Below are 72,089 nucleotides of genomic sequence, written 5' to 3'. Positions count from 1 at the left end.
TCTGTAATCAACCCCAGATAGGATTAAATATTCCTACCTGAGGTCGGCTATAGATGCGCCGCTACCCCTGAGGACTAAGCTGGAACGCCTTGGAAAAGTCTGTCTCCCTTACCACACCCTTCAAACCGGAACACAGCAGCGCCTAACACTGCCTTATCCAGTATTTTTACGAATTCCTGAAATTTTGTAACGCACTTTGAAATTCGTGATATCATAATGTTACAACTGTTTTAAATTTCCAAGTTTAAATATGTATTGGTTAAACATGTAACGACAAATAAATGATTTTTTATAAATTTCGCACATACACTATGATCTGTATTTATTAAAACGATAATTTTTATTCCATTAATAAGTTTCTGTGGGATAAGATACTCGTACTTTATGTTTTTTTGTACGCTTATAAAACGCTACGTAGAATTATTTAAAATTTTAGTATAGAAGCCTCATCAAAACGTAAAATATTAAACCAGAATACAGCAGGCGATGCAGCCTTATAAAATAGACCTTCGAACCAAAACGTAGCAGTGCTTAATGAAAAAAAACATAAACATAACAGTGTTTTGCTGCTATAAAACATAGATGTGGCGTTTTCATTTATTTTTCCAAACCACATAGGATCTGTGGCTTTTTAAAGATTTATGTACCTCTTAAACTACTAACATCTTCGTAACATCCCGTAGTTTATTATATTTATCCAGGGATGTTCCCAAACAAACAAATAACATCAACAATATCTACATTATAAGGTAAATTGTTTCGTAAACAACTTGGAACAAACTTAGAGCTTTGTTCGTCGACTCGAATAGAATCTTATATTCTTGATCCGAAAACTAAGCTTTCATACTTTGTGTTCTTATACATCTTATACTCGTACTTTATGAAAAAATAATGGGAATGAGTTTTTAGATGCGCGCGCACGATGCATCAAAAATTGACAGCAACGTTATGTTGCTTGCTAAGTTTGCATGAAGTTTTTTTAACAAAATACGTAATTTGTTACGATTGTTATCAAAAGTTTGTTGTTATAGCGACCACCATTATGCATCGTTTGTAAAAAAAACAAGTGTCTATCTATCACGGTATATGAGAAAAAGCCAAGTAACACACGAACACACAGCGGAGGGTTTCGTTTTACCCTTTGAGTACGGAATCCTAAAAATCATTCTACAATAGGGCATTATAAATATGTTTCAGAACATTTGAGTTTTAGGGAAATAACATTATTATTTTCTAAACTAAAAATTACGCTATAACAGTTTTTTACGATTGTTATAACGCATATTGCCCTACTAGCAAACCAGTACCTTTAGTATGTGTTTTTACGAAAATGATTGTTTATGTATTTCTTTACGTATTTGTCTCTATATATTCCAATCAGCGCTAGCGGATTGTAACAGAACTGATTGGAAATTTATGGGAAGTACGTAAACTAGAACAGTAACAGTATTTTTTGTATAAACGTAAAAACTCATACTAAGGGTACAGAACACAGCTACGTTTATACTAACGTCGCAATAATTTAAGAAGGCTTTATATTTTTTCTTATTCTAATCCCAATACATACATATTACATATGTATTATAATTTAACTATATAGTACGACTGAACGAATAAGACTGAAAAAGAGAAAAATGACTTCCACGAGCTATTACCAATTAGTAATAACTTTTTCTTATCTGCCAACCGTCAATCAATCCGAAATGTAGGCGTGATGCGGGGTGAAAGTTTTTCCATAAAAAATCTTAACAATGTCCCTTTAATTTTATTTAATCTCTTTGTTTAATCTGATTTATTGAGGCCTTTAAAGAAAACCTCATTTTCATGTTAACTTCCTTTCAAGTGAAGTTGTTTATCTTAATTATTATAAATTAGATTAGGCTTTTGTTGTATTTGTGCTAACATTTAAACGAAGTTTAGCTTTGGGTGAGGTTTGAAAGGGTCCGTCAATTGGCTAACTTAGATTATTGTTTAAATTTAAATTTCGGAAGGGACTAATTTTCAAAGAATTCACCGACTGTTTTTACTGGTAAATTTACTTTAATAATTCGCCAAGTACGAGTCGAAATCGCACATGGAGGCTTCCGTACCACCTAATTTTAATTATTTTTTAAAGTAGTAAGCGGATTGCATAAATTTCAACTGTCTTCCTAGTACGGTTTAACAGTTAGATAGAAAAAAGACCTTTAATATTCACCTTTATTTTACTTTTAGTATTTGTTATTATAGTGGCCACCGTTGTGCATCATCTGTAAAAAAATCATGTGTCTATCTAATACGGTTGCAGAGATATAGCCCTGTGACAGACGCACAGACGATAGACGATCTGACGGACAGACAGCGAAGTCTTAGTACCTAATAGGGATCCGTTTTTACCCTTTAGGTACGGAACCCTAAAATTAAATACATTTTAAGACAATTAGGGAAAAATGTGGGAATTGTATTTAAATTTGTAAAGAAGGTATCTTGATCATCCAAGTAATACACATAAAGTATATTATATTATTTAATTCCTCTTAAAATATTTTATATATAAAATTCTGCGTACTCTTTGTGACACCGTTACAATAAAGTGAAAGTAACTTACCAATTAAATAAATAAATTTGCGTTTTCGAAATAAACTTTTTAGACAGACTGAAAGTATAAACTTTTATAATTTGTTATGAACATTTCGTCACTGCAACGGCTAAAAGTCTAACACGCAAAGAAGGTCCTTTGCGTGTTATACTTTTATCCTGTTTTTAGGCTTTTTATTATTAGTTTAGATGATTTAGTCTTCGGTTTTTGTTAGCTTTAGTAGAATCATAATAAATGGAAACATGGAAATTAATATACTTCTTTTATATTTATAGTTGTAATCATGACTTCGTCATCTTAAACACTAACAGTATTTGTTTTAGATAATGCCTGTATGTGATTAAAAACAACCTTGTTAATTTCTATAGATACATTTTCAAGCGCAAGTCTACATAAGCACAAGTGCAGTTCAAACACACGTATGGTTCCTCGTTACTCCGTACGTTTGTTCCAAGTTTCAATCGCCGCCTCTCCGCCGTAGCACCACTCCACTTCCTGAGGGTCGGCAGCAATCTGTTTCATCTCTTTGTGCCATTTAGAAAGGATAAACTTTAATAATTTATAAAGAACATTTAGTCATCGGAAAGGCTAAAAGTCTAACACGCAAATGAGCTTTTATGCGTGATAGACTTTTAGCCTTCCAAGTGACGACTTAGTCTTCAGTTTTTTAAGCTTCATTAAAAACTGGAAACATGCAAATTAATATACTTCTCAAATTTTCGACCACATTCGTCATCTTAAATACGTAGTTGTTTAAGATAATGAAGTTGTGATTAAAAACAACTGCCTTATACATTTCTATAGATAGATTTTCAAGCGCAAGTCTACATAAGCACAAGTGCAGTTCAAACACACGTATGGTTCCTCGTTACTCCGTACGTTTGTTCCAAGTTTCAATCGCCGCCTCTCTGCCGTAGCACCACTCCACTTCCTGAGGGTCGGCAGCAATCTGTTTCATCTCTTTGTGCCATTTAAAAATGTCTGATATAAACGACGCTTCTGTTGCTAACGGTGCTTATTTTAATATTGCAGCTAAGTCCTCAGCTAGCAACGCTGTGACCAATCTCAATTATAGACGTCCCCAGATTGACTGTGCGCAATTATATAAAAAGTGGATTAGGTATAAAATTCTTGGAATGCATTTCAGAATAATTTCGTGAAATTCAAGTGAAGAATATCCAATTAAACTAACGCAGACGAAATAACCGAATAGACTTCAGAAACGTAATACTTGATATGCCAATAAGACGGAACTAGTGCTCACCGCACACTGATTGTTTCAGATTCAATGCTGATTGGCTGATATTTACACGAATTACTCATACACAGTATCTAACAACATTAATAATATTATTAAAATTAGCTCTGGTCCAATTATTTAACAGATCTCATCCCAGAAGTAATACCTGTTGGATTAAAAAAATATAAAATTATATTTGGTATGATTGCAAAAAATGATCTATGTTTCAAATCTCTAGATGTAGAAAGTTTTAAACAGGTCCAACATTTTGTTTTGTACTTAGAACAAATAGAAGTCAGAACTACGACTGCTGTTCGTTGTTTTGTATAGAACACAATGCACTGATGCTACTCAGTTGACATTATCGCTTACGTTCCCATTAGTCCCACGACTGGATAAATGCCAGACAATAGGAAAAAAGAATAGCAAGCGTTTGCATGTAATGAAACGAAATGCCTTAATATTAAACGCATTAAGTCAATATTCCATTTTTGTAAACATTAAGGTATATTTTAAGTAATTAAAAAAATCATGATTTTTAAGCTAATTTCTTAAGATTCCAAATATATATTTATCTAAATACTGGATACTTATTAATACATTCAACTTATTCAAACCATATTGTGAAGTTAAGAGATATAAGTAACAATCAATTTATATAGAGGGACGGCAGTGCGTCCACCAAAATCGAAAACATGCAGATCTCCTGTATCATAACTTCATTATCTTTACACTTGGAGATATACAATTTACATAAAATGTATCAAAGTTCCTACTGTAGAAAATATATATATCAAGAAAGATTCAATAACATAGACAATTTTTCATCTTTACATTACGTTAAACGTAAATCATTGCTTTCGACCAAATGCAAACTACCTGTCCGGTCCGTTGCGGCTATAAACTTGTGTCCCTCAATGAATGGAGTTAGTGTAACAATTTAGCAGAATAACCTAAGCCTGTGACGTGAGAGCAGGATCGCCCGAACTGTCATGGCGACCGGACAGATGATACGCGCGCAGCTTAGACCGCTAGTTAAGCGATTAATTAAGAGATCGGCTTAAATTACTGCCCAAAATTTAGAATAGACTAGAATAGAATTTAAAATAGAGTAGAGTAAGTAATAAAATAAAACAAATACCGAAAACAAACAAAAATACACACACACGTTAGCAGCACAGACCGAACTGTTTACAGACAATCTAAGTTCTATTCTATACCGTAAAATGTATTGCTATCGACCAGACGAAAACTACATTATGATACACCAGACCTTTGCGGCTATAAACTTGTGTCACACGTTGAATGGGGTTAGTGCAACAATTTAGCAGAATAACCTAAGCCTGTGACGTGAGAGCAGGATCGCCCGAACTGTCATGGCGACCGGACAGATGATACGCGGCGCAGCTTAGACCGCTAGTTAAGCGATTAATTAAGAGATCGGCTTAAATTCCTGCCCGGAATTTACGGTGTTCGGAGTCAATTTCGTTCGTGTTAATATTCAATTAAGACCGTGAGTTTGGAATTCTGGGAATTCTTTCCTCATTTTTCTCCTTATAGAATTAAGGAATCAATTCAAAGAGGTATAAATAGGTATAAAATATTCTTAAGTATTATTTATATTCTTATGTATATTACTTACCAAACCAGAATGGTATTGTGTCTAAAGCAATCTTTTGGAAATATTTATATCTCAAATTAGAGTTCATGTTTGAAATTAGATTTTCATAGTTTTATTCTTTGTTTTCAGAACTGTGCATTAATAATTCACTTTTGTTCATAAACCCATTCAATGGAAAATGTTTTCACAGAATGAATAAACTGATTAAAACCAAAATGAATTCCTGCATTCCATGACATATCTTAAATAGCTTATTTCAGGTTTAATTTAGTAGTGGTTTAGTAGCATAACATAAGTATCTTTGTAGCTGTGAGTGGGATCCCTCAGAATAGTTCCGTCGACCAGCCAAATGATACACCATACAAAGCATGGTAGTGAATAATCGATATATTGCCGTACATTTGCTACAAGAAAACTAAGGAGTTTACAGTTTCTATAACGTTAATATAGAATTCTTTATGTGTTACGTTTAATATAGTAGTAGTTTAGTAGCAGAACATAAGCTTCTTTGTAGCGGTGTGAGCGGGATCCCTCAAACAGTTTCGTCAACCAGGCCAATGATACGCGATACAAAGCCGGATAGATATTAAATAATTGATATATTGCCGTACATTTGCTACTAACAACTAAAGGAGTTTGAAATCACTGTTTCAAATAACCGTGCAAGTATATAATGTAAATAAATCTTATAAATACGTGAATAGTGATAGACTAGTAATCATAATTCATATATATATTTTAATCATATAGGAGGGAAATAAAGTCATATCATTGGAACTTTAAATATGCAAGGGTGCTTCGTTGATCCATACAAACATACCCAATTACAAATAAATTAATGCCTTTTCTATACAAATGGATAGAGTTGTTTCCCTCGCTTTTGTTTATTTCCCCTCGTATCTGTTAATAGCATATCAATTTCGCTGTTATTTTTGTTTAAAACTACTGTTATTTTGTAAGGTAGATTAATATAACGCGATGATCTAAAAATAAGGACTAGATTTAAAAGCTGAAGTTTCTAAAAACTAATACTGTTGATTTAAAAACAGTAAATGAAAATATTTTTGATTTCTACTAGTTTCACGTATACGCGGGGAAACGCGCTTTAACCAATATCCACAATTAGACCTTGATTTTAGTAGAATTTTCTTATTTTTCAAACGGTTTTCTCCAACGAAAGACGGGGCTGTACTAAAGTAGCCTGTAAACAAATCGGTCTTGGATTACGATTGGATGATCCCGTGTCACTGTTTATTCGAGCTGTGGAACAAAGCAGCAAAGTTTGTTTTCTAGTTGTTTGAGAAACAATAGCTCCGCATCCGATGTACCTTTTAATGCGGATATTTCGAATATATTGTTCTTGTTTGGAACAATTCTTTGTAAATAATACTTCTAAGCGCTTTGAAAATTGTTGTTGTAAATAAATATTATGAAGTAATTAGAAATAAGAGGTGTAAAATAATTAATTGTTTTATCGTCTTTGTTTGAATTATTATTTGCGGAATACGAAAGTCGTGACAAAAATAATATAGCAAATGAACCATACATAATGTTAAAGTTTTAATATTCATTTTTATCATTCATTATAATTATGTAAAAAGTATATTTATTTAAATACTAGCTGACCCGGAAAGCTTTGTACCGCCTCAAAATTTATTTATCAAATATATTTCATATAAAATATAGCCTGTGTTACTCGTGGATAATGTAGCTTTCGAATGGTGAAATAATTTTTAAAATCGGTCCAGTAGTTTTTGAGCTTATTCATTACAATCATACAAACAAAGTTTTCCTCTTTATAATATTAGTATAGAAGTATAGATTTATACTGATTTGTAATTCATTTATTTTTGTATATGCCTTTTTTATTATTCATTGTTTACATGTTCTATATCCTAAAGTAAATACCTCTATGAGATCTTATTTACGAAATGTACAATACTTATACTTAACTTGTATACTATGTTCAGGATATTCGGGGTTTCCTTTATATAGTTTGGGCCCGAGGGCATTCAAAACAGCCCTTCTATGGAAACGACATAAAACAAGACCGCTCTACCATATTGGACGGAACAACATAAAGATCCTAACATATTTTCATTACAGCCGTAAAGGTATTGTGGCTTAGACCCTTAGGATTTACAACATGTTATGGAATATAATTTGCCGATTCCTGTGGGAACAAACTTTTAAATTAAAATTTGTTGTGATATGACCAATGAGGATAAAATTATTAGGATAACGAGTTTCCGTAACGTGGTCGTGATACGATCATAATCATAAATTGCCGGAATTTTTAATGATAATGTTAAAGGCAAATAAATAATCTGAGGGAGGTAAAATTCTTTGTCTTTCGACTTTAGAGTCACCGCTGCCACACCTATTTCTTTCTAATAATTCCAGTGTTAAGTGCTACAGTCTTCCGCTTTGAAGGGCGTGGTTATGAGACATACTTATCCGAGGCATTCCAACTTTTTTTGAAGGTGGTAGAACCCTTTGTGATTCGACTCCGGCGGCACCACCGACACACCTATTTCTGCGTCATAACAGCAGTTTGGCGCTGCTGTGTTCCTTTTGAAGGATGTGGTAAGGGAGACTTGACTTTTGGCCGATCTCAGGTAGGAATATCTAATCATATCTGGGGTTCATTACAGATGTCCATGGGCGGCAGTAGCCACTTACCCTCAGGTGGACTGCATGCTCGACTGCTACTCGTATATTATAAAATAAATAAATGAATAACTTAGTCCTCAGATGTTCATCGGCAGCCAGTTACCACTTAGCATCAGATGGACTGCAAGCTCGTTAACTACTTTAATCTTATCCAAATTACTCACAAACAAACATAAGATGAAGTGAGAAGGGTCCGTATTTAACTAGAGAAGCCTAAAAATCAATTAGTGTACTTGGCCTAACGCCAATCGTTCGAATTGAACACAAACATTCAACATCTGTAAGGGAATACGGACTTTAATCTCGTAAAAGGAATTCGTATGGAAATTGTTAATTTATGTTCATTTCGGTCACGTAATGAATACAGAAACGATAATGAAGTCTCTGCTTCCGGGTTTCAATACGTGACTCGTGCGTTTTGAAAATTGTGTTTGTAAAATGTTATGAACTAGTTTTATAGGTTAAAAAACGTGCTTTACATAAGAGATTTTGAAAAATGTTTATTGAAATTATTGTTTGCTAAATAAATATAACTATTTTTTAATAAGTAGGCAATATGAAATCCTAATTTCATATTTAGTAAATAATAGTTTCAGACACGTAAGTCGAGAACAGTCTAAGGATCGAACCTAGAACTCTCTGCGTTTGAGGCCGGCGTGGTTGCATTACTGTCCCACGGCGATTATGGGATTTAGGCTATAGTCCATGGTGATGGCCATAGTTCAAGTACGGGAAAATAGACTTCATACAACCCTCTGAATTTTTACCCGTATTGTGAATTCACATTTTTTTCCTAGAACAAAAATAACTTGGATAAAAATCAGAGCTAGGCACCACCTCAGGCTTCGAACCTCGGTAAATATAAATTACCCAATTCAACAACAAGAAAAACAAAAGCTCGATTCGATACTGATTGCAAAAAGATTCTAAAATATTGCTAATTGGATTAAGCGAAAAATTCTAAGAAATAAATAAAATCTCCGCTTAATTAGCTACTGTATTGTACCAATTAAGTCGAGTTTCTGTTGTGTGAACAAATCGAAATCAATAGATTTCCAATACATTAAGTACTTACTAAAGCGTTGCGTATAACAGAGCAACTAATGAAAAAACTTCGAGCTTATGTGTATGGGGATCGCTTGGGGTTCGAAGAGGGAAGTGTTCAGATGTTTTAAATCAGCATTGTTCTCTAAGATTAGTTATATTTTAAACGATTTTTCAGTATATCTTTTTTCGGTGCTTTAAAATTTATATTAGATACAGGTCTGTAATTCTAATATTAGTACAAAATTTCACCAAGATTGGTTTAGCCATTTTGAAAATTGCAGTTTTAAAGAGCGGTTAATTTCGCTTTGTTATTGATTTGAACTTAAAAAATGATAGGATTTATAAACGAGGTGTAAATCATCAATTACATAAGAATGTTTTGAGTATAATTTGCTTACTGACTTGTAAATTAACTAATTTGTATACATCGTTAAGTATCCAAATGAGTATGCATTTCAATAGAAAGTAAGTGGCATTTAATTTTGTTGTTCATGAAAATTTGTAATCAATTCATTATAGGATTGAATCCAGACTAAGATCGCACTCTCAAAAGCATAGCTACTCCTATGAACTAAGTTAGAACGTTTGAAAATTTGTAATCAATTCATTATAGGATTGAATCCAGACTAAGATCGCACTCTCAAAAGCATAGCTACTCCTATGAACTAAGTTAGAACGTTTGAAATTTTGTAATCAATTCATTATAGGATTGAATCCAGACTAAGATCGCACTCTCAAAAGCATAGCTACTCCTATGAACTAAGTTAGAACGTTTGAAAATTTGTAATCAATTCATTATAGGATTGAATCCAGACTAAGATCGCACTCTCAAAAGCATAGCTATTCCTATGAACTAAGTTAGAACGTTTGAAATTTTGTAATCAATTCATTATAGGATTGAATCCAGGCTAAGATCGCACTCTCAAAAGCATAGCTACTCCTATGAACTAAGTTAGAACGTTTGAAAATTTGTAATCAATTCATTATAGGATTGAATCCAGACTAAGATCGCACTCTCAAAAGCATAGCTACTCCTATGAACTAAGTTAGAACGTTTGAAAATTTGTAATCAATTCATTATAGGATTGAATCCAGACTAAGATCGCACTCTCAAAAGCATAGCTACTCCTATGAACTAAGTTAGAACGTTTTATTATATCTCTCTTACACTCTCAAAACTAGTATACACCACCTAGTCCATTCGATTGAACGCGGTGTCGTAACGTTAAACTTAAACTGATACTTACATACTTAAACTGTTAATCCAGCTACACTGAGATTGCAGCAAGCACAGATCTATATCTTAATAGATCCCGCATGTGTACGTATTAGCGTGGCCAAAACTCGGGTTAAAGGAAGTGGATTCAGCTCACTTCGATGAAATGTCATTTAGTCCGAAAGTAACATTTGTTGTCATCGGATGTCAATTGACAGCAATAAACATGCCGAATTGCGCTATAATAAATTGTGTAAATTCTACAAGTAAAAGTAGCCGCGATAAAGAAAATATTTCCTTTCATACGTAAGTACCGTTTTTCTTAAAATATGTGTTATTTATTTTATAATTAATTATTTAAAATTTGTTGTGGTTTCACAATGACAATTAGTTACTGAGTGTGTTTTATCAAATTTTTAATCCATTGCAAAATTTTGGTTACAAAGTTGTAAAGCTTCTGTATTAAAACACGCAATGAAAAGTAAAACGATCGATATTTCATCTTGTTGCTTAAAGATGATTGTCATTGGTTATTTCAAAATGAGTACCTGGGGTTGTACATGCCAGTTTCTTGTTCTCGATTATTTAATCGATTTTCGAAATGGATGAATAATAATGTTGTCTTAATAGATATTTTGTAACATATTTTTTTTATTCTAATCATGTTAATGTTTTTTGTTCTTTTTTTAATATTTACCATTAAATTTACAGGTTTCCATTGCGATTGCGCGTGCGCTTACGCACAATCGCCATAATCAAATAACGATATGTTTACAACTTTCTATGAGAACTATGTATATAAAACAGTGTAAGCTACCTTGATGTAGCAAGTGTTTTTATTTATCATTTTATGTATTTGTTCTTATGTTAAAAAATGAAGCAATATAAGTTTTTCTAGGTCTATTATCCATTTATAATACGGCATATACACGGGGTCTACTGAAGTCGAAGGACTTCAGTTGGCCCCATGCTGAAACTATTTTAACACCAGAATTTAATAAATGTTTAAGCAATATTTATTTTGTATTAAATCTTCTTTCCGTAGACATCTTGTTTTATTTTGTTGACTAAATTTATGGACGACACGGTAGATTTTGATAATGATGATTCGGCGACTTTTTTACCAAAACATTCGCAGAGCACTAGTAAAATAAATCTAGACGATCGATTTCTCGAAAATCTATCTTCGATTTTTCGATTTCAAAATCGATTTTTATAGCAGAACCGAATCGACTTTTGAAACGATTTTCTCTCTGACGGAGAATTAACAATGCACATCTCTAAATCTTTCTTGACAAGTGTCAGTCGATCGGATAAAAGTGGCACGCTTGATTTTCATACAAATGAAGGTACATGTGTCATCTATTTAGATATAGGTCTGTGGCAGCAAGCATAGCATTACTTTGCTAGTTAAAATTCTGCAGTGCAATCATAGAAATTGCTCGAAAAATAGTTCTACAAGAAATTACGTTCGTAAATTCTACTTAAAATTAAATTTTTGATATGTAAAGATATAAAAAGAATCATAAATTGTCCCAAATACTCATCAGCAACACGGATTTGTTTTCAATTGAGAAAATCGAGTATAAAATCACAAACTTTTTGTATTTGTATAAATTTCATTCGATCTATATTTGCTCCGTTACACAGCGAACACAAACCAAGGTGATCCGGTGAAAGCAAAAAGTCAAAAAACATACCAACGTGCAACGTCAATAAATCCTTTTCAATCCAACAGCACTATAACAAAATATCTATGCTAAAACAAAGAAAAACAGTTCAGTGGTATTTCTCGTATTTTTGTCAAAATATTTTCTTTTTTGTGTGGTAGGCTCTGACGAGTTTTAACAAAAAAAAACGCAGATTGCTGTGTTCAACTCCAAAACCATTTCATTATATGACAGCTTGAAAATAACTTATTCAAGTATTTGAAAACCGATTTTAAGTTACAAATTTTGACGTAGCGAAAAAGTAACCCCATTAATACTATTAACTTTTACTCGTATTTACATACGAGTGTGTAAGTGAGTCGAAATTTAAGCAATCGAGCATCATTCGCAGCCGGGTACACTACCTCAATAGCTGCAGCTTATACACAACCCTATCGTAGTTCTCGAGATCGATCACACCCTCTGTGCCTATGCGGTGCCCCCGAGGATTATGTTGGCTCTTCACAAGTGACTGTATCTGTCTTCTGCACACTTTATAGTATACTCGTAAGTCGTATATTCCAAGTTGTTAGTTACTATTGTTTATAGTTGTAGTTGCAGACAACGACGATATCTTCCTTAGAGTTTGTATGTATGGGTTTACATAACTCGACCTTTTAAAAACAGTGACGTAAAAATACTGTACCCTTACCATAAGTTTTTACGATTTGACAAATATGACTGTTTTGGTATTGGTTTACGTATTTGCCCATACAAATTCCAATCAGCGCCCTTAGCGGATTGTATCAGAACTATAGTGCCAGTAACGTAACATTAAACCGCCACACCTATTTCTACCTGGAAGGTGGTAGAACACTTTGTGGTTCGACTCCGGCGGCACCACCGCCACACCTATTTCTACCTAATAACTGCAGTGTTAGGTGCTGCTGTGTTCCGGTTTGAAGGGTGTGGTAAGGGAGAAAGACTTTTCCCAGGCATTTCAGCTTAGTCCTCAGGGCTAGCGGCGCATCTGTGGCCGACCTCAGGTAGGAATATGTAATTCTATCTGGGGTTTATTGCAGATGTCCATGGGCGGCAGTAGACACTTACCATCAGGTGGACTGCATGCTCGTCTGCTACTCTTATATTATAAAAAAAAAAAAAAAAAAAAACGTTTAAATTGACAAAATGGCGTTTTATGTTATGTCTCTCTTTTTTGCACTTACTTATTGTTACGTTTACTCAGTCTACTGAAGCAAACGTAACAGATAATGGATAGAGTAAACGTAATGTAAAATTGTGGGATGTTTTGAAAACTCATGGTAAGGGTAGGTACTGCTGTTAAGTTAGACATACACGGTCGGTAGAGACGGTGGAGCCATTACCATTAATCTATATGGAGTCTTTAAAGACATGTTGCTTGATTTGTTATACAATATTTAATTAAACCAACAGTACTTCTGTCTTAAAACAGCAATGTATGCGCTATTTAATTTTGGTTTGAGTAAAGGAATAGTACCGCGGAGATACTTACGTAAGGCATTCCGAGTTAGACCTTAAGGTTAGTAACGCATGACCAACCTTATGTAGGAATCTTGTCTTATCTGGGATTAATTACACTTACCATCAGGTAAACCGCATGCTTCGTTGCTACGAGTATATCAATAATATGATAACTTGTAAAATAGAAATATGATTCTAATTAAGTTTTATCCATGGATGTAAAATCAGGTGGACCAGATCCTCGTTTGTTACTTCAATTACATAAAAATAGACCTTTTATCCAGACATGTCTAAATGTAAGATGAATGTAAGCCTTGCGTCTAGATAAATGCCAAACAATGGAAAAAAGGAAAAATTATCAGCATTTGTAGAGAGAAATGAACACTTTATCATAATTAATCATCATTACTCACTATTATTATCTGTTTCTGCTAAATTAACTAACCAACGATGGTCGTATTATATATAATTGTGGTACATATTTCTACGTTTATGTATAATTCATTTACATTCTATATTACATTACTGAGCATTCTTTTTAAATGTTTAAACGTAATCGCTCTTTTGGTATTTACAATCGAATATGTTTGGCCTGCTTATTCTTTCCGGATTTTTTAATCATTCTTATTAGGGACAATACAAATACAATATCTAATATCAAATATTTAAGACTTAAGTAAAAACAAATAAATAATACTGTAAATGATATAATGATATAATATGTTGTAAAATATATAACACATTATAGTAGGATATTTCCCGAAAACCCAAAATTTTGTTACCATGTCCAACGAGAAATGCGAAAGAAGAAGGAAAATTTAAATGCAAAAGAGGTGTATCCAAATTTTGAATTATTTTGATGGTGGTAGAACCCATCAAGGCACAACCGCCACACCTATTTCTACCTAATAACAGCAATGTAAGGCGCTGCTGTGTTCCGTTTTGAAGGGTGCGGTAAGGGAGACATACTTTTCCGAGGTGTTCCAGCTTAGTCCTCGGGGGTAGCGGCGTATCTGTGGCCGAGCTCAGGTAGGAATATCTAATCTTATCTGGGGTTGATTACAGATGTCCATGGGCGGCAGTAGCCACTTACCATCAGGTGGACTGCATGCTCGTCTGCTACTCCTATGTTATAAAAAAAAAAACAAATTCCATGAGCATACACGTACAGTATAATTCATGTGTCCGCTGGTCTCGGTACTTGGGGTCGCTGGACTTATTTAGTAAGTAAATAATAAATAGTAGTTGTCATTATTTATTTTGCTGTATGTGTATCATTTTATAGTCTATGTTATTATATTATACTTATGGTTCGATGAATTCAATTACTTGTTTTCTTATAAAATTGTAGGAAAAAGAGCAAGTAGTCCATCTGATGGTAAGTGGCTACGGTGGCCCATGGAGATCTGTAATCAATCCCAGATAAGATAAGTCAGTCAGCCAGTAGTGCCTTCAGAGTCGAAGCTCAAAGGGCTGTACTAACTTCAGGAATACATAAATATATGTAGGTACTCTCTATAATTTGACAAAAATGTATGAAGTATATATTTATTTAATATTTCTGCGTGTTTATTTATACTAGGTACATATCATAACAAAAAGTTTTATGTTGACAAACTTAACAATATTATTTCCATGATGAAATAATAAAGTATTTTTATAAACGAGCTTTTATTTCAACAGCATTAATCATGGAAACAAAACATAGATACATATTTGGACAAGAAACGGGTTTAACCTAAAAACTTTTTGTGATATCCCTAAAAAATGTCTTCTTTTCATAAATATTCACGTTGTCCGTTTTTGCCGCTTTGTTGCCGGCGGCTAAAATAACTGAATGTATTGTATGAATGTGTGTCCCATTTTTCTCTGATGTACTTATAATTTTTGCTCTTGCCTTATTTCACAGATTTTACGCGGAGCGTGAAACAGAACGAAAATATTAGACATTGTATTATTTTTTTTAAAACTTTGTATGCTACTTTGTAATGTTTAATTGTAACACATATTATTTTAATATTATTTTAAGTATGAAAGGTAGTATAGTCTGTACGGTTTGGCCGAAAAGATAATGTCCATGTTTCTAACGTGAAGCAGTTCACCGTTTCAGTGGAAATGTGTGGATGCCGACTGACTTACATACACATGAGACGAGTATATGCTCAGGAGTACCAATGCAGTAAAATCAAGAAAAATCTGTTCTATCCTTCCTTGTTGTTGTTGTTGTTGTTGTTGTTGTTGGGTTCCTTTGGAGATGCCGGAGCCCTCAACGCAGCGCCGAGGACGGCTACCGGGGGGGTTTTAGTGCGGTAAGAATCCCACATAATCCTGCGTCGCTCCCACGGCACCGGATACCTTTTGAAGGTTTCCTCCTCGTAAACAAAAAAAAATCTGTTCTATATAGAGTTGGTCACAGATGTCTACTGGCGCAGTAGATACTTAACATCAGGTAGACTACAAGATCATTTGCTATTCAATCCTATTAAAATCCGTAATAGCTTTATAAATGTATATTGGTGTAACACTAAGTTCTCAAGAATAGAAATGCATTTAACTCCATTAACTTTTATTGTACTTAATTTCATTTCGGATTTACATTAATGATACTGGCCACTTAACTTCAATCATTTTATCTCGTTATATCAAAAAAACTATCGTTTATTAAAATTAAGGGTAAGTTTTATTGACGTTGGATGATAAATGATAGAAACTTAGAATGTCATACACATGTATATTTTCAACTTCAGTTATGTCATACAATGATATCTAATGCTAACATTAATTTTAGTATCACAGTTTCCAAACATTACCAACGATTATTGGCTGCAATTCAATATTTATATTACATTAATAAGTAAAATTATTTATTTATTTGCTTATAATCAACATGGGTATATTATATAATAATAAATGAAAGAGATTTTTAAATTATTTGTTGCTTTAAATTTTACGACAGTGATTTTTGTTTTATTTATGTTAAAAAACAAAAGAATTTAAAACAAAAGTTTTACATTTAAATGTAACGTTTAGTTGCAGCTTTATTTAATAATATTGACATATTATATACATAGTAGGATATTTAATGATAAGAATTATATCTATGACGACCTTTTGTGTGCATTGAATAAGTGTAAAACTTAGTTATTTAAAAGGACCAAAATATACTTATTGAAACTGGACAGTCTGAGTATAAACACATTATAAAACTCCTCAGTTTCAGTTTGGAACACACAATTGTCACGTTTAGGTAATTGATTTACAAAATCTACATTAAAATTTGTCACTAGCTAGTCTTCAGTTCTTGTTGATGTCACAGCCAGTCCTCTGCTATCTGCGGAGAAAAAAAATATAAATCACTAGCTGACCCGGCAAACGTTGTGTTGCCACATAAATAAAAAAATATTAATGGTGAACAACCCTTATCACTTAGGGGTATGAAAAATAGATTGAAGCCGATTTTCAGACCTACTGGATATGCAAATAAAATTTGGTGAAAATCGGTAAAGCCGTTTCGGAGGAGTACGGTAACTAACATTGTGACACGAGAATTTTATATATAAGATAAAGCAATGTAAGCTAATATATCATATTGGTCTGATACGCTGTGGGTTCCGTAAATTTAGATTCCAGTTACAGGGTTAGGTCTGGGTGTTTATTTATTACTCTTTATGTGTGTGTCCATAATAATCACGACACATGAAAAAGTCTAGTGTGCGGTTACAAGTGTCGAAAGCGTTATTATTTTGTTAGCTACGTCGTAGATTCCAAAATGTCTTTGATTTTTAACATAATTATCACCATTAATACGTTGTGGTTAAGTTTAAATCCCTAGACGGCCTGGACATTTAAACGTTACATTTTCTGCTCTTGGTCTCATTTCTTGTGCTTAACATTCAACATCAATTATAATAGAGTACAATCCTTTTAAATTTGATTGCATTCTTACTACCTATTTCTGCCTAATGTTATTTTACTCGGAATGAAAGAGTTTAAACATACTTTTATAAGGCGTCAAGAAAAACTGTTTCAGGCAACACGTTTACTTTTATGAGGCGTTAAAAATGATTTATCACAGGCATCAACGTATATTATGATCCCTTGAAACGACTATCTCATTTTTATAAAATCTTCAGCCTATATCTGTCTCAAGTATATAAAATCTTTAGCCTATACCAATTTCTTCACGTACAAGTACTAGTCGTAATTAATATTATAAATGCGAAAGTACGCTTGTTTGTTATGCTTTCACGCTTTAACCTTCTGCGACTGAGGTGACTTTTTGGTAAAACTTGACTGAGGCGTAGTCTGACAGACGTCAAAATAAAATACACCTATTTTTAATATATATAAATAAAGCCAAAAAATTATATTAAAATTGACATAAATATACTTAGTAAATTTACAATATCAAATATGAAGGCTTATATACAACATAAGAATATAAGGTACCTTAAATCCCAAAAATAATTACTGTTCCCTAGTGATAGATAAACATAAATAGTGTCAACAACATCTGTCTACGAGCGAAGCAGCTAGTAAAAGGTAGTATCTACTAAATATATGTGTGTACACAAATCTACTTTGTCACTTAACACATAATTCATGTCACGTTTAAAACATTAATCATCTCGCAAACAGGAACACTATCATTGCATTCACCCTAGCGTCTTGGAACCACGCGACGATGCGGCAATGGCAACCGGCCAGAGAAAGATATATGTAAATAAGAAGTGCCATTATTTTCCACTACGTTGTTCCAAACGCATTTATCCAGTTAAGAACACCAGGATTCTTCGAACGACAACTTGCCAATTGTTGCACTTTTCCTGTCAACAAGTAAATTACGCGCCACGCTAAAGTCTGTGAGGTGATGTTTACACCATTTTAACACAAGCATAATAATTTTGACTTGATTCATGTTGTAAAATTTTAAACTGCTATTATTTTCCTCTGTTTTATTCTGAACGCATTTATCCAGTTAAGAACACCAGGATTTCTTCAACTACAATTTGCCAATTCTTTCACTTTTCCTGTTAACGCATCTAGACATTTATACCACGGTGTTAGATGATGTAAGGTGATATTAATGCAATTTTAACATTTATATTTATCAATTTTACCTTGCTGTAAATAGCCCTAAAATGTTGAAATGCCATTATTATCTACTACGTTGTTCCAAACGCATTTATCCAGTTGCGAACGCCATGACATCTCGAACTACAATTCTCATACTTTTCGTGTTAACACAACTAAAACTTTGTATCAAGATGAACGTTAGTAAGTAAGGTGATTTAACACATGTGGTGTAATATTTCAACATTAGTAAAATGATAATCCCGCCATAAATTGATGTTGTAAATTGGTCAACCCTGAAATGGTTTTGTCTTACTTTCAATGTAATGAAAGTTTTACATAGAATAAGAATGTTTGTAGTTAAATTTACTTCGTGAGCATTGAGTAGGTATGGCTATAGGTTATTGATTAAAGGAGATAGTGATACTAAGCATGTAATTTACGCTTTGATGTTAGACGCTCTCCTACGTTCAAAGCTTCACACTTGTATTGTATATGTTATAGGCACAAATATATACTGTCTGTTATTAATTATAGGTACATAAAGAAGAATTTACAAACACCCAGACCGAAACAAAAATTATCACATATTCACACATTGGTCATACATATTCATCATTATACACTGGTCTGACCGAAAATCGAACCCAGAACGATCTGCCACTAGGGTCTTAAAAATAAAATATAATTTGAACCTGTTTTAATGTAATGATACGAAACGCTCTACCACAAGTGTCGTCAGAAATCAAATATCATTTTAACCCATTAATGTTCTCTAAAACATTATGCTTACATTGGAAACATTTTAAGAATTCACTACAATCAGAAACAGATAACCCGGTATCGCAATTCGGTGAAAATTAAGATCAATGGTCCTGTCACATCAATTACCCTTTGACTTCGAAACGAACAATTATTGTTTAATTACTGAACGTTATGTAATTATTTGAGGTTTGTTCCAAACGTTTCCGCTTCGTATCACATTGAGATTCCCGACTGGTGAAATTTGTCTGTTCACCTTTAAGATTCTACGAATATTGAGTAAAACGAACATCAATAGAAGCTGTCAGAGCGTCAAATCAATTTGTCTTTTGATCTTAAAACAACAAATTGCGTGACGTTATTCGTTATAAATATTTTTGAAACGACTTGCCATATACTCATCAGCGCTCGTGCTTGTTTTTTTGTACATTAAAAATATCTTCTGCTGGTTTCCCTTGGTCTGACGGACGAACGCGTACCTACTATGATAACATAGAGGTTTGGTTATCGCTGGTTATAATAATATAGGTATACTAGAGGTGCCCGCGGCTTCGCCCGCATTTTAACGAAAATTGGTCTTACCAACTCCCAAACTCTCGTGAGCTCTTGGACAACAACTTTGCTAAAGATCATCACTTGATCAAATTCATAGTTTCCGATTCTATAAGTACTTACGAATGAAAAATTAATTAAAAAATCATTTTCCCACGGACTAAATTGTGAATCTAAACCATTCTCAAGTCCCCTTGAACACACACAACAAATTTCATCAAAATCAGTCCCGTCGTTTAGGAGGAGTTCAGTGACATCCACACGCACATAATAAATATATACAATATATATAAAAATATTCAAATCTATCAAATACTTTTTCCTACATAATGATTATTTTAAAATTTCAATCCTGTTTTAATTTCTAATGTTAAATGCACAACAAAAAGCTGTAATAAAATCACTGCACGTCCTTGACCTTAATATATGTGTACGAAAGCCGTTGTCTGTAATGTTCACTTACAAATAAATATTTTTGGTTATTACTAACAAAACTAATTAAACCGAAAGAGCGCCCTAAATTAATTAGCACAGTAAACTGTACAACTTTTGTGAAAGTACGCTCATGCGTAACAATTTTAAACAATAACATATTTTCATGTACCTACTTCGAAGTTCCGTTTATATTGTTATTTTTACCGACAATCAAAAAGGAGGAGATTTTATGCTCAGCTGTATGTATTTTTTTTAGCTGCTTTCGTTTAATATTCAGTAAAACATTACATTAATTACTAAGTAAATTAGAAAACACATGAAAAAACTGTATAGTAATAAAACATTACAAAATATACATAACTAGCTGACCCGACAAACTTTGTACCGCCTCAAAATCTATTTATCAAATATATTTTATATGAAATATAGCCTACGTTACTCGTGGATAATGTAGCTTTCGAATGGTGAAAGAATTTTTAAAATCGGTCCAGTAGTTTTTGAGCCCTATTCATTACAACCAAACAAACAAACAAAGTTTTCCTCTTTATAATATTAGTGTAGATGTACAAAAAAGTGCCAAGGTTCCATTCTCACTCTTTCGCGAACTTCAAATATGAACAAAAAAACAAACATTTGTTTGCCCAAATGGTGTAATATTTATGTGGGAAGGGATACAGTCATATTTCATGAAGTTTTGTGAATATCATCTGTTTTCCGAACATCAGGTGGCTTCAATGCCGGGTTACACTATTCATGAACTGAATTCAAATATCATATATCCTTTTTGGTGGCATGCATAACCAAATCTACTTGATATACATGACTATGATATAATATGTACATACGGAAGTTGATTTGAATATTATTATCTTCAAATAATTTATCCTTATCCAAAGGAATGTCTAATGACAAATTATGTAGCGCAGCGGTCTAAATAACCATTTAACAAACAAAGTTTCCAGGTTCTATTCTAGTTCAGGCAGACATCTACGTAAAGCGGATTAGATAGATTTATTAACTGCATAAGAGCATTTTTCATAATATTTTAATATCTGTCTATTATGTCTATGTCTACTATGTATATTACCTATATAAAAGTCTGCTAGCGTTTATTGTCTCTACAAAACTAAAAAAGAAGTCAATGGATTAACTTGTATTTTTTGACAGAACTGAAATTCAAATTAAGATAATCTCAATTACTTTTTACTGAAATTAACAACACAACAACTTTTAATGAATAGAAACAAAATCTTTACTTTCATCCCTAGTATTTTTTACAGACCAAATCAAAGCGAGAAACCAGGTTTAGAGTAACTTCTTCATCGTTCGTCCTTCAATATTCCTTACCTTGGGTATACAGCGTGCAAGTCAGGATGAACGGGCACATGAGTGGTCAGGTGCGCATGAGGTGACATCGCCGCTGCGTTGATCGCACGGATGCGCGCGCGCAGCCTCTCGTACTGCTCCGGCTGGTACTGCGCGGCTATCGTCACAGCGCTCCCCGAATATTGCTTGGGAGAGAATTTATGATTATTGCCTAGTAAACTTAGGTTTTGATAGGGAAACTCAGCAAATAAGTCAAATAGTACTGTAATATAGCGCTTTTAACTGGTTATTATGGCTCTTCTAAAAACGGGACAATTTAAGGATGTTTTACTTTGGATTTCTTAAATAAATGCACGTCCGTTAAGAACAATCGATCTTAACTAATGTATTTATAACAAAGATTGAACTTTTGTTAGGCAGATTTGTCAAAATGTGGTTTTTGGTAAGTCATTGAATAGACTGAAATACCGATATTGTAAACATGCGATCGGACCAAGTATTACTATGAAAGTGAACAATGTTTTCAACATTGTTCACTTGTCAATTCATAGCAATCAACATAGGACTTCAGCGCCAATTGAAATATAGGTAAGAAAATATTGTACGCGTAAATTTTCTTACAAATAAAAAACCGTACCCCACAGTCGTAAAAAACAAAGACTGATACGAATACGCGCCGTCAGTACCAGCGCCGCGCGGCTTATTGGAGGAGTGGTAAATAATGGCGCCGTATTAGTATAATCCGTATTGATCCTCGGTATGTTGTTTGTTAACAATTCAACGCTTTTTATGCTTCTATAGCAGTAAAATAGAACTTTCTGTATTAAGTTTGTTAGCAGTTGGATATGTTCGTCAAATTGCTTTCAAAGTGTGTTTACTCTAACAAAGTGCACTTTTCATTGCATGAATAGAAATTAATATAAGAATGATGTCAATAAATATGTTAATTTAGTTGCAATCGATATAGTAGAATATTTGGCGTCAATAGAAATATAAGTATGTAGATATTGTACGCGTAAATTTTCTTTCAAATAAAACACCGTACGCCCACACTCGTGAATAACAAAGACTGATACGAATACGCGTCGTCAGTACCAGCGCTGCGCGGCTTATTGGAGACGTGGTAAATAATGGTGGCGTATTAGTATAATCCTATTCCTTTATCCTATTGATCCTCGATTTGTTGTTTGTTATCAATTCTACGTTTTTGTTTGATTCAATAGCAAGAAAAAAGAACTTTCTATATTAGGTGAATTACTTTAGCTTGTAAGCAGTTGCGAAACGTCTAATGAACATACGAGTATGTCCGTCAAAAAGTGTGTTAACTCTAACAACCTGCACTTTTCATTCCATCAAGAAATATTAAAATGAGAATGATATCAATTAATATGTTAATTTAGTTGCAATCGATGTAGTCGAATCTTTGGCGTCAATATAAATATAGGTATGTAGATATTGTACGCGTAAATTTTCTTTCTAATAAAACACCGTACGCCCACACTCGTGAATAACAAAGACTGATACGAATACGCGCCGTCAGTACCAGCGCCGCGCGGCTTATTGGAGAAGTGGTAAATAATGGCGTCGTATTAGTATAATCCGTATTGATCCTCGGTTTGTTGCGTGTTATCAATTTTAACACTTTTTTGCGCTTCTAAAGCAAGAAAAAAGAGCTTTCTGTATTACGTGAATGAAATTAGCTTGTAAGCAGTTGGAAAACGTCTATTGAATATAATATGTTATGTTCGACAAAATGTTTTCACAGTATGTTAACTCTATCAACTTGCACTTTTCATTCCATCAAGAAATATTAAAATGAGAATGATGTCAATTGATATGTTAATTTAGTTGTAATCGAAATAGTAGAATGTTTGGCGTCAATAGAAATATAGGTATGTAGATATTGTACGCGTAAAATTTCTTTCGAATAAAACACCGTACCCCACAGTCGTAAATAACAAACACTGATACGAAAACGCGCCGTCAGTACCAGCGCCGCGCGGCTTATTGGAGAAGTGGTAAATAATGGCGTCGTATTAGTATAATCCGTATTGATCCTCGGTTTGTTGCTTGTTATCAATTTTAACGCTTTTTTTCGCTTCTATAGCAAGAAAAAAGATCTTTCTGTATTAGGTGAATGAAATTAGCTTGTAAGCAGTTGGAAAACGTCTATTGAATATAATATGTTATGTTCGACAAAATGTTTTCAAAGTATGTTAACTCTAACAATCCGCACTTTTCATTCATTGAAAGATATGAAAATGAGAATGTCAATTAATATGTTAATTTAGTTGTAATCGATATAGTAGAATCTTTGGCGTCAACAGAAATATGGGTACGTAGATATTGTACGCGTAAATTTTCTTTCGAATGAAACGCCGTACCCCCACAGTTGTAAATAACAAAGACTGATACGAAAACGCGCCGTCAGTACCAGCGCCGCATGGCTTATTGGAGAAGTGGTAAATAATGGCGCCGTATTAGTATAATCCGTATTGATCCTCGTTTTGTTAAGTGTTATCAATTTCACGTAAACGCTTTTTTGTGTTCTTAGATACAAGGAAGGAGGAGTCATAGGCCATTTAATTCCTTCAACAAAATTTTGGAATTAACGAAAATATCGTCAGAACCGCGTCCTCCATAATGTTTTTAAAGTATGTTAAAACTATCAACTGTCACTATTCATTCTAGGAAAAGATTTTCTTTAATGTTTTGATGGTCGGAATGGTAAGACAGGCAGACATAAAAATAAATCTGAAGGTTCATGAACCATTTATGTTCTACTCTGTAGGCGCCACCGCTACATCTATTTTTGTCTTATATAACAGCTGTTTTGTCTTATATAACAGGTGTCCTGTTTACAAGCAGTGATAACCTAGTGGTTGAATTGCGGTCTCTGAATCGAGAAATGTAAATTTTATTAATTTTCAATATACACAAAGGTAACTTTGAAAAAACAGGCTCGTGACTCTGAAATACGAATCTTGAACCCTTCGATCGAGTGATCAACTTTAAACTACTACGCTATCCCTATATGCTTTATTCATATTTTATTAGCATAAAAAATCATGTGTCTGCTAACATTAAATAATGGTAGCTTATATTACAGAAAAATTAAAATGCCAGGGTAATTTATGCAATTTATTCATACATAAATCCTTGCTCCTAATTTATGGGCACTCTACGTTGCATGCAACACATGGCTTTTGAGCGAATATCCCATAAATGAATATTACAGGCGTTTTCGTTGACGCTTCGTTCTGTTTATAATAAAAGCTAAAACGAAATTATATTAAAAACGGGTTTAAAAACAAACTGTTCCGTAACTTTGTAATCCATATTCTATACCTCTTTATCATGGGGGTACATGAAAATAATTGGACCACCATGTTAAGGTCTACGCCATATTAGATTTAGAATGACGTCATGAAGTTAATCATCTATTGTCATCGAAAGCAAAATGTGTATGCAAAATTTCAACTATTTGTCACTAAATCGTACGTTATATTTTTTCTTATGTTAAATTTGCATTCGGCATTGGCAAACATAATAAATAGTAATGAATTTCAATATATTATAGTATTTGTATTTTAAGTTGCCAATAAAACCAACCTTTAACGCCTGCGCCGCTTGTTCATGCGTTGCTCTAGTCAGGTCCCTGCCGTCGACACTCAATATCCTGTCTCCCCTGTGCAGCATCCCGTACGCTGCCCCACCAGTGGACACGCCAGACACGAACACCCCACATGTGTCGTCCTCTCCCCCACTGCAGTCAGATTCCCCACCAAGCCCACCAACGATGTCCATGCCTAAACGGGAACCGGAACGCACGAGGCGTACCATTCGAACACATCTGTGGAAATGCGTGTGATTAGATGTGTGTTGCAGTGATAGCTTAGTGGTTTGAAATTCAGCATTCTAATTTGGAGAACCGAGATTCCAATCTCATATTAAAGTTTAAGTATTACTTGCCTATAACCGTGAAGAAAAATGTCGTGAAACAATTTACAGGCCCGAGTCTTTAAAGAGTTCTTAAAAGAGTGTGAATTCCCACCATCTCCACTTGGATTATGGCCTAAACCCTTCTTATTCTATGGAGAACGCCCGTGTTCAGTGGTGGAACATTATGACTGACATAAAGAAGAGTTAAAACATGCCCAATTTAGTTTCATCTTGATAAAAATCATATGGAACCTAACAGTGATGAGTATGCAATTACATAAAAATGTATTTATACAGATAATCCTTCTGAAACACGATTCAAATAATGGAACACATTTAACGGTAGAATTACGTTGAATTTTTACAAAAATACAAAAGCCAACAAACATAAATTAAAAGGAAACGGCGGTTAATAATGGTAATTGCCGTAACAATAATAAAAGCGGCGAAACGCCAAATTTGGGCAATATGTTTTAGTACAAAGGAAGCTCGTTTAAAATTTTTTGAATTAGTGCCAACTGGCGACACGTTAGTTAGTGCAAACTGTGATGTAAGTAAAGGTATGATGAAAATAATAAAATATCTAATTTAGTCCAAATGCAATTAATGCCGCTGCTGCCACTTGATTAATAAAACAATGGCCAAGTGGGAGGCATATTAGGAAGATTCCATAATATCTATTTTATCTTTATTTACTTTCGTCTGCATCGTGCGGCAGGCGTCGCCACACCAATGCCCGATCTGATACGTCGCATCAGACGTTTCACATCAATAATTATGATGTTTTAATGGTTTATTCCGGAAATCCCCACCGACAAATCCCTACCAGTGGGGATTGTTATTTTTTTTGCCAAAAATCCCCACTAATAAAACTAACTCAGCAAAACATCTACATCATAGATTAGTAAAGATTACTCAATTCTAACAAGAAAATGTAATCAGTTTTGAGTATTGAAATAGTTGAGTAAAAGTTTTGCCACGTGGCCGCAATACATTTGAAATACTTATTTATTTATTATGTAAATTACGCAGTATTAGTTATTTATTCGTAAATTTTCTCTAAAAATCATTTTATTTGTCAAGAATTCAAAAACAATAGCTGATAAATCAGTCCTTTGTGGCTTCATTTAATTTCAAGGCGGCGAAGTATCTCTACTTATCAAGGATCTATATTGACAGTTTGTTAACACAAAATACAGTTGAAAAAAAAAACAAAAAATACAACTAAGGCTACTTTACTACTACAGCATCACTTTATGGCATTCCTAGTTAATCTTATTTCATCTTTTTTTCTTCTATATACCAACAAAACAAAAGAACTGACGTCTTAAACGTAAATAACGGAAAGGAAAAGTAATGAAGCCTATGTCTATCTCTTAGTCAAATCCAACGACACCTCATATATCCGTGAAATCATTTACATGTCAGTTAATTCGTTATCAGTAAAAATTAATATCCATACAAATTTCGAGCTCATGACATAAATTCGATTAAATAGCACACAAAGCGCCAGCGCGCCTGTCACACACATCAATTATTAACAATCATGTCAATTTTGCGTGTCATTTGTTTCGGCAAATGGAATCTGGACTAAGGCGCTTCTCCCACAGAGATATTTACAAGCTACGCGACTGAGATGCGAACCATGGGTATGTATTAATACCAAACGAATACAGTACAGTACCTTAAAATGACTGTTTTGGTATTTGTTTACGTATTTGCTCATACATTTCCAATCAGCGCCCAAATCGGATTGTATCAGAACTTATTGGATATGTATGGGAAATACGTAAACAAAAACAAAAACAGACATTTTTGTAAAAACGTAAAAACTCATACTAAGGGTACTGGTATGAAAGAGTAGAGTAGCATAGTAGCGACTGAGACGCGAACCATAGGTAGCCTGACCTATGGTTCGCGTCTCGGTCGCGTAGCTTGGTATTTCCATGGGAAAAGAGCCTAAATATTCGTATATGCCTACGTGGAATAAATTTATTAATCAATACTTGTTTGCCTTGCTTATTGTAAATATTGTATTTTATTACCAAAGGTTTATTAAAGAGTAGTAAACGAGCATGTAGGCCACCTGATGATAAATGCCAACTGACACTAATGGACATCAATAATCAACAATAGATAGAATTAGAATACGACAGGCCGGCTGCGTCGCTACGTTGAGGTCGAAGTTTTAACACCTCGTCTCTCCCTTATTACATCCTCTAAAACAAAACAGCAGCGCCATACTGGTGCTACGAGGTATATAAAGTAAACTAAGAAAGGTATCTTTACTTCTTAATAATATTAACTCAGCTCAGTACTTAATGAAATGAATGCATAAAACTAATTTTTCGCTTTCAATTAATATTGCATCAAAGGACTCTTTGCACTACTAATTGCTTTGTCACAAGAATTTACAATGTTATTCATAAACATTAAAGAAACAATATTGCTACTTATTACAGTAAATAAATTGTATTAAGTATCCGTTGTGATAGAAAAGTAAGTTTTACCTCGGTATTTTGTTCGGCTCCTCCTCTGAAAGCTCATGAAGTGTTGAACATGACGTGGCTTGGGTCTTAGCTGCGAAATATTATATAAATATAATACTGCAAATAGAAAACTTCGGTTTTACATAACAAAAAACTGAGTAAATGGATTTCTAGTTAACCTTATTTCATTCTTGTTTCCTTCAACATATCAACAAAGCAAAAGAACCGACTTCCTAAAAATAAATAACTGAAAAAGACGAAATGTAGCCTATATTAATGTCACAATTTAGATGGATCCAACACCTCATATATCTGTCAAGCCCTTTAGACTGTAGGACATGTCAAATAGTGAGTGATACAAACACACATACATACTATCAAAAAACATTATCTTCCTAGTTGGGTAGACAAGTATAACAAATTTCCTACTTCAGCGTAATATACATTGTTCTTGTTATAATGTCATGAAATATGTACAAACAAGATATGAAGTGCATATGCTTGTTTAGGAAGTACCAAGTTATTATAAACTTCATGTTACAAACTTTCATATTAACATTTAGATATTATGACATAACGTAGTGCTTACTAGAATATAGGGGTGCGGTCCGAGCCACAGGCGGAAGCGAGCCGGCGGGCAACACGACTAGAGTCACGTGCTCGCCCGCGTTCCGCAATGCCGCTACCGCTTTTGCGTGGGTAGCACCGATTAACGATGTCTCTATCGCCTGAACAAAAAATATTACTATGATTTTTTTAATAATTAGTAGGTAATTATTACAAAAACAAAACAACTGACTGCTTAAAAATGTAGCCTATATTACTCCGAAAATTTTGATGAATCCAAAGGCATCTGATATTATGATAAAATCCGTCAAGCGATTTGAGTTGTCGTGCATGCAAAATAATGAGACATATATACTCGTATAAGCATACAAGCACCCAAAATCAGTCTGCAGTCCGATAAAAATAGATAAGAAATTTAATCAAATTAACATCTTTTACACGTCATCGTTTTACCGCTGCAACAGATTGGTATGACGAAAAAAAACGGATAGATTTATACAATTTTTATTATTATGTAGCTTGTGTAGCATACTGTAATACTTACATCCTCATCCCTCACAGCCAGTATCTTGTCTCCTAATCTAAGTCTGCCGTCGTGGTGCGCGGCGCCACCAACAGCTATATGTGATATAAAAACGCCTCCGCCACCAGCGGCGTCGTCCGCTCCGCCCGCAATACCGAGTCCTAACCCGCGAACGCCTCTCCACAGCGTCACCACCCGAGGACGCCGCGCTCTTCGGACTTTCTGAACAAACATTTATTATAATTAGATGTAATTTAAACCCGGACATCGAGAAATTTCGGTCGTTAAATGGCGCGCTAGTTTTATCATTACAACAGTTTGGAACTTTAATAGTCTATGATTATTTTAGATTAAACAATTTTGCCCGCATGTTTTGTTGAGGGTTAATTCGTATATATTTAGTAAAATACGACGTTGAAAAAGGTTTTAATCTTATAGAATAAGTTTCAAATTGTAAATTGTTTTCTGTAATTTAACGCATTGTGCATGAGGCTCCAAATATGAACACTGTGCCTATATAAAATAATAATCTGGTATTACATCAGTCACATAGAACTTATGGAAGTTCAAGTCTACGAATAAACTGCCAATAAATGTGAATTTCATGAATATTAAAAATACGTATTGTACCTTTTTCTGTATATAAATTGCAAAATAGTCAAACATGCACCGTTAGCGTCTCACATAAAATCTATGTTAAAATTATGCGCTCCAATTAGCGATGTAATTACGGCATATACTTACTAATCTCACCACATTGCCCGCTTTCTGGAGCGCTTCTACCGCCACTGAATGAGGCACGCCGTCAACGGAAACGTCGTTAACCTGCGACGAATAATTTACGTTTAGAGCGAAATTGGTTGTGCTGAGCCAGAAAAGCAAAGGTATTGTTCGGTTCGTAAACTACAAAGTATTGTATCGGTTCCTAAATTTACTAATCCGTTCCTAAAAATATTGTATATTCATGTTTTTTTTTTAATATTTGACATTTTATTTAGGTTTTTTTTATAATATAGTAGTAGCAGACTAGGAGGACTGAATAGTCCACCTGATCGTAAATGGCTACTGCCGTCCATGAACATCTGTAATCAACCCCAGATAGGATCAGATATTCCTACCTGAGGTCGGCCACAGCTGCGCCGCTACCCCTGAGGACTAATTCATAATTCATAATTCTTTATTTGCTTAGAATAAGGTTAACAAAGGTCTTATAGCTACAAATTCCTCTCATTCTGCCGGGTCGGCGTGCAAATTTTGTATACATAGTAATTAAAAACAATTTACAGTTGTCAATATTTAAAATAATTGATTGCAATATACGTAATTTGAATATTATACAGTTATTGATGTCAAGAAGCATAAGTTACATTATATAGTCATTAAATGAAGTTTGTATGTCAATTTTCCTTAAATCTAAATAATCTTTAACACAATAAAAACATTTAAATACAAGCCATAATGTCAATTTGTTTTTAAACTGATTGTATGTCAATTGTTTTATGGCATCGGGTAACATATTATAAATTTTTATTGCCATGAAATGAGCGTTTTTTTTGTAGAGGCTTAGGGCACAATTAGGGACCAGCAATTTGTTTAGATATCGTGAGGGCCTCGTACTGTACTCTGAAACCTTTGTGAATTGGTCGGGATGTCTGTGTACTAATAGGCAAATATTTCTGATATATAGTGAAGGCAGAGTTAGTATCTTATACTTTTTGAATAGTGGTCGGCAGCTGTCCAACCAGTGCGCGTTGCATATTGCACGTATGCATTTTTTTTGCACCCTGAATGCTTGAATCGCGTATGATGAATTACCCCAAATTATCAGACCGTAGTTCAGTACCGATGATACATAGCCGTGGTAGGCACACCATGCAGCTTGTTCTGATACCGTGTACCTAATCCTCCTGAGGGCGAAAATAAACCGGTCTAATTTATTGCACATATTGTCAATATGCTCTTTCCATGTAAGATTTTTGTCAATAATTATACCTAAAAATTTTGTATGATGTACTTCGTCAATTTTTTCACCATTATACTTTATGTCAAGGTCACCTATATTCTTATTTGTATTGAAATTTATTAATTTAGTTTTGGTAAAATTTAATGCTAAGTTATTATTTTTTAACCATATAGTTATGTCATTTAGGGAGTTAATTATTTTATTTTTTAATATTATCCTATTTTTATCTTTTACAATTAAAGTAGTGTCATCGGCAAATAGTATGCACTCACTTGATATAGAGTCAGGGAGATCGTTTATATAAACTAAGAATAATAAGGGGCCAATTATACTTCCTTGTGGTATTGCTCTACTAAGGTTTTTCCTAATCGGTGATTTATACGCAATCTTTGTAGGCTGACCTTGATACCTCTCTATAATTGAAATTTCTGTGTGTTGTTGTCTGTTTTCTAAGTAGCTTTTTATCCAGTTTTGTGCGTTACCACGTATACCATATTTGCTGAGCTTTTCAAGTAATATTTTGTGGACAACCAAATCATACGCCTTTGACATATCAAGAAAGATGGTCGTTACGGGTATTTTTTTATTTAGGTTTTCAGATATGACTTTAATTAAATTAAATGTTGCTAATGTTGTTGAGCAATTTTTCTGAAAGCCAAATTGCTCTTTTTTTAAAATTTTATGTTCAGTCAAGAAGTTTATTAGACGGCTATACATTACTCTTTCTATTATTTTTGAAAAGATGGGTATCAAAGTTATAGGTCTGTAGTTATTTATATCATGTACATCGCCTTTTTTATACAAAGGTTTAACAATAGAATACTTAAGGGTTTCTGGAAAGCGCCCTTCCTCAAATGATAAATTTACTATGTGACTAAGTGGTTTACAAATATATCCTGCACAGGCCTTGATGGTCTTTGTATTAATTCCGTCATACCCTACCGACTTACTATTTTTAAGGCCCATTATGATTTTAAATATTTCAGCTGGGCTCGTAGGTGTCAGAAATATTGTATGCGGATTTATTTTTATATCCTTTGTGTTACCGCTAGTCGTGGGATTTAAATCATCCGTTAAATCAATGAAATAGTCATTAAATATTTTTACTATTGTATTTGGATTTGTGACTCGTTCGTTTTTATAATTAATCGCTGTAATATTATTATACGATATACTAGTGTTTGTTTTCTGTTTTATAGTTGTCCATGTAGCTCTACACTTGTTTTTACTGTTTTGTATGTATTTTGTATTATATATTTGCTGTGCTTTAGACACACACATTTTAAATATTTTATTGTAATTTTTATAAGTATTTTTGTTTGTATTTTTATTAGTTTTAGTAAATTTAAGTTTTAAGTATAGGCGTCGCTTACAAATACTTGATTTCTTTAGTCCTTTTGTAAGCCAATTTTGTTTTGACTTTCTTTGTGTCATCTTAATTTTAATGTAAGGAAAGCATAGATTATAAAATAGCACTATTATTTCATGGAAAATGTCAAATGATTGATTACATTCATTCAAATTATATAATTCCGAAAATGTCAATGATGAAATAGAGTCAATAAATTTTTTCGTATTATCTACACTGAAATCTCTTTTGAGTTCGTACCAATGCTCGCAACTTTCGTATTGTTTTATGGCAACATCAATTATTTGGGCCGTTTCGTGATCCGATAAACCGAGATATTGAATATGTGATGTCACAATATTTGGTATATTACTAGCTATTTGATCTAGGCAAGATTTTTGTCTCGTTGGTAGCTTAATGTGGTTTGATAAATTATAGTTTCTTAAAATGGTTTGTAACTCTTTAGATTGTTTGCAATCTTTTAGAGTGTCAATGTTCCAATCACCGCAAAGTATAACGTTTTTTTTGTATTTCGTTAATTTTAAGAGTAGTGTGTTTAATTTTTGGAAAAATTGGTATATATTACTATTTGGAGTCCTGTATATACAAACTATTATTAATTTAAGTTCGAAAAGTTCAATGCCACAACACTCAAACTCGTAAGTGTTAGATAGTATCTTTGTAATGTTGATCGGTTTAAAATTTAATTCTTTTTTAACTAATATACAAGATCCACCGCGTCTTTCCCTTTCTCTCGAAAAATAATTTGCTAGTTTATAATTATTAATTAATATGTTTGATTCTGTACCTCGTTTCACAAAAGTTTCCGTAAAACATAGTATATCTATGTTCATGTTATGATTTTGCATCAAATCTAATAACGTAATCTCTATAGTGTCAATTTTTTGTAAGAGGCCAGCTATGTTTTGATGTAATAAAGTAAGTTTACCTATATATCTATTCGAGAAAAAACTGGTTTGTGGAAACATCAGGGTTTTTTCCTTTAGGATCTATTTTTTTGAAGTAGTACGGAATTGTTCCCCTTTTTGCCGAATCAGTTTTATTGTTTTTGTTGTGTTGTATTAACGTGGGACATATATTTGAATTTAATTTAATTTTTTCTAGTTGTTTTGAAAATAGATATGGGATCGTGCCCTTATTGTATGTCTTTTTTGGTGTTTTTGTATGCGCGCTTTTGTACATTTTTATTGTATTTTCATTGTTTTGTGTCGACGTATTATTTTTTAATTGTACAAGGTATTGTTTTTCGTAGTCGTCAGAGTCAATTTTAAAATTTAATGTTTTGGCTAACTGTAATAAATACTGGCTTGGCACCTCGTTATTGGTTTTTATAAAATCACAATTATTAAATGTCTTAACTAATGAATAAATTGTATCATTTAACTTTTTTTCCTGTAGGAACTTGTTTGTATCTGTCTGTATTATATATATTTTAAATTTTTGCAATTTGTAAAGAGCAAGGCATACATTTTTTAACAATAAATTTGGATTCTTATCATTCGATCCTACTGATATTATGACTTTATCGCCCAATTTGAGTTCCTGACATAAAATATCACTGTATGATAACACCTCCGAGCTTAAGGCGTTAGGTTTTACTAATGCACTTATGCTATAATCGTCATTCCATTTGTTTTTTCTTAAGTGTATTAACTTTGACGAGAGTCCTTTGACTTGCTGATCTCCTAAAATAAATATTGTGCATTTTGAAAATTCCCTGGATACTCCTTTAGTTTGCGTTGTAGTTTCTTCCTCGCCCTTTCCAATGTCCTTGATTGAAAGCTTTTTGTTGTTTGAGACGTGCTGCTGTTGTTGTGGTGCTTTCGTCTGATTTGAGTTTTCATTTATTTCATTTCTTACAGATGCCGCTGTTTTATTCCTCTTCGTTTTTTTTTTGTATAGGTGTGCTTGTCTGGCTTTGTTTATCAGTCCCCTCGATATTAATTGTTTCAACTTGGTTAGGTTTTTGGCAATTTTTATCAGAATTTATAGTGAAATTGATTGTTCTTTTGCTAGGTTTACCGGTGTCTTTCCCAGTTAGTCGAAGAATTTTTTCTTTATAGTTTTCAATTTTTTCACTAAGCTCTTGTTTTTCTGAATAAAGCCGTTGAACATGTTCGTGTGCAATATTTAGTTCTTTTTTCAGTTCGGATACTTCTTTTTGCAATTCTATTAATAAATCGTTTTGTTCTGGATTCAAAATATTAGGCTGACTCATGGTACTAGTGTCTGTAAGACTTGATTGTTCACTATCCATACATTCCAGAAAATTATCTGATAAATTTAGTTTTTTTCTTTCATTTTTTCTAAAAGTTATATTATCAAAACTCATTTTTATTATAGAAATTAATACAATTTTAAGCTGGAACGCCTTGGAAAAGTCTGTCTCCTTTACCACACCCTTCAAAACGGAACACAGCAGCGCCTAACACTGCTGTTATTAGGCAGAAATAGGCGTGGCGGTGGTGCCGCCGGAGTCGAATCATGAAGGGTTCTATCACCTTCAAAAGTTCACTGGTTACTTTGATTAACCTTTACAATGTAACGACAGAAGAAACAAATAGAAGCTTATAACTTTCCAAGATAAAATGGTTTGTGTAGTTTTGAACAAAATCCAGGAAATTCATGCGAGGGATAAATTATTATTGTATTCCAAAAAGTTTATGTTCAGTCCTCAATTTGAATTCCTACCCGTATAAATACAGTTTACTATTATAGTATTATAGTGATATAATGACCCATTTCAATATAATATACCTATGTTATCTTTATACAGGCCAGAAGTCAGTAACAAACGCTCTACTTACCACATATGTAGGGCATGACGTTAAATTAAGAACATTAATAAACCTGCCACATATTTTTTTTTATTCTACAAGTTTCATTTTCTCTAAAACCATCTATTATCGCGTGATATATACATAGTTTCTAAGTCTCACTGACGGCTCAGAAGCATAAGGAACCATCTTGTTGCTTATGCTTCTGAGAAGTTGCTTAATTCGGTGCCGATCGAGCGATGAATTTGTTATTCGAGCTACTGACGAGCGGTACAAAACCAGGTACCTATTTCCTACAAGTGTGTATAGATGCAAGGGCTCCTAAATAGTCGTCGAGCAAATCAAATCAAATCAAATCAATTTTTTTTATTCAAAATAGGTTCTTTACAGAGCACTTTTTGAATGTCAATACAACTACCACTTTAACGACAGTTTACGACATGTTTGAACTTTTTTTCTGTGAGATTCAAAATGTGGTCGGGTATTTTATTGTAGTAGCGAAAACAGTTGCCCATAAAAGATCTAGCCACCTTACATAATCTATGTTTAGGAATTGCTAATTTATTTCTATTTCTGGTATTAAAGTTATGGTGGTTACTATTTTTTTCAAACATATCAGTGTGTTTTCTTACATACATAATATTTTCATAAATGTATTGACTATGCACCGTCAATATATTAATAGTGGAAAACCGTTCTCTTAGGGACTCACCACGCCGCAGACTGTATATTGACCTTATTTTTCAACTTGCAAATTTTCAATTTTTCAACTTGCAACTTTTCACAGTCGCGATGAAGTCGCTAAAGCTACCAATTGTTGAAGCGTTAGTATTCACGGCGGTCAGTCTTAATGTAAGCCGTTACTACCGCCCATTAACAAGTAACTTGCAAATAATAGGCGTCCTATCTGAAATTGATCAAAGTTGGGTAGGTACGATAAGGTTTAAGAGCTAAGATGAAACATCTCATGTAAGTATATTACTTTAGCTCATGGTAATATGATTGTTACGGAAAGATAATGAGATGATCACTATACTGGTTTTGCGGTGGATTCTGTGTCTAACCTCTAGTCGGACTTCTAAGTAAAGACACATACAGACGAATATATACAGACAAATACCCAGACCCTGAACGAAAACATAGATTCAATACGATATCATCTGGGGACCGAACCCGGAATTATCTGCGTGTCAAACCGGTATCGCTTCGCTATCCGGGTTGTCCCGTTGCGCGGAAGATCACAAAAAGTTAAACATACCGTTATTACGAGTACTTCTATGGACTAAGTAATGCCTCGCTTCGGAATAAAACTTAGTAAAGAAATATATAAATATCAGAACAAACACTTTTCCCTATTACCATAAGCTCCATAGTCGAGCCACAAAGAGGTCTTTATTATACAAAAAAAGATTTAAATTTACCTGGAAAACAGTTCAAATATAATCGAATAATGAATCACCAGTCCCTCCGGAGGAGGAGGACAGGGAAACCACAACGTCACGGGTCGGCGACACAGCACAATGTCACTTTTATGGGCACCAGTGATTGATGGCGATTGGTTTGTTCTATTCGATTGTAAGACATCTACATATTTTTACCTTATTTTTATACGTCAACTTCCAATAAGTGGAAATTTCTCAATAATTCTATTAAACCGTGATAGTGAAAGTGATAGTGAAAGTGATATAGGTATATAGGTTATGAAACGTATACAGTGTGTCTAATATGAACGTCCAATATAACCTCTCTTCCTTTGGGAAGTCGGTTTTAAAAAACAAAATAGTATCAAATAATGATTAGTATGCTAGAAGGTCGCCGGAGGTTCCGCCGAAATTACTGCGTCACGAAACGGAGACAGGTCCACGTCAGTTTTATGGGACTCTGTGATTAATTGCTTAGGGTTCCTCCCTTACTATAAGGGTTATTTGTTTAGGTTTAACGATTAAGTTATCAGTCAAAACATTAGTCAAAAATTTAAAATTACGTTGGAGGTTATAATGATGAATATTTTAGTATTCCAGTAAATATATCTAATTTAGTAACAATTTTAGATGAAATTGGATTTAGATTTACGTGGTAAAGACACTACCTTATTTAATTGTTGTTAAGTAAATGTTACATAAAACGTTCGTTTCTAAACGACTGCGGAATTTTCGAGAAATTACGTGATAGATTAAAAGTGCTTGTTATTTTAGGAGTTTCATAAATTTTGAGCAAACAAGCAATTGAAAACTTAGGTAGTTGAATTCAAGCTTTTAAAGTTATCAAAGATTTAACGACATTTACTTTTTCATTAAAGTGAATTATTTCTTAAAGCCTTACCGCTTAATTAATCCATACTCAATTCAATTTTATAAATCTTATTTCATTTTAGGCATACCATAGCTGATATAGTAATATTATGAACTCATGAAATTAATTAATATTACTGTCAGAATTTTCAATTAATTACTGATTGTGCAACAATTGATATCGAGTGTTTTATCCATCAATGTTGTAAATTATCGTAACAAATGTTATTGCTGTAAATGAGTTATTTCATTACGCGGTAAAATTTACAAATTAAATGGTACTCGCCCGCTGCAGTGGAATTTTCACTGGAATTAAACGCTAGTAAAAAATAAACGCGATGAATATTAAACTTCAGGTTTCCTTCAGGTTTCTCTTTTATTTCATAATAAAATAAGGAAAAAGTATTTTAAATTAACGAGTTTTTTTTGTCAAGAAGCATAATAACGAATGAAATGATATATTAAACAAGTAATTCATTTAAAAAATCAAAAAACCCGACTGCACTATAAAAGCTAAAGTAGAATTACCAAAAACGGTGAAATAGGCCTTTTATTATTTTTATGCAGAAAGCCAAATACAAAGTTTCATAGTAGGTATCTGCTTCAAAATCAAAAATGTTCAAACAATATTATCCGATTTTATTTATCCTCGTATAGTTCGTATATCATTTACGCTATATAAAGAACCTATGAGTAAAAATCCAGCACTCTAAAGTTCTGCGGTTTCCCTTTGCGTTGATCTTTATCACAGCAACACTACTCATTTAGTCAGACAGTCATCTCGATGAGTTATATATATGTATATATAATAAAATGTATGTGTAATCTCTTTTAAGTTCCTTCATTTATTTTGATATCCTACTCGATAGGTTTGGTTAACTTTTTTTAAAACATGTTACTATTTCGCAAAAACAATCCACCATTTACGCTCCATAAAGTATATAACTTCAGTAATTCAAAGTTCCGGTCATTATTTTACCTCGTAATGGGTAGAATTTCATTATTTTTATCCAAAAAGCCAAATACAAAATTTCATAGTGTTCGCTTCAAAATTGACGATTGTTTAAATCAACTTTTAAACCTTATTTTACCCTCTACGGGGTTAATTTTTCGGATGGGGATAAATAGGTGTGTCCTTGTTCCTATCCAGAAAGCTAAATTCTAAATTTTGTAGCAGTTGCTACAAAATTAAAGCATTTCAGAAAAACTGTTTTCCCCTATTTTACCCTCTTAGGGGTAGAATTTCCAAGAGGCCTTTCTTAGTACTTATTTACGCTATACAGCAAACCTTTGTGCAAAATTTCAGAACTCTAAGTTGAGCGGTTTTGGCTGTACTTTGATTTCTAAAAAATGAAAAAGTCATTTAGTTAGTCAGTCAGTCAGTCACCTTGCTGTTTTATATATTTACAAATATTTTTTCATAATCTCCGTTTAATTTCCTTTCATTTGATACCCTATTCGATAGGTTCGGTTAACTTTTTTTTTAAAATGTGTTACTATTTCGCGCCAAAAATCCGCCATTTTATTTATTTTTTTCTTACACCTATCTAAGGACACTCGGGTCATTGAGACGTATATAATGACACCTTAACTGTCGAAATTCATCCAGCCGTTTGTTAGATCCGATCAAATAAAGAAAGACAAACATACAAGATACGCGCGAAAAACATAACCCTTCCTTGGCAGTCGGGTAAAAATAATAATAATAGGTACCAGTCATTACTCCACAATCAAATTCGGGTATACATCAGATTAAAAAAAAGCGTAGGTCTTGTCAAAATTAACTTTAACAATTCGTTAAAACGTCAGCTCGTTTGGTTCTTCTATTTAATGAAAAAGTTCCCTAACGACTCATTTAGCAATACATGATTAGGTCATGCAGTCTACATACATCTTGACACATCTGCAGCGTACAAGAAACAAAACTATCCGCATTGTTAGCAGCATGCGCTATCTTAATATTTAAACTGGAGTGATGCGTCCGGTCCGGTCTTTGAAAATCGCTTTCCCAGTCCGCTGAATAATTAATTCCGACAATAAACTTGTCCGCAATAAAACCAGACCGGTGCCCACAACAGTTTAGTTAATGTTAATTAAAAGTTAGGACAATGATGTAACTTGTGTTATGATTTCCTAAGTGTACTAAACGCTGATCAAGTAGGAAATGATGAAAGTTTGCTGCGTTGCTGTTTTCTGGTCTAAAGTTAGCGACTCTCGTACTTATCCTAGGCATTCAAGCTTAATCCTCAAAAGTAGCGGTGCCTAAGCACGGCATCTGTGGCCGAACTCAGGTAGGAATATAATCTTACCTGGCATTGATTACAGATATCCATGGGCGGTAGTAGCCACATAACATCCGGTAGAATGTATGTTCTTCTGCTAATTAAAACAATACAAGTATTATAAAAAATAGAAATAAACGATGCACTCTTTACACCTTGACACATCTGCACCGTACAAGAAACAAAACTATCCGCATTGTTAGCAGCATGCGCTATCTTAATATTTAAACCGGAGTGATGCGTCCGGTCCGGTCTTTGAAAATCGCTTTCCCAGTCCGCTGAATAATTAATTCCGACAATAAACTTGTCCGCAATAAAACCGGACCGGTGCCCACAACAGTTTAGTTAATGTTAATTAAAAGTTAGGACAATGATGTAACTTGTGTTATGGTTTCCTAAGTGTACTAAACGCTGATCAAGTAGGAAATGATGAAAGTTTGCTGCGTTGCTGTTTTCTGGTCTAAAGATAGCGACTCTTGTACTTATCCTAGGCATTCAAGCTTAATCCTCAAAAGTAGCGGTGCCTAAGCACGGCATCTGTGGCCGAACTCAGGTAGGAATATAATCTTACCTGGCATTGATTACAGATATCCATGGGCGGTAGTAGCCACATAACATCCGGTAGAATGAATGCTCTTCTGCTATTTAAAACAATACAAGTATTATAAAAAATAGAAATAAACGATGCACTCTTTACACCTTGACACATCTGCAGCGTACAAGAAACAAAACTATCCGCATTGTTAGCAGCATGCGCTATCTTAATATTTAAACTGGAGTGATGCGTCCGGTCCGGTCTTTGAAAATCGCTTTCCCAGTCCGCTGAATAATTAATTCCGACAATAAACTTGTCCGCAATAAAACGTTCCGTAGCCTAGAGGCCGTGCCCACAACAGTTTAGTTAAAGTTAATCAAAAGTTAGGGTAATAATGTAACTTGTGTTATGATTTAGCGACTATAATAGTATTTTATACGCTGATTTACTTGTAGTACAAGCATGAAGTAAATTTCACGATGGAAATTATAGCACTATGAACTATTTATTTATTTAGCGTTTTAACCTTTCAGGAAGGATTCCTAATGAAAACGAAGCATGACTTTGTTTAACGAACTTGTTTACTTTAACAAAAGGTATTCGATATAGTAGCTAAAGATAGGAGCCCTAATTGATATAACGACACTTATTAGTTTCTAACCCTTAAGACTAAGTTTATAAAGAAATACAAACATAAAAGATACGCGCGAAAAACATAACCCTTCCTTGGCAGTCGGGTTAAAATATTGTGTAAATTTTATGTTACGTATTTTATTAGTTTTTAAATAAGCTTAGATTAAAAAATGGCAAGCAGTAACCTTATAAATTGTTTTAAACAGCAAAAGTAGTCGATTAAACACTCTTATACCATTTCACAGTTAACACATCCAAACCATTTCCAACTGACAAATAGCAAATCAAAGGCAATGTTACCTGCAGTAAAATATCTCCTATTTGTAGCCGGCCGTCGGTTTTGGCCGCTCCACCTGCCGCCAGCCGTGTTATGCTAACATCGCCGCCCGTCTCGCCGCCCGCTATGCTTAGCCCCAAACCACTCACACCTCGCTCCAACGTCACATCTGCCGTCTCCCAAACTGAGTCTTCGGAATCTGATGGGTACTGGGAAAACAACAAGTGTTAAAAGATACTTAGTCTTTTGGACTCATGACTCGAGTAGTTGAAAGTTTTGGGTCCTAAGACTAAACGCTAAGTCGAAGTTTTTTAATGTTAAGACTAAGTTGTTTTTGAAATACTTTTAAGACTGTAAAATACTTATTGTTACGTTACTGGATTTTTTTAAAGTTAGACTTCAAACTGTATTTAACTAACGAAAGATGTAAGCCAGTATACGTCGTTTAATTTGAGCTTAAACGTCACAGATAAGTTTATACGACCCACAAGCGTTCTAAGAGTAAAAGTACTCTACAATTAATTTACTGACGACTAATAATTTAGAGCAAAGTCTTGAAAAAATGACTCGAGTTTTTTTTTAATTTGCGAGATTAGTGGTAGCCCTAGCGGCCTTGACTCAAGGCTTTTAATAAGGCTTAAAATACAGAGTTTCTTTCGTCAGTAGTATGAAGTAAGAAATGTAAATGACAGTTCAATTTATTTTATTGGCCCCAAGCACGTCGGGGAATCAATATACGTACTCGTATATTATGCTCGAGGCTGTCGAAGGGCCTGTGTTCGGCTTCCGTATATGTTATGAATTTTAATCAACTTCCGATTCTACGCCCTATATCAGGAGAGCTGTTTGTGAATTGTGGGCTTGATTGAATTTTAGATCAAACGGATTACATTTCGGGTTGACTACATTATTGTCCATAACTTTGACGACCCAAACATGCAAAGTATATATCACCATATTGGGCACTGGGTACACCTGGATATATACTGAGGTACACCTAAATCATAAATTAGATTACTTGCATTTGAATGTACAAATTATCCATAAAATACAGGGAACATGTGTTTAAGTGTCTAGAACTAGTTTCGTTTTCTTTATCAATACCACCAATTTTGTTCCTTTTGAAAGAGAAAATAATAATTCATTTATGATAAAATACGTCAAGCATTACACAAGTATAATTAACAAATTGTTAGAAGTTCCGTCTTCGACCATAAAGTTGTATTTTATTACAAAATAGGGTTTTCATTAGTGTGGACAAAAGGAAACAGTAACTAAGTTTAAAAGCTACATTGCAATATAGTCAAGCTGAATGCACTTAGTGAGTACAAGCTTAAATAAAAATACTGCGGGCAGAGATAGCGACTATTCAGTGACATCTCGGTTTTAGTACAGACTACGCGGAGACAATTTAAACCAATTAACTCTTAGTGGCAATACGATAAACAAAACATTGTTTGCTGTGGTAAAGTAAATTTGCTAATTCGAGGCGTTTTCAATAGTCCTCAGACGTGGCCTTCTGTGGCCGACCACAGGTAGAACCTCAATGTTATGAGGATTTTTTAATAGATGTAGCAGTAGCCATTCATATACTGAATTACGTGATCATTAGCTTCTTCTTTTTTATTCTTTAAAATTATTTATAAAAATATTTTTATTAATAAAAAGTCAATATTTTTTATTTTATTCTTTAAATAAAAAAGAACAATAAGTTTTACGGATATTTTTTATGATGTCCATTATAAAATGAATTATCATGTAGTTGTATATAAAGAGATTTGTTTGCCGTTTACCATAGTAGTTCTCTTAATGACAATCCCAGTTTTCTCTGAAATCAAGAAATGTTGATGCATTCAGCGCAAAGATTCAAAATGGAGTAATGCTATCAAGATAACAATACAAGTCGATGGCAGTTACATAATATTGCGCTACTAGACAATACACCACTCAAGTATCAATGGACAGAAGTGTTCTCAGCGTTAAGTAGTGTTTTGGTTGCTTGAATAATAAAAGATCTTATTTAAGATATCTCATTACAAGTTATTGACATTTCAAATAATGGCCCATTTATAAATAGGCATAGACAAGAGTTCAGGGTTTTTTAAGGTTAACCGACTTTCCAATTGAAAGAATTAAAGAACTCGTTGTATTTTTTGTGTTAACTGTTTACCAATCTTATTTCTTCTGCATGTTGGGACGACATATCGTACTGTATTTAATAGCACTAATAATATAAGGCTTGTAGCGCAATGCTGCTAATATAATAATTAAATAATATAATCAGCGCCAATTAATTAATGTTGATGATTAATATTATAGCTAATTGTTTAATTAAATAAGGAACACTTGAGCCTTTGTTACGTTTGATGGATGTCCTTATATATTTGGAGATTGTTTAAGAGTATTTTCAATATATTTTTCTAAAAATCTATTCACAATTTCACACACACGGATTTACGAGTATATTAATAATATTCTAAACTCCGAACTATTTAAAATAGTTCTATTGAAATACATTTAATATTGTCTATTACAATTCATATTTTCTTTGTATATTTCATTAGATTTATTCATATATTTTACCCCAACCCAAATACATTTTCTACATTGTTTTTCGAATAAATTTATGACTGCAGAAGTAACAAAGGCTAACAAATTGTGATAATAAAATTGGAAGTAATCCGAACAATAAAACAAAATTTATCCGTTGAACATAATTTTACTGTTTCTGACAAATCCAATTAGTTTTATATTGAGTTAATGTTAGTGTTCGAAATTTGACTTTATGGTCATTATTATGTTTTCCATTTTTTTATATATGTCACCAAAACTTGTAAAAAGGGAAATTGATTGACAAAATAGAAAAAACGGTACCAAATTACTTTGTATTCGTCTAAATATTAGGTAATTTTCTACTATAAATTTCTAGTTACTATAAAATTACGGTTCTACAAACACTACACAAACAGAACACAACTTTATCCGTTTATATCAAAACGGATGTTCGTACCGTTGCCTTTCTGTGTAAACTTGGAACTAGGACGCCCGTTTAAAATTGCACGAAGCCATCGTTTACGAGGCAAAGGCGACAAATACGTCGTGTAACGCCCACGCTAAGGTAATTGCTTAAAAACACTGCGACCTTGTTACTAACGTTAGTTTCAAAGGATTTTAGGATTAAGTGTACTTAAAATCCGTTCGTAAAAAGGATTTTGAAATCCTTCGTCGTCGCGCCATTACTGTCCCACTGCGGGGCACATTTTCGTCTAAAGTTGAAGGGGGTGACCAATGACCATAGTCCACCTCGTTAGCCAAATGCGAATTGGTGGACCTAATACATACTTGAGACTTCTAAGAACGCTCAAGTGCAGATACCTCACGGTGTTTTCTTTCGCCGTTTATACAAGTGATAATTTATTTCTAATATGGGCATAAGTTTAAAAAATTAGACGTGTGTGCCTGGGGTAAGAACTCCCGATTGAGACGTCGGGTTTTCTGGCCTAACTAGCCGTTTTTATAACAATGAAGTAGCAAATGAACATGCAGTCCACCTGATGGTATAGTCCGTGTAATACTGCAAGTCCGCTCTGAATATAGAAATGAATCGCGTCGCCATAGCAAATTTTTATGACTATCTACACCTGCGCGCAATAACTTCAGAGCGGACTATAAGTGGTTACTGCCGCCCATGGACATCTATAATCAACCTTAGACAAGGCTTGATTTCTACTTGAGGTCGGTTGTAGATCCTTTGTTATCCTTGATGACTAAATTGGAACGCGTCAGATAACTATGTCAACGGAGACTCACACTTTAAATCGGAACACAGCAGCGCTGACTGCTGTTATTAAATATAAAAAGAAACAGCGGTGGTGCGGCTGCAGATAAACCACAAAGAGTTCCTTCATAATATTATATGGTCTAGTTAAAAATAAATAGAACAGTGTCGTTGTATACCTGGCAGCTTCCGATGGGCTGTCGCGTCGTTTCCGGGCTCAGCAGAGCCTGTTCCCGCCCGCCCTCGTAGTCGACGTTCGCTGCAAATAAAACAATGTAAGAAACGGAATTGCAATAAGGAACCTACTTCAGTAGATATAAAGGAAATGTAAGTAGGAACTCTCAGTCGTTCGACAGAAAAACGCGTCACTTAATTTAGAATAAGTTGATTCTTCTCTTGGTATTTATATAGACAAACAAAAAGAGTAAGTAAATAATGGGAGTCTTCAACGTTATTCATGATGAGTGAGTAAGTGATGATGTTATGTATGATATCAACTATGTTATTTTATTAATACAAATTTTAATTGATAGTCAGCAAACCGCCGTGTTTTCCATCACTGCGACGAGCGGTACTAACTCCTTCCTAAAGGATCATTATCTGAAAAAGATTTAAGATGCTTGTCTACTTCCGAGGACTAAGTTGAAATGCCTCAATAAGTACTTGCGTCTTACCAAAATCGATTAAATAGATAAGGCAATTGAGCTGCAATTTTCAAAAAAATTGTAATAAAACTTTCATCCCGCTTCACACTCCTACCTTTTGACAGAGATTTCAGAAAAACTTATTAGCAATTGGTAATTAGTGTAAATGACAGTTTTCCTCTCCATAATTATACCAAAAACATTCAAACATTTTTACCATATATTTGAATATCTTTCATTTTACGACATCCTTGAAACAACATTTAATTTAGGTATACCTACATTTTATCGCTACAAGAATCATTTTGCTCCCTTCTCAGCCGGATCTTGAAGGAGATAAATCTAGGATAAAAGTTTCAAAGCAAAACTTCGGTCTGTTTCGCCGGCAGTCGCTAACAAAACAACTGGGCTGTTACGCGAACTGTGAAAAAAGTTTCGGATTCAGTTCTGATTTCAATGCAGCTGACGGCGTCACGGACTAAGCAAAGTTTGTTGCACCTGCGCCTGTATCTGTTTTAAAGTTGGTTTTTAAATTAGTGATGGTTTTCGTTTCTGGCTGGTTAATACAGACTAGCTGACATAGAATCTTAATAGCTCTATTTACATCAACATAGGTTGCGTTGATGATCAAGTCATTGAAATCGGTATTTCACTCAAGGAGTCCGTGAATCTCAGCCAAGTAACTCTAATTTTCAAAATTATGCCCATATTAGAAATTCTATACTTGCTGTTTGTAACGATGAAGAAAAACATCGTGAGGAAACCTGCACGTATTTGAAAGTATTTTAAAAGTAGTAGAAGTAACTCATTTTTAAATTTGGAAATCGAACAAGGTTCATTTGAAAAAACCACTTGCGGTATTATTGTGCTACCGGATACTGTCGATAATGAGGATCAAAATTTTGATAAATGACAAACTAAGGGAAAAGGGTCCTTTTAGAAAAATAGGTAAAATACGAGTATCCACCCAACGGGATTTCTGGGTAGCAGCGTTACATAATATAAAATAATAACAAATGATCCTATGACATAGTTGATCCCATGTTAATGTCCAAGACTTAGTTGACTGAATAGGAGTCAGCGGAAGGGTCATCTCGGGGGAAATTTAACACTGTTTTGACGCTTATTGGACAACTCGAATATAAATTTAATGGAGGTGCTAAATGAAACATGCTACATTATTAAATGCACTGTATGAAGCATAATAATAAGTCGCTAGTAACTAAGAAAAGCTATTTAAGAACCATAACGTCCTGACGCGCAAAGGGTTCCGAGTTCGATTCCCATCCAGATATCTGAATGATGCATTTAGATGTCTATTCTGGGCCTGGCTGTTTGGATATTTGTATATATTTATGACACTCACGAAACAGAATCCTGTGAATCAAGAAATCGATTTTTTAACACATCGTATAGAATTGATTAGGCGTACCTATGTCTACTAGATGTAAATGAACTTCTACTCACCCACATCACATACAGACAATATTATTCTTCTGCTATTAGAAATATCCTTTATACGAAAATAACCCTTTAACAAACAAAAGATAATATAATGTGCAAATATAGCTAACCCATCACATCACTAATTGTGTTCCATGACAGTGATTTTACACAAAAGATATCGGTATCAAATCGACTTGGGACGGAAATAGCTCATATTAGAAGGTATTATATTATACAAATCTCTAATCATATCCGTACTTGTATTATAGAATAACCTTGCGTAATTAGCTGTATACATCCGTGTTATAAGTTAAGTTGTTTTAGATAGTAACTCAAGGTTACGAGTAAGTAGTGGAAAGGGTAAAAGCCTATTAATAACATTTCTTACTGAGAGTCTAGGGTGTTTTTATTGTAAACATTTACGTTTGTATAATCTTTATTACTATGGATGGATGTCTATAAAATGATACTGTTGATACAGAACATCATGGAAGATCAGTGCATTGGATTGAACGGGATAAGAAAATTAAAAGATTCATCTTTTTTATTTGAAACGTATCACAAGTTTTTTTACTCTGCAGATCTGAAGGTGATAGAACCATTTATAAACAAATGGCAAATGGTTGCTTGTTTGGTCGTGCCAAGAAATTAAAAATACATAAAAACGTTAAAAACCTGAACCCTTTGCGGTCGGGCAAAAATACTATACCTAAATAACTTTTTCTGTTCATTTTATTTATGTGTATTATAATGTAGTTATGACGGAAATTTCCCATCGTAACTCAAAAAGTTTTAATTATTCTACCTCGAAAATAGTTTTAACGTGAGCTTCGAGCATGGCCTATTAATTATAATTAAATTGGATTTAAAGTTTTCGGTCAAACAGTTCAGGAATTTTAGACCAATTCAGGCCATGCTTTGTAAAAATAAACGATAAAAATGTTAAAGTTTGTTTTTTAACATTAAAATCAAGAAGTGGAAACAATAAGTAAAATAATATTAGCTGACTTTATCACATTACAATTATATTGTTCGTAAAATTCACTTTTTATTTTAATTGTCAGTAAAATCTGTAAAATATTGGACATGCATTTTAAATATTTTAAAAAGTTAATGCTGCTATTCTACTAATTATAGTGAAGTTTAAAGTAATCAACATTTCTTTAATATTCATAACCCTTTTTAACTACCACACGTGTTTAATACTTATGCTTATAAAAGTGTTTAATATGCTTTATTTATACCGTAATTCTGTTTAACAAGCAAGCTGAAACTCTAACGGTGTGCAGGCACAAAGGAACACCAAGCAATTTCTTTTGTGTTCAAAGTTCAAAGCAATATCAAGTTATTTCAATAGCTAGAAAAATAAAACTTGCAACCCATAACTCTTAACATATTTTCCTGTTGAAAAATGAGATTGGATATTTTATAATTATTATGAAAGGCTATTTAATAATACATTTAATTTGTTATTACTACTATATACATTTAATATATAAAATAGGAGATATTAAGTATTCAAAGACTTCTAGTCAAATTTTTAAGAAAAATATCGCTGCTTTGCAAGAATAATCGCACAAGTCAAAAAAGGTAATTTTCCTAGCGAGCCAGTTTAAAATTAGACAATGTTTTTGTTTCAAGATCCTTTAATAAATGAAGATAAAATAATGAAAAATACAATTAAAAGTAGTTATACACGTAACCATAATGTAGTTAGATACACAATAGGAAATATCTTGAATTAAATTGCACCTGTAACAGATAAAATAATTATGAGTTGTGTGGCTATTCTTACAAAGCAGCGACGTGTGGTTTTTTGTAGTATTTCAATACAACTTAGTTTACTAATATCGTATCCGTTGGTTCTGTTACTTGTTTACAAATGCGAAACAAAACGAATAATCTTCATGAAGTTAGGAAGATAATGAAAAGGTACACATAAATATTTGCCGAATGTGTAATCTTCACCCTGGGGTTATTTACTCTTCGCTTTGGGACAATTTTAGTATTCAAATATTTACCTCAATTACTAACGGTGAATCTAATTCAAACAGTTCTTGTAGACATTTCCCTTCAAACTTGGGGTTATCTTTATTTGTATCGTCAAGGTTGATTTACTTTCTGTGTTGATTAGTTCCAATACTATTACCAGGTATCAAGATGAGGTAATTGTGTTCATAGTTGTGTTTGTTGAACAGAAAATAACTACTAATTCAATTAATGTGTTAGTTGATGAAAGTAACTAATTCGCACTCTTACAATAATGATAAGATACGAAGTTTCAGGACTTTGTGAAGATAATTTATGGAGAAACATAGTAGTAGTATAAACGATTGAAGAAATAGCAATTTACATGTTTGTTTGTCGAGACAAATATCAATGAATACGCACTCTCACGAATAAAGTAGAGAACTTAAGGCCTTTTAGAGCACAATAAGACGCTCAGTTTTGTTGAGTATGATATAACAGTCAAACTGGTAGTTAACAGCACGCTTGAAGTATTCAGAATTATTACAAAAACAAAAATGCAACGACATCAACAATCGACAAAACTAACGACATCTCATTTGTTAAAATCCTTTAAGCTGTTTGATCTTCTGGAAGTGCTAAAGATTGATACACATATACCTACATAAAAATGCGCAACTACTAAAAAATACACAATTTTCAATAAATTTCTTTCATATATACAAAACGTTCACTTTATTAAAGTGTTCTGAAACAACAAATAAAGCTTACAGGATCAGCGTAGTCTAATAACAATTGCAAATGTCTGCGACAACTTCGCGCTTTCTCTGATAAATTGAACGAGTGTGAAGTCCCGGCTTCGGGCGAGCCCGTGAATAATCTTGATCCTTTAAGAGTAAGGCAACAGTAATTGTCCCACTGTGATATATGGAGTCGACTTATCACAAGACTTCTGTTACTTCAATTTTATATTCTTATCTTTGAACTTTTTCTTTTTATGTTTTGTACACCAAGATAAAATTGTTTTCAGATCTTGATTAAAGTGTTTATTTCAATTGATATTGCATTAGTTTAATTTTTTTATTTGATTGGATTACGAGCTCGCAGACCTTTAAGTGATCAATACCGCCCATGGACATGTGACCAAATCCATATAGCCTGGTTCTACCTGGAGCCTAACGTTATAGATGTGTATCCGTTCCTGAAGACTAAGATACCTCCTTCAATCTAAGTAAGTCGGAACACACGTCTACACAGAACTTCTTCACTCCAGGAAAAGGTGTTCTGATAATACGTCCCTAATTGAATCATATCGGCTTTACCACCTTCCAAATAGATAAATTATTTAAAAATACTACAAACAAGCATTAAGTCTGTAAAATTATGCGTGAATAATTTTAATCCTTAAAGGATAAAGCCACCGCAATCAAATCCCACTGTAATATATGAAATGGAATTATCACCCTTCTGACAAAATCACTTTAGTTCATTGACCTTGAGCATTGTGAATCTAGTAGATTGGTATGAATAATAAATAGTTTATTAAGATTTTGCTCGTCGCTAAATTAATTTTCACAAAAATTAAATTCATATCACAAAGAAATTCCAATTCTGAATTTCAGAATAAATAAGTGCTTCAAATACCTATACTCTATAGTCTTCGCAGTTAAGTTTACTCAAAAACCAATATAAAGAAGAACAAATAAGAGATCAGATTATGAGGAAACTTTGAGCTTTATTTCAATAAAAAATATGTGCTATAATGTAATGTTTAAATAATAAATAAATCTCAAATCTTGGTAAGATTGTTTGATCCCTTAATCTGTTTCTGGGCTAAACTTATAACAAATAACGCTATATCCTTGAAACTTAAAATGTTAAGATGTTGTAAGACAAGGCTTTCTTGAATAAATTTGAAAAGTTTTAAGGTCAAAACTAAATATGGCTCGCGGTATGGATTTACGTTAAGCGTGACAGCTTTGGGTGTCTTTCCTAAGATTTGCGAGGTAGATAAGCGGTATGCGAGGTCCAAGCTAAGCTACGTCAAGCAAGTAAAAATGCCTCATGGTATGGATTTACGTCAGGCGTGACAGCTTTGGGTGCCTTTCCTAAGATTTGCGAGGTAGACAAGCGGTATGCGAGGTCCAAGCTAAGCTACGTCAACCAAGAAAAATGTGCTATGAAAAATCGTAACTTTTTTGTAGAAGTAGCAGACGAGCATCCACTCCAACTAATGGTAAGTGGTTATTGGACATCTGTAATCAACCCCAGATAAAACGAAATTCCTTCCTGAGTTCGGCAACACGTGACGCTCACCCTGAGAACTAAGCTGGATGGCTCGGAAAAGTATGTCTCCCTTACCACATCCTTCAAGCCAAAACAAAGCAGCTCTTAACACTGTTTTTATTCGGAAGAAATAGTTGTGGCAGGTGCTTTTGGAGAAGGACCACAAAGGGTCCTACCAAACCTACTTAGCTACAAGAGTCACGACATTACAGCAGCATAACTTAACTACCAGAGCTAAGCTAAGCTAAACAAATGTACCTGTATGAAGCAATCTTATTAGGGGATTTCACAAATCCGTAGCTTAGCTACTTCGCACATCTTTGTCAGAAAGTCACCCAGCAAGATTCGCTAAAAGTAAAACCTTTTGGGCGGATCACACGTACTTGTCGAATCTTATACTATCTTACATATTACATTACACCTCACTAAACGCCATAACTTGTCAATTTGGATATAATATCATGTAGATTTCTAGTTTGTCAACTGAAGGTCAAAAGGATAGTTCCGCATAATGTCTCATGCTAGTACAATTATAAATCATATTAAATTTAGTATTCCTATGAGAACAAAACTGTTGAGTCGTGATAAATTGAGCTTATGTGGGAGATCTCAAGGGTCATTTGAATAATTTTGTTCGAGGTCATATGGTCAGACTAATCTACTTATGGTGATGTATTTTCTTTTACGACATTCAAGTAGCGATGGAACTTTCAATCTACCTAATAGTAAGCACACTGCTGTCTTTTGAAAATCGCAATTTTGATTCCAAATAGGATTAAAGTTTTATGTAAACTAAAGTACAGGTAATTTGTACCCTTAAAGATATTTGTTCTAAAATCAGCCATAAATAGGTCTGACGTCATTCCTCAGGTAGCACTAGACGAAAGGGCTAGTCTGAGTTTGAATACTTTGTGTATTTCGTCAATCTCAATCTACATTCCGGAACACAGTAGCATTTGAAACTGCTGTTATAAGGAAAAATGTTAATAGGTACAGCTGTCGTGATATCGAAGTTAAATTAAAAGGTTTCTTGACCCTTGAGTCTATGTATAAAATCCACATACTAACTCAAAGACTATTTAAAATAGAAATATTAAATTTGGTTTCTTTATTAAGACCCCCGAGACTAATTAGAATAAAGTATTCTTCAAAACTACCCATTTCTGTAAATCTATTAGGACTTTTGTATTCTACCAGTGGTCCAAAAAAAAGTTTTGAATAAGCAAAAGTAAGGAGTGTCATTTTGATAAATTATTCAAGTGTGTAAGATAGGGAGAGAGCCGTTTGAATAATTTTGATCCTGTAAAAACGAGGTCAGAGTAATCTAGTTCCACTCTGATGTATGAAGTCAACTTATCACTCAAAGTGGTATTACGTTTGCCATTGAAATGTAAAACTGAGAGCACTTCTGTGCTTATGAAGCTTGAATAACTGGATTAGTATGTTTTTGCTAAAACAAAGGACATTCTTATGAAATGTCACTGCTTTAAAATTATAAACTTAAAAGGAAACGTTATAGAATTATTATAAAAATAAAAAATAGAATATATTGAAAAGTATGGCACTCCTACAGTTACTTAGGATGTATGCAATGACTAAGGTTATATTAAAAACCGTCAACCAATTTAGGCTGAAGGGCATACCAAAGAATGAGAAACAGATACATACATAAATATGAATACATACATACGTATGATGCGATTGTAACAATCGTAAGTGACATGATGATCGTTAAAGGTAGTCAATTATTTTCTAGACGTCAATATAAAAACCATTAAGTTGCACAAAATATCTCTTTGAAGTACGTCAACAAACTTTCTAATAGGGTAACTTTTGTTTTTCTTTGATAAAATTGTGCGAAATGCGAAAGGCGTGAGATCGTGATTCTTAATAACTTAATACCTTACAAAGACCAACTGAGATACTAATAATTATTGATTGTCTATTAATAAGATACACTCGTATTTTATTTCTTTAATAGATTTTTACCTATAATACCTAAAAAGTTATATAGATTATTTTCCAAAACTTGGCGTTAAAAAACGTGTTTATTTCTTAGTAAGTACTTATTTCATTTCATTCATATATATTTTATTAGATAATGATTAGCAGATAAGATTCATTATAAGTTCTTAAAGCAACTTGAAGTTTACCAAATCGCACTTGACAAGTGTGGTGGACCATGGGATAAACCCTAGGAAACTCATGCTCAGGACATCAATTGGTTGAAGACATAGATGCACATACACAGAAATAAGTTCATTATAACAGGAAATTATATCTAAATTTCTACTGACATCCAAAACATATCACTTGTAATCTATAATGTCAGAGATGTCATAGTTCGTGATTTCCTGTAGTCATGACTTCCTAATGTAACTTATTTCCGCTCGGCCACGGACTCTCCGCAACTAGCAAGAGCTTAGAGCGGGGCGACAAGCTGTTATAATAATTGTATAGAAACTTCATAGATGGTAGAACCCTTTGTGGTTCGACTCCGACGTCACAACCGTTTTACTTATTTTTGCTTAATAATAGCAGTGTTAAGCCGTGGGGTCCAGTTTGAAAGGTGTTGTAAGGCGTAAGCTTATGTTACATACTAACTTATCAGCAGCTGAATCCAAGAAAGGTTTTCCCACAAAAAAAGGGGTGGCGGTTTGAAATCGACCTTAGATAGGACTCTAATCTTATCTAGCGTTGATTATAGATGGGCGGCATATAGTGCATGTGCAACAGTAGCCACTTGCGTCAGGTGGATGGCGTCCTGGTTTACATATTATTAAAAAAATGTATGAAGCATGTCGCGTGGATGAGAGACAGGCGACAGCGGTGCGCGGTCCGGAACAAATGAAGGGCGGACGAAAATCGCGCCGCTCGTCGCTTAGCCCAAGTCCGGGGCCAAACAGATAGACAGCCCATAATATCAGGAAGTTTTTATATATAATTGCCTTACGGTGTGTAAGGCCTAATTATTTATACTTATTGTCTATCGTTACAATTAATGGTGAACAAAATATGACGAGGAAAAAAACACACTTTTTTGTAAAAATATTATCTACAGTATGTGACATCGATCAACCCGAATCGGTCGAGATGGTTGGACTACAACTTTATCCGTTTTTTATAAAAGTGTGGTCTCATTTTCAGAAAGTAGTGTACTCCAAAAGCAGTAGGAGATTAATAGGTTGATGATGAAATAACTATGCAGTTCACCTTGAATCATAGCCACTGCTGTCAAACCGTTTCAAACTATTCTAGCGATACCATCTACCCACGAGAGATCTATAACCTTGTGCTCACGGACTTACTTTAAACTTTTATGACAAGCTTGTATTTAACTTGCCTTATTATCTCGTCTATGAGTAAATGTTATGTGTATGTGAGTGTCAAATCTTTTAAATGAATGCATGACAATATATGAATAACTTTGTGTCATCTAAATACCAATTGACAGACGCCCTAAAATGGCGAATGATTTTTTGCACCCTTAATTATGATATGGGTATCAAATGTAAGGTCTTTCTAAGAAGAGTACTTACATTCCTCCGTGATCTGCATCTCAATCTTGTCAAGGTCCTCGATCTCGTCATCGAAGTCGGTCTGCACGGTGACGTCACGCGTGTACTGTTGGAGTGCGATGACGTCGAACGAAGCGCGTTCATCGGGACTGGGGGCGCGTGGGCTCAGCTCTGGAGCCTGTAGGGTTGTCAAAAATACAAAATTAATATTTTTCGGTATTTTATGTACGAGTACAAGTTCTTTTACTTCTAAATTAAAAGCGCCGCTACGGAAAACAACAAAAATGTTCTTAAAAATCGCACAGTTTAGTTTTTCCCAACACTAGTGTTACCCAAAATAAACACGGTTGAAAAAATGATTGGGAAATGGGACCTGTGTAGAGTTATTCGAAGCGGAAAATGAAATAGAATTCTATATTTTTTAGGTGCACTATTGTACAAATTCTTACGCGTGTTATTCACAGCAGCGCTCGGAATTCACGTCAAAAATAGAGTTGAAAATTTAGCTGTAGTATTTTTTACCGGTACTACCTTTAGCCAAAATTCAGTAAAAATTTTGACTGTGTTGCGTTCCTAGAGTAAGCTATGGCCCTTTATACGCTAACGTACATAGGGATACAATTAGAGGGGAGAAGACCGGGCGGTCGGCCCCTACCATTCGCATCAATTTAAACCGTCGCGTCAATTTACGTCTCATCTTTGGTGTGCGTCGTCAAATTCCGGTTTAATAATATAATACTTTATATACACATAACACTGTAAAAATTCCTAAATGTAAAAAATTGAAATAGAATTTTTTATAAGTAAAAGAATTGAAGAGAAAACGTAGGTGTAGTTAAATATTGTTTACGTTATTTACAGCTTGTTGCTATAAGTGGTGTAATCGATGGTAAGTGACCGCGAAATGGACATCTGTAACCAACTCAGCATTGGACTTTTACTTAATGACCTGGGGGAGCAGTCTTCGCTCCTCCCTCACCATCTGGTGTTCACGGTATGCGACCACACATACCGCCGCCCTTCCCGGGATCCCTTACTGGACGGTTTGAGCTCCCACTCTTGCCTCCCGCAACCCCGGAAGCCCCCTTTTAGCCGCCTCTTACGACAGGCAGGGGTTACCGTAGCACTATTCTAGTCCCGGAACTACAATGACAAGATGGACCTACCTGTGGGTCCCGCGAGTCGTGCCGCGCGCGCTTGCACGCAGCGCACCCGCACAGTGAGCCGCGGACTCGCAGCAGCCACACTAGCCCGAACAGCGCCATCCAGGTGGTCATGCTGCGACCAACACCATAACATTCGCCCTCGCCGACCCTCACTGCCTTTGCGTTCACTCTTCCTAACAAAGAGTACAGTTACATCGCGGACTTTGCACGCACATGTCACTTTAACCACCGACCGTTTACGCACGTTTTATTAAATAATGTTACATCGTAAAGTTTGCACGCACATGTCACTTCAGATAGTAACACATGTCAGTCCAGATACCAGCTAGTGACGCACTTTTAGTTAAATAGTGTTATATCGTACACTTGTACGCACATAAAATTACTTCGGATACTGATTAAATGCGCACTTTTAATTGGAGTTGTGTTATGGCACTAAATGGGCACGCATATATCATTCATGTTATGTTATTAAATTTAATATCATCTACGTAATTTAAGATTTTAATCACCCTGTGAATTTTGACATTATACATTCATACATCGCCATGCCATGCCTCAGTAAAAGAGACACTTTGTTACAACTTTTTACATTCAAAGTTCCTAGCATTCATATATACAGGATGTAGTTGCGGTGTACAAAAATGTATTGTTACGTCTACACGGTGTCTTATGACATGCTTCCCTACGTTTAAATGTAGGTAAGTCGCGTATCTGTCTGTCTACTTAGAATTCAACATAAATATCATAGCATCAAAATATGGCTTCATAATACTTTACCTTTGAACCTTTTTCATACCTATTATAAAATTTATTAATTTGAATTTATTTATACGCCACGAAAAAGGACTTTGTAATTAAACAACATTGTTATATCATTAGTTTTAGTAGCATTTATTTGAAAATGCGTTTGTACAATATTTCGTGCCAATTAAGTAACATTTATTAATTTTAATTAATTTATAAGCCGCAGAAAAAGGACTTCATATGAAGAACATTTTTATATCGTCATTTTAAACATGAAAATAGCGTAATAGAGCAAAAAAGCATTCTGAAGGTGGTAAAACCCTTTGTGCTTCGACTACGGCACCACCGCCACACCTATTCTTGCTTCATAACAGCAACGTTAAGTGCTCCTGTTTTATGGTTTGAAGGGTGTGGTAGCGGAGACATTCTATTCCTAGGCGTTCCAGCTTAGTCCTCAGGAGTAGCGCATCTGTGGCTGGGCTTGATTATAGATGTCCATGACCGACAGTAGCCATTTACCATCAGGTGGATTGCATGCTCGTTGCTACTCCTATGTTATAAAAAAAAACGTAAAATAATCCGTTTGTGAAAACGAGTCCCATTTGTCATTTGCCTAGAATTCATTTTTTACAGCCTACGGTCGTTGGGCAATATCATCGTAAAAACTCCGCATTAGGTAAATTATTTGCGAGTAATACATCCATTTTCCATCAGAGCACATTCAAAGAATTTTACGGCTGACCCAGTTGATATGTTGATCTTGAGTATTATGAGAGGCTTACACCCACGGAACCATTAAAACGGCTTAATAATTAAACCTAACAGTAAATATGCACTTCTAGAAAATTATTCGAAATACAGAATTCTCAAATGTACATTAGCGTAATTAGAGTTTCAAACATATTATTAGTAGTTATGTCATTTTTATTTTTATTAATGTTTCAAAGTTATTACATTTTACTATTTGAGCTTCGTTACTAGAATAAAAAAAAATGTTTAGAAATTAACCCTTTCAAAATTTTATCATATGTTATACTTAGTTAAGGTTAGTTAGTTAGTGAACAAAAATATCATTTTTTTTATAAGATTATCTATTTCTAAAACATTACTATTTCTTAAGTAATAGCAGTATAAGGAAAAATAGGCAAATGATTTATCGGAATTAACTTTATGGTCATAATACTTGGGTTTATTTTATCTGGATGTGACTTATTCCCAAGTCAAGTTGCCGGTCATGCCACGTATGACATCGGAGACTCGATAAAATGATTAATGACGCCTATAAATTGCAGACCCAGATATAAATGGCAGCCCTTACGATAGAGGGCTCATGAAAAATATCAATTCGTTACAAATAATCGTAGGAACTTCTTCGAGGACAGATTAATGGTAAAATACAAAAAAAAAGTTTGGAAAATCCAAAAGTGCACGACTCATAATGCTCATTTAATTATAAAATATAAAAAAAAAAACTTAAGTCCTTCAAAATTAATTGCCGAAAAAACAGCTGTAGTAGGAAGAAGGTGCTGCACAAGCGCCCCTGGTGGAATAAATGTACATAATATCTATAGATATACAGTCTTGTAGTTTTCGTTTTTTATTAATTGCAATTAAACGACACTGAATTAATTAATCATTCGCATTCAGTGACCTACAATCGTCGATTAGAATTAAAAAAAATAATAATAACTCAAATGATGGATTTTTTCACAAGTTACAGTGTTTTCAGGTTTCACACATGACGGACAGGAAAATTTTTTGACCTATTTTGGTGTTTTTTTCCAATTCTATTGCAGTAAATCAATTTTTAAAAAGTATGGAATTAATCTCCATTAAATTATCTCGACAATAGTATGCAAAATATCTTGATTCCGTGAACTATCAAGGCTATAATAATAAAAATAGCCGCCAAAATTAAGCGAAAAAAATTTTTCGATCGTAAAGCACTCTCTGATGCTTCGCATCATGAGTCGTGCAATATGAAGATATGAATAATCATAAACATACACGTGTAGTAGTATGTATGTATTTTTAACTTTTAACGATAATTTATTTAAATATTAATTGTAATTAATTTCTTCAAAACTGCTGTAACGTTTTTAAATAATTGAATGTCTCAATCAAGAGTTCTCTCATGGTTAAGTTTTTGTAACCTCATTCGTTTTGATCTGGATGCCGGCTGACTTATATATCAGGCGAACATCTTAGTCCTCATGAGTTCAATTCATCCCTCATAGTTATATTGATGAAAATGGAGAAAAAAAACATTTATTATTATAAATTAGAGATAAGCCAGTAATTCCGTAAGGAAACTGGTAGTATAACACTGATCCGTCATAGTAGGAGTTACTCGTAAGTAACTCAGGGAATACCGTAATATTCCCTGAGTTGAAGAAAGTTGCACAAAGAGCTCCCCTTCAAAGCCGGTCATGCATTGGGGACTCGTCTGGTGTTGCACATGTCTATAAGCGACGATGTCTGCTTTCCACCAGGTAACCACCCGGGTTTGCCTTATATAGCGATAGTGAACATTTATCATCAGATGGTCTACATGCCCACAGTACAAGCTTTAATTTAACTCGCTTTGATGGTTCGTATGTATGAGAGGGTCTATGCAACTGAATTTTAAGCCAGTTAACCCTGTTGGGGTAATTGAGCTGTAATTTTGGTTTGGATGACAATCCATAATTACTTTATTGATGTTATTCGAAGCTCTATATGGCGGACACTCTATATGGTGGAACAAATATTTTATGCACCCTCATGACATAGATAGGAAATCAAAGGATCTCAAAGGATAAATGAAAATGACAAATTCTTTTTATTGTTTTATGTTTGTGTTTTCATATAGCTCATAACAATAAGAAACACAGTGTCAGACTTTTGATGTTCAAAACATTCAATGTTACGATGTTATGACGTCATCAATTGCTCATAATATTCTTCCTGATTTATAAAAAATGCCATGAAAAGAATAAGAGAAATCTGGATTTATTTCTCGCGTATAATAAAACCCTTGGATATAATATGAAACAGTTTTCCTTAAAGCTGGGATACGTAAATTTGTTCGCAAGGCAATCAATTTGAAGGCCATCAAGAGGATGTTAATGAACAACGAGCTGCATATTGATTAGCGGGATCCGGGATCCCAGAGGGATAACATTTTCTAGCTAGCCAGTCACTTAAATCCTGTACTTTACCATACTGCCGATGTATTAACGAGTGAAAGGCTCATTTATATCGTTTTTATTTTATAGATGTGGCAAACAAACGTGAAGTTTACGCGGTAAGTGGCTAGTGTCACCTATAGACATCCATAATCAACTCCAGAGAAGACCAGTCTCCCACATGAGGGCGGCCACATATCTGTTGCTACCCTTGAGGACTACATTGGAATGCCTCGGAAAAGAATGTTTCCTTTATCACACCCATCAAACAAGAACAACAGCGTTTAACATTACTATTTTTAAACAGAGATAGATGTAGCAGTGGTGCCGCCGATACCAAACCACATAGGGATCTACCACCTTCAAATCTACAGACATTAAGCGTATGAGCAACGAGTCACGGCAGACAAAATAGTATCTGTGTGTCTGCCGACGTCTGTGTGTATTTTATGAAAGGGGACGTATCTGACACGGTCAATGTCTGTAGAATTAAATGAACTTTAATATCTAACTCTTAAATCTTTTTATAACCCCAAATTGCTTGTCACAGCTCTCACTCTGCTAGGAGACCCGTGCCCAGCAATGGGATAATAATGAATTTACGACATGATGTGATGAAGCTTGCAGAACCCTTTGTGGTTTGACTCCGGCGGCACACCTATTTCTGCCTAATAACAGCAGTGTTAGGCGCTGCTGGTAAGGGAGTGGTAAGGGAGACATACTTTTCCGAGGCGTTCCAGCTTAGTCCCCCCTGAGGACCTAGATATTCCTACCTGAGGTCGGCCACAGATGCGCCGCTACCTTTGAGGACTAAGCTCGAACGCCTCGGAAGAGCATGTCTCCCTTACTACATCCTTCAAACCAGAACACAGCAGCGCTTAACACTGCTGTCATAAGGCAGAAATAGGTGTGCCGGTGGTGCCACCGGAGTCGAACCACAAAGGGCTCTACCACCATGAATATGCATATGGGACAAAATAGACGTCAAGTAGGTTTGACTGTCGTGTTAACCACTACTTCTAAAGCTGTTACAGTAGCCAATAGACGATCAGCCTTACGTGAAGCTGAAGGTGCAGTTGAAGGTGGTAGACCCCTTTGTCGTTCTCCTCCGGCGGTAACACTGCCACACCCATTTCTACCTCATGACAGCAGTGTTAAGCGCTTCTGAGTTCTGGTTTGAAGGGTGTAAGGGAGACATACTTATCCGAGGCGTTTCAGCTTTGTCCTTAGGGGTAGCGACGCATCTGTGGCCGACCTCAGATAGGCATATCTAATCTTATCTGGGTTTGATTACGAGTGTCCATGGGCGGCAGTAGCTACTTACCATCAGATTGCATGCTCGTCAACTTCTCCTACATTATAAAAAAACGTTGTCTATCAGAAATATGTTATGCAGATAGTGATACCTCATTTATTATGTAAATTGCCTTTAATAGTAGAATTATAACGTGCAAGAAATGTCATAGAAATTTGCATGTGCGCCAATGAAGTTCTCACATTGAACAATTTGCATAAATGACTATAAATGTGTGATAAGCAAGCGATTAATACAAGACTATACTGCACTTAAGAGATGCACTCGAGCTTTTACTTAATTTAATGTATATATTATTTATATGTGAATTATGTATATTATTTATATGGGAATGATGGCCTAGTAGTTAAGAAACTCGGCCTAAGAAGCCAGGTACGCAAATCTGATTTTTCAATTATGTATTTTGAAAATAATTATCACTTGCTTAAACGGTGAAGGAAAACATCGTGAGGAAACCTGCATACCTGAGTAATCTTAAAAAGAAGTTTTCTAAGGTATGTGAATTCTAGCAATTCGCAAATTATCTGCACGGTGGGCTATGGCCTAATCCTTCTCATTCTGAGACAATACCCGTGCCCAGCCCTGGACAATAATGGGTTGATGTTGATATTGATGATTTATATGTAAAATCAATGTCTATAACATAAGTGCATAATCGCAAACAAACGAGAGACAACAATAATTTTGCTTGCCGGCACAAAATTCGGTATGACAGATCACGTATTGTCTATGAGTATGAGTACAGTTCGTGGGTTTCAGCGGCAGGTGGCAGAAAAAATAACTGAATTTAAATGACTAGCCTAGGCAATTAGTTAAAGGTTATCCATATAAGTCTTACTATTAATAAATAAATAAATATCATTCAGGAAGCTACTCTAACTGTGTCACATGGTAACGAAGCTAGTTAAGAAGACTTTTTTTTAACAAATAAACGAAAAAACGGATGAATAAACGTGAAAAAAGATAAACAGACTTCTTGTTATATTAAACGCAAAATTCCTTATAATAATACGACTGCTTAAACGAAAATACGACGAAAATGCTCTATCTGGATAAAACATATGGTGAAATATTACTATTTCAGAAGTAGCAAAAGTTAAAAATATTATTTTTTATTAGGAATGTATTGTTTTTGTGACGTATTAATGTGAAAGAACCATTATTAAATAAATAATGATTTTATTTCTGTATTTTAAGTATAAGATATCAAATATAGTTTGAATGAATATGAAAAGTTCAGCAACCTCTAATTTTACTTGAAGGTGATATAAATTTAGATATCAAGAGATAAACATAGAAGCAATTAGAGTAGCGACAGGTTTGAGGCAAACCAGAGGATTTTAGTGCTGAAAACTAATTTTAATTCACTTTTCAAAGGGCTTAACTATACTAATTAAGTTGTAAGGCAAACACATACATATAAAATTACTGCACTTTTGTAACTGTGACGAAGTGGTAAAAAACGAAATTGACAACTATAAGCGTATTTAGCCTTCAAAATGTTTAATGAGTTAAAGAGAGTATTGATTTCAGATTTCCCATTGGGTGACAAAGAAGTATATACAAATTCTTAGATAAAAAATAGATATGTAAATCGTTTAAATGTCTGCTTGACCGGGCCAAGAACGTGGAACTCTCCACGTGTCAACTCCGTGCGCCGGGATCGTCACCGCTACGCTACGCAGATGGTAAATTAAGTCTGGCAAAAGATAGCAAAAATATACACACTATAGTCTGATTCATAATTAGGTGTCCAAAATGAAAACACAGGTGCTGACATATCAAGAAACTATGTTTCAAATGGTAATTTCTTATTTTTGACGATATTAAATTGATACAACAATAATAAAATAATAATCTAAATAAATTAATATTAATTCACATTTTGTAATATTTATATTATCTCAATTTCGTTCCATATAGTAATAATAATAAAAAACAACGTTTATGGTAGAAAATGAAAATGTAATAATGGTAACACAATCGGAATCCAAAACATTTCTTTTGCCGTCATTTTTAAGTTTCGTAGCTGATGTTATTCATTTTCGTGACTGTGATGGAACTCAAATGTTTTCTCGTTTTCATAGCGCATTTGTTAAATTGTTGTTTAAGTTTTCGTTTTTTGTTGAGTTTTTTAAAGTTTTGGTTTCTTGTTAATTTTGACAGCGACATTTCTTTGTTTACATTTTGGACACCTAATTATAAATCAAATTATAGTCTATAAAAGATCAAAGTTTCATAACATTATACGTAGTAAGTACTTAATAAAGTTATTATTCAATTACAAATAAAAAACAATGAAGTGTTATAATTATTAATTACCTACTAGTAAACTTCTAAAAAAATAAAAATATATTTAAAACACGTCTGCTCTTTGAAATAACTGCCTTAATCAAATATTTCAACAATAAACTATTATTTTAAAATGCCTAAACTAAAAATCTATTTTCAAAACATTCATATTTTGGATTAACCGCCGAAAATATTTTGTTGGGTATTTTATAAAAATACACGGGACTTTACAGAAAGCAATACAGAATACTTTACACTCGAGCAGGAAAAATCCAAGTGGTGTTACCGAGCGAAGCCGCTATCGAAAGCCTGTAAATATTGCGAAAATCTTTTGTTACTTACAACAATATCATGTTTTATAATGGAGCAATAACTAGCAACATTTTTCTTCAGTTCAGGCGGCCGTAGGGATTGTGCTATAGCTAAGCCTGTATACAATATCACAATGGACTTTTAAAAGGACCCTCATTTATTTCTCGTCCTTCCGCCATCCATAAGCCTTTTCAGGATCGATTAAGGAAAAATATCGTGAGTTGAAAATATGTATTTTTTGAAGAATGGCATACAAATCCGTACCTACAAATCCCAGTTAATAAATTTATTGTTAATTAACGAGGCGGCTAATCTTATCATGAAAATTAGTTCAATGATTTTATTACCTATAGTGCAAACGTGTTGATAGCACAAAAGTAAATTACTTCCGAGTACCTATATTGAACAATTTTAAAATAATTAATTACATTATTATAAAAAAAAACTTCTGGGCACAACTAAGCTTGATTATAATAGGAATTGAAAAGTCTCATAGTTTATAGAAATAATATTTTGGAAATCGATACCTTTATTCGCAAATCAGGCAACTCCACTTCACCAATATACTTTTTTTTTCTTATAATATAATAATAGCAGACGAGCATGCAGTCCACCTGATGGTAAGTGGCTGCTGCCACCCATGGACATCTGTAATCAACCCCAGATAGGATTAGATATTTCTACCTGAGGTCGGCCACAGATGCGCCGTTACCTGAGGACTAAGCTGGAACGCCTCGGAAAAGTCTGTCTCCCTTACCACACCCTTCAAACCGGGACACAGCAGCGCCTAACACTGCTGTTATTAGGTAGAAATAGGTGTGGCGGTGGTGCCGCCGGAGTCGAACCACAAAGGGTTCTACCACCTTCAAATATACTAATAATATAGTTTGTATGTATTTACTCGTACGTCGTAAATATTTAGAAACAAGAATCTTTTGATAAAGTTGTCACTTACTAATTATATAATTGTTTCAATAATTTGATAACCAACGCTAGAGAGTTATTCAAATATTAAATTTGAAGGAGGAGGTCATGAAAATGTATTTATATGTAAACAGAATAATAATTTCGTCCGCCCTAACCACACCAATTAAGTTCATTATAGCTGTGGTTACGCCTTACTCTGAAAGATATATTATTATACTCTATAATATACAACTAATTAAAATATTCGCTTACCCTATTTCCCTGTTTATGTAATTTAACGACGAACATAGATTAGTAATCAAATCAAATCAAATCAAATTTTTTTATTCAAAATAGGTTCTTTACAGATCACTTTTTGAAAGTCAAAGCAACTACCACCACTTCACAAGGTGTTTCGTTATGGAGAAGAAGCGGCGAAAGAAACTCCATAACACACATCTTTTTAAAAAAAATGTTTTTGACAATGTTAACTTAACGTAATGGTACATGTGGAGCTGGAGCTAATTCAGACCACACCGTTTTGTCAGTCAAATAATCACTTACTTTATAGTACGCTTTTTTACATAGCGTTAGTTTAACGACATGTTTAAACTTTTTTTCTGTGAGATTCAAAATGTGGTCGGGTATTTTATTGTAGTAGCGAATACAGTTGCCCACGAAAGATCTAGCCACCTTACGTAATCTATGTTTAGGAATTGCTAATTTATTTCTATTTCTGGTATTAAAGTTATGGTGGTTACTATTTTTTTCAAACATATCAGTGTGTTTTCTTACATACATAATATTTTCATAAATGTATTGACTATGCACCGTCAATATATTAATAGTGGGAAACAGTTCTCTTAGGGACTCACCACGCCGCAGACTATATATTGACCTTATTGCTCTTTTTTGAAAAGTAAAGATTACTCACTTCTAACAAGACAATGTAACCAGTTTTGAGAATTAAAATGGTTGCGTAAAAAAGTTTTGCAACGTCTCCGTGCTAAAATGTCCCTAAAATATTTGAAATAATTATCTATTTATTACGTAAATTACGCAGTATTAGTTATTTATTCGTAAATTTTCTCTAAAAATGTTTTTATTTGTCAAGAATTCAAAAAAATAACTTACTAAAATAAGCCGTTTGTGGCTTCATTCAATTTCAAGGCGGCGAAGTATCTTTACTAATCTATGACGACGAAAGAAAACATTGTGAGGAAACCGATTTTTTTTAAAAAGGTATCATAGGTTTTTTATTATAATATCGGAGTAGCAGATGAGCATGCAGTCCACCTGATTGTAAGTGGCGACTGCCAATCATGGACATCTGTAATTAACCCCAGATAGGATTAGATATTCCTACCTGAGGTCGGCCACATGCGCCGCTACCCCTGAGTACGAAGTGAGTGTGAAGTATAGCAACAGTATATTTGAGAGGAGAATTGTGTCCAGCAAGTGGACAATAATTGATTGTTTTGACGTATGATTGGTTGACAATAAGTAACATTGACATGTTATTTTTTGATTAATTTTTCAGTAGGTTCCTTTTCTATTTTCTATTTAATACTTCCGTGTACATATTTACAAATATATAACGCTGCTTATAACATGTGTGAAAATATACCCGTATATAACATTTAAGCCCTAAAGCAATAACAATAAATACGGTAGAAGAAAGAAACATTCATGGAGGCTTAATTTTATTGCTCGCTAGTTTATTTCCGAAACGATCTCTTAATGTGGTCTGGGATACACCGTGTTTGTGAAATAGCCCTTATTTTGCAAAATTTCCAAATTATACTTGAATATTGATGCGGGATATACAGGTTACTCTTTAGCAGTTTGTATTATTAATAGGAGAGGATACACTATAGACCTTCACCGAGTTGGTTAATGGATGAAACGTTTTTTATATCAAATAAAATTTATGTCAAAAAGTATATTGAAAATGGTTTGACTAAAAAATTCAGTGTAGAATACGATTTCTTTCCTAAACATTGATTTCGTTAATAGAAAAATTACATACTAATCGGAAGTATGAAGCCTATATAATATGCGAGCGTTGACATGTTTAATTCGACTTAAAATAATTTTCATTCATAAACCAACTCGGTGAAGGTCCTCTTATATCGGGATCTTAGACCATAAGAGAGATGAAATAAGCGTATCAAAGGAACGTCTACATATTTGAATTATACATATCTTACGTTTATGTATGGATAAAGTTATGAATTTATAAAGTTCTAAAGGGTACATATTAGTGAATAATTATGACTTTGATTAAAAATAACTATCTAAACATACAAGAGGTATTATTCTTTAAGACTCTGTTCATTTCCTTTTTATTTGTATAACATTGATGTCGCTAACGAGTGTGCAGCCCACCTGATGCAAAGCAATGTTCACAACCACCCACGAATATTTTAACCTACTGCATATAAAACAGGGGTTCTAAATGAAGCCGATCACATTCGTTGCTCCTCCCGAGGGCTCAGATAGCCTCACGTGTAAGTCAGCCAGCATTCATCCACGAAAGCGCTATAATTGCATTACGCTAGAAATAGGTGTGGCGGTGATCTCCTGTCGAATTATACTGGTTTTACCACCTTTGATAATATAGGAGTATTATTAAAGTAAAGTCACCTGTCGATGAGTTTAAATTGGCCCCCATGAACATCTATAATCAACCCTAGATAGAGTCCTGTTTGAGGGTGGCTACAGACGCATTGCTGAAGACTAACCTCTAATGCCTCCTATAAGTATGGAGGGAGGGCCATTCATCGCTTCCTTACCACGCCATTCAAACTAGAATCCAGAGATTTACGATTTTTAACTCATCAGGCTTTTCAGATAATGCACTAGGCACTACTGCATATCGTGCATTAAAAAACAGGCATTTTTGTTGATCTCATTGGTTTCCCTTGGGAGCAACTCATGTTTTTCGAGATAAAATCAGTTAATGCAGGAAAATGCACTTTATTCTACTACAGCCTAAACTTCCTTTGCCGTCATATAAGGTAGTTAGAGTTAATAAGCTTCTCACATACATTTTTGAACCTTTCTCGCCCTTGTGATAATATTTAAAGTTCTAAGTCTACTAGAAATGTAAATCCTGCACCTACACCTTAAATTATATTATAGATTATAGACATTATAGTATGGAAAGTTACTTAGCCTAAGAACTCTCTATTGTATTCTAAAAGGCTGATCATGAAGCCAGTATCTGCCAACTATAGCCATAATCCTTCTTATTCTGAAAGAAGATCTATACAAGTCTTCAGGCAACACAGAGCCCGATAGTGTTAATGATCACCAGTATATTAGGGATAAGTACACATTTGTAGAAATAAAGCAAAAACTTTGTTTTATAGTATTCAGCTTACCGAGTTTACTATGACCTATAAGTCTTTGATTGCAGCTTTGACAACCCTCATAATGGAAGACTGCAGCGGAAGAATCCCGTTAATGGCAGAGACAGATAATTATGATGGTATTAAAACTACTGATCTTAATGTGAAAACGGCTTTACACGAAAACCAATTTGGTTACTTTAATTATAAATTGTTACGTGTGTTCTACACTTTAAAATGCGTATAAAAAATTGTATGAAATTATACAAAATGTAACGCATTAATTGAATTATTTGCCGTCAATTAAATTTCACATAAAACTCAACACAGTACACGACATTACCATGTGATTTATACCGTGAAGAATAATCAAACTGTACACAAAAGTTATTTTTTACACTTACGCACTGTAAACTTTTAACTAAACTTTTACACACGCACTCTGTAATTTTACGTTTTTACGACTTCAATCGAATACGTTCGTACGCGATCGCGTCGAGTCGGAGCGAGCCGGGACGTCTGTCCACCCCCGTGTCTCAGTGGGTACTGAGAGTCTGTAGGGGTTGCTGTACGCATGCGAGGTTGTGGGGTTCTACCCTAAACCCTGATGAGCTCGCGGATGTTTGATAATTAAACCCAACAGTTAAACGATTTAGAATTTTCACCGACGTATTTGCTTTTGTAACGATTTGATTAACACATCGTTCGGACGCCGTTACAGTGAAATAATGTTTTCGTTTTGGTATTTTATTTATTCTTTGTTTCTGTTTGTGTAGTTTTGTCACAAAGTTACTTCATTTTTGAATTGTATATCCGTTATGTAATGACTCGATAGCGATTAGTTTTACGTAGTCGCCACTTTCTCACTATATAGGGTTCCAAGTTCAATCCCTGGTTAGACAAATCTCCCAATGATTAATTCAGATTGTCTGTTTTAGATCTGGTATCCCTTACAAGAATTTAGGTATACCATAGAATCCTTCTGAGTGATATTATTCAGGCTAGTGTTATTGATTGTGCTCAAGTGAATTGCGGAGACATATCAGGACTTGCTCTTTTTTGTATCACATGGTATGCAAGATTGCAGGTGAAATCACACAGATTTAATGTGCTTAACAGACTTATTGACAGACTTTACGGAAATATTTGAACTGTAGTATCGTATCAAATCACGGGCGGATGATACTATAACGAACCCTCTGTAAAGAATAATAATTTAAAATTATTACAATTTTAAATAGGTATGGCAGGCAAAATTTGGGTTATATTTATTACAACCAACAGACCTTTGTGTATGACTAAAGTAAATTCTATACTCCTCACTACGGAAACATACCCGATAAAATTTAAAAGAATATTCATACTTGTCCACCACTGAAAAATAAAATACTGTTGAAAGTTGAAAAGTAGAATAATATTTTACAGCGCCTTACAAAAATATCAATATACAACATTCTCGGAGCGCCGAGGTTGTAGATCCGATAAATAATTCACGAGCTTTAAGCTCCAGATTCTAAATTTATATCCACGGAAAGCAACTTGTCTAAGATAGAAATAGCTTAACACCCATTCTTGTTTTACTGAACTTTTGACACAATTCCTGAAAATATATGAGGAGTATGAAATCTTGACCTGAAGTCAACGTGTATTTTGTATTTTAATTGGTGTGAAATAATTGTATTCTTTATCGTTTGTAATGGATGCTTTATGTTGTTGTGTATTTTAATACGACGAAAAACGAATGGTTCAGGTAGCTGGATGGCTAAATAGCAACCTACTTATCTTAAATACTGCTAAAACTAAATATGTATGTGGCATGTATGTACATTTTTAGAAGATTTTTACTTGTCATTCAATTGTCTTAAAAATAAATGTATCTTAATGATTTCTTCTTGATATTATATTATTCCTGTAGTATCCTATAAATACAAACTACATATTATTCATTTGGCGACGAGGATGGAATTTATGTTCATATTATTACTGTAATTCGAAGAATTTAAAAAAATATGGCCGTCGGAAAAATTGAACATTTTGACATGGCGAATGATGACTGGGGTATGTATATTGAGAGATTAGAACAATATTTCATTGTAAATAATACAAAGGAAGTGCATAAAGTTCCGATTTTAATTACCCTAATGGGCGCGCAGAGTTATGAACTCCTCGTTACACTTTGTACCCCGGATAAGCCTGCTAGTAAGAAATTTGCAGACTTGATACTGATAATGCAAAATCATTTGCAACCAAAACCCAGTTTATTAGCGGAACGGTACAAATTTCGTAATAGAAAACAAAGCGGTGGTGAAACCATTTCCGATTATGTAGCAGTACTTAAAAAAATGTCTAAAGGATGTGCATTCGGAACATGGTTGGAGGATAGTTTAAGGGATCAATTTGTTTGCGGATTAAATAGCGGAACGATGAGACAGAGACTTTTTGTAGAAGAAGATTTGTCCTTTGAAAAGGCATATAAATTGGCGGTGGCTATAGAAGCGGCGGAAAAGAATGCGGCCGCAGTCAAATGTCCTGTGGAGATACATGACGCAATGGTAGAGTCGTCTTGTCATCATGGAATTTCTGAGTACACCAAAATACCATTGAAATCACTTGGTGGAAATTTACCAAATAGTTATCGTTCAAATAGCGGACATAGAACTGACACGAGTCAAGCTCAAAGAGCGTTTGGGCGAAAAATGATATATAGACAACAACAGAGAGGAATAAACGCAAATGAAGGTCAAGACAACCGAATAGGGTGCAGTGTATGTGGTCGACAGCACGGGACAATTACATGCAAATTTCGGAATTATGTTTGCAGAGTATGTAACAAGAAGGGGCATCTTAAAAAGATGTGTCCAAATCTTATGAACAATATTTATGGTCAAATGTTCACTAACGAAATTCACGAGGTTGGTTTTAATACTTTTAATGTTCATAATATTAATTTTTACAAACCATTTATATTGACCATTAATGTTGACAATAAAATGTTAGATATGGAAGTTGATACAGGTAGCGCCATATCTTGTATTAGTTATAAATTATATAAAGAAATGTTTATTAATTTACCAATTAAGAAGACTAATTTAACGATGTGTTATTATACGGGTGAAAAAATTATACCATTAGGTAAAATCAAGCCGTTAGTTAAATTTAGAAATAAATGTAAATGCTTGGATATGTATGTTGTCAATAACGGAAAGAAACCCTTATTAGGTAGAGAATGGTTGTACGAACTGAATTTTAAATTTCAGGAATTGGCTTGTAATAATATTAAGTCTAATAGTTTTTTTAATATGCAGTATCTACATTCCAGATATAAGGAAGTATTTTCAGATGGCTTGGGCCTATATACGGGTGGAGAGGTGACGTTGCGAATACGCCCGGATGCAGCACCTGTGTTTATGCGAGCGCGGCCGCTGGCGTATGCACTGCGCGAACCTGTCGAACGCGCACTTGAACAACTGATTAAAGATAGTATAATTACTCCAGTGGAAACATCGGAATGGGCTACACCAATTGTACCGGTGGTAAAGCCAGACGGTACAATTAGAATTTGTGGAGATTACAAATTAACCTTAAACAGATGCCTAGAGGTAAATCGTTTTCCTTTACCAAGGGTGGAAGAGTTATTAATTAAATTACAAGGAGGTGAAAAATTCACTAAATTAGATTTATCACAGGCATATGCACAATTAGTAATTGATGAACCTTCTAGAAAATAAACAGTAATCAATACCCATAAAGGATTATTCCAATATAATAGGTTAATATACGGACTTTCCTCGAGCCCGGGAATTTTTCAAAGAATGATAGAGCAACTTTTTTATAATATACCTAGAGTAGGAGTTTTCTTAGATGATAT

At 34.1% G+C, this 72,089-nt stretch overlaps 1 protein-coding gene across 4 annotated transcripts; it reads right to left on the bottom strand.

Annotated features, from left to right (window-relative positions):
- Nucleotides 1–16,479: 16,479 nt before the first annotated feature.
- LOC140750474 (disks large homolog 1) lies at nt 16,480–68,752 on the bottom strand. 4 transcript variants are annotated; one of them, XM_073084017.1, is made up of 12 exons: nt 68,255–68,752; nt 56,130–56,302; nt 54,985–55,141; nt 45,281–45,360; nt 41,347–41,532; nt 29,941–30,021; nt 29,218–29,418; nt 28,696–28,834; nt 28,128–28,197; nt 25,288–25,528; nt 21,697–21,860; nt 16,480–16,858 (listed from the first exon to the last, which is right to left on the bottom strand). In XM_073084017.1, exons 2-12 carry the CDS (start codon nt 56,238–56,240, stop codon nt 16,855–16,857), a joined length of 1,434 nt encoding a protein of 477 aa, XP_072940118.1. In that variant the 5' UTR covers nt 56,241–56,302; nt 68,255–68,752; the 3' UTR covers nt 16,480–16,854. The 4 variants fall into 4 exon arrangements, with proteins under 4 accessions (XP_072940118.1, XP_072940115.1, XP_072940116.1 ...); XM_073084014.1 differs by having other exon boundaries at nt 56,130–56,564; nt 68,565–68,752; XM_073084015.1 differs by having other exon boundaries at nt 56,130–56,454; nt 68,565–68,752.
- Between the last annotated feature and the right edge of the window lie 3,337 nt (nt 68,753–72,089).

The sequence above is a fragment of the Epargyreus clarus genome, unplaced genomic scaffold (genome assembly GCF_041222505.1).
Source record: "Epargyreus clarus isolate Ecla_fem2 unplaced genomic scaffold, WU_Ecla_fem_2.2 ptg000019l, whole genome shotgun sequence".
Taxonomy (NCBI): Eukaryota; Metazoa; Arthropoda; class Insecta; order Lepidoptera; family Hesperiidae; genus Epargyreus; species Epargyreus clarus.
The sequence above is the reverse complement of the archived record's forward strand: the minus strand, read 5'-3'. Positions and strand labels throughout refer to the sequence as shown.

What these genes read in the sequence shown, in the direction of transcription:
- LOC140750474 (XM_073084017.1), bottom strand. Translation starts at nt 56,240, where the DNA reads ATGACCACCTGGATGGCGCTGTTCGGGCTAGTGTGGCTGCTGCGAGTC. An exon ending in GAGCCGAACAAAATACCGAG is followed by an intron (nt 25,529 to 28,127) that starts GTAAAACTTACT and finishes GCATTTCCACAG; the next exon opens with ATGTGTTCGAATGGTACGCC. An exon ending in AAGCGGCGCAGGCGTTAAAG is followed by an intron (nt 21,861 to 25,287) that starts GTTGGTTTTATT and finishes TTCTCTCCCAAG; the next exon opens with CAATATTCGGGGAGCGCTGT.